Below are 72,089 nucleotides of genomic sequence, written 5' to 3' on the forward strand. Positions count from 1 at the left end.
TCATAATATAACTGTCATCAAACTTTAAGCGTGCGGACCCTACGGGTTCAAGAACTATGTAGACATGACCGAGACACGTCTCCGGTCAATAACCAATAGCGGAACCTAGATGCTCATATTGGCTCCTACATATTCTACGAAGATCTTTATCGGTCAAACCGCATAACAACATACGTTGTTCCCTTTTTCATCAGTATGTTACTTGCCCAAGATTCGATCGTCGGTATCTCAATACTTAGTTCAATCTCGTTACCGGCAGGCCTCTTTACTCGTTGCGTAATACATCATCCCGCAACTAACTCATTAGTTACAATGCTTGCAAGGCTTGAGTGATGTGTATTACCGAGTGGGCCCAGAGATACCTCTCCGACAATCGAAGTGACAAATCCTAATCTTGAAATACGCCAACCCAACAAGTACCTTTGGAGACACCTATAGAGCACCTTTATAATCACCCAGTTACGTTGTTACGTTTGGTAGCACACAAAGTGTTCCTCCGGTAAACGGGAGTTGCATAATCTCATAGTCACAGGAACATGTATAAGTCATGAAGAAAGCAATAGCAAAAAACTAAACGATCAAGTGCTAAGCTAACGGAATGGGTCAAGTCAATCACATCATTCTCTAATGATGTGATCCCGTTAATCAACTGACAACTCTTTGTCTATGGTTAGGAAACATAACCATCTTTGATTCAACCAGCTAGTCAAGTAGAGGCATACTAGTGACACTTTGTTTTGTCTATGTATTCACACATGTATCATGTTTCCGGTTAGTACAATTCTAGCATGAATAATAAACATTTATCATGATATAAGGAAATAAATAATAACTTTATTATTGCCTCTAGGGCATATTTCCTTCAAGGGGGGCGTGCCCCCTCCCCTAGTCCAATTTGGACTCCCTATGGGAGGGGGCGCGGCCACCCCTTGTGGGCTGCCTCCCCTCTCCTCTATGGCCCATGTAGGCCCATTCTTTCCCCGGGGGGTTCCAGTAACCCCTCGGCACTCCGATAAATATCTGAAACATCCCGAAACCATTTCGGTGTCCAAATACTTGTTGGGGAATGTAGCAGAAATTCAAAATTTTCCTACGTGTCACCAAGATCTATCTATGGAGAAACCAGCAATGAGGGGAAGGAGAGTGCATCTACATACCCTTGTAGATTGCTATGCGGAAGCGTTCAAGAGAACGGGTTGAAGGAGTCGTACTCGCCGTGATCTAAATCACCGGAGATCCTAGTGCCGAACGGACGGCACCTCCGCGTTCAACACACGTACAGCCCGGTGACGTCTCCCATGCCTTGATCCAGCAAGGAGAGAGGGAGAGGTTGAGTAAGACTCCATCCAGCAGCAGCACAACGGCGTGGTGGTGGTGGAGGAGTGTGGTACTCCAGCAGGGCTTCGCCAAGCACCGCAAGAGACGAGGAGGGAGAGGGGTAGGGCTGCGCCAAGAAGGAGATTGAATCCGTGTCTCTGGCAGCCCAAAATCTCAAGTATATATAGGGGGAGGGGAGGGGCTGCGCCCCCATCTAGGTTTCCACCCCTAGGGGTGGCGGCCATCCCTAGATCCCATCTAGGGGGGCGGCCAAGGGGGGGGAGAGGGAGGCGCACCACTAGGTGGGCCTTAGGCCCATCTGAGCCTAGGGTTTGCCCCCTTCCACTCCCTTGCGCCTTGGGCCTTGGGGGGGGGGGGGGGGCGCACCAGCCCACCTGGGGCTGGTGGCCCTCCCACACTTGGCCCATGCAGCTCTCCGGGGCTGGTGGCCCCACTTGGTGGACCCCCGGGACCCTCCCGGTGGCCCCGGTACGTTACCGATAAACCCCGAAACTTTTCCGGCGACCAAAACAGGACTTCCCATATATAAATCTTTACCTCTGGACCATTCCGTAACTCCTCGTGACGTCCGGGATCTCATCCGGGACTCCTAACAACATTCGGTAACCACGTATATCTATTCCCTATAACCCTAGCGTCATCGAACCTTAAGTGTGTAGACCCTACGGGTTCGGGAACCATGCAGACATGACCGAGACGTTCTCCGGTCAATAACCAACAGCAGGATCTGGATACCCATGTTGGTTCCCACATGTTCCACGATGATCTCATCGGATGAACCACGATGTCGAGGATTCGATCAATCCCGTATACAATTCCCTTTGTCTAGCGGTACGATACTTGCCCGAGATTTGATCGTGGTATCCCGATACCTTGTTCAATCTCGTTACCGGCAAGTCTCTTTACTCGTTCCATAACACATCATCCCGTGATCAACTCCTTGATCACATTGTGCACATTATGATGATGTCCTATCGAGTGGGCCCAGAGATACCTCTCCGTCACACGGAGTGACAAATCCCAGTCTCGATTCGTGCCAACCCAACAGACACTTTCGGAGATACCCGTAGTGCACCTTTATAGCCACCCAGTTACGTTGTGACGTTTGGCACACCTAAAGTATTCCTACGGTATCCGGGAGTTGCACAATCTCATGGTCTAAGGAAATGACACTTGACATTAGAAAAGCTTTAGCATGCGAACTACACGATCTTGTGCTATGCTTAGGATTGGGTATTGTCCATCACATCATTCTCCTAATGATGTGATCCCGTCATCAACGACATCCAATGTCCATGGTCAGGAAACCGTAACCATCTATTGATCAACGAGCTAGTCAACTAGAGGCTTACTAGGGACATGGTGTTGTCTATGTATCCACAGATGTATCTGAGTTTCCTATCAATACAATTCTAGCATGGATAATAAACGATTATCATGAACAAGGAAATATAATAATAATCAATTTATTATTTCCTCTAGGGCATATTTCCAACAGTCTCCCACTTGCACTAGAGTCAATAATCTAGTTCACATCGCCATGTGATTAACACTCACAGGTCACATCGCCATGTGACCAACATCCAAAGAGTTTACTAGTGTCGCTAAACTAGTTCACATCATCATGTGATTAAGACTCAATGAGTTCTGGGGTTTGATCATGTTTTGCTTGTGAGAGAGGTTTTAGTCAACGGGTCTGCAACAATCAGATCCGTATGTACTTTCCAAATCTCTAGGTCATATTATAGATGCTGCCTCCATGCTCCACTTGGAGCTATTCCAAATGGTTGCTCCACTATACGTATCCGGTTTGCTACTCAGAGTCATTCGGATAGGTGTTAAAGCTTGCATCGATGTAACCTTTTATGCCGAACTCTTTATCACCTCCATAATAGAGAAACATGTCCTTATTACTCCAAGGATAATTTTGAGCGCTATCTAGTGATCCACTCCTGGATCACCTTTGTACCCTCTTGCCAGACATGTGGCAAGGCACACATCAGGTGCGGTACTCAGCATGGCATACCGTATAGAGCCTATGACAAAAGCATAGGGGACGACATTCATCCTTTCTCTTTCTTCTGCCGCGGTCGAGCTTTAAGTCTTAACTTCATACCTTACAACTCAGGCAAGAACTCCTTCTTTGACTGACCCATCTCGAACACCTTCAAGATCATGTCAAGGTATGTGCTCATTTGAAACTACCATCAAGCGTTTTGATCTATCCTTATAGATCTTGATGCTCAATGTTCAAGTAGCTTAATCCAGGCTTTCCATTGAAAAACACTTTCAAATAACCCTATATGCTTTCCAGAAATCCTACGTCATTTCTGATCCATAATATGTCAACAACATATACTCATCATAAATTCTATAGTGCTCCCACTCACTTCTTTGGAAATACAAGTTTCTCATAAACTTTGTATAAACCCAAAATCTTTGATCATCTCATCAAAGCATACATTCCAACTCCGAGATGCTTACTCCAGTCCTTAGAAGTATTGCTGGAGCTTTTCATACTTATTAGCATCTTTCAGGATTGACAAAACCTTCCGGTTGTATCACATACAACCTTTCCTCAAGAAAATCGTCGAGGAAACAATGTTTTGACATCCTATCTGCAAGATTTCATAAATAATGCAGTAATCGCTAATATAATTCCAACAAACTCTTAGCATCGCTACGAGTGAGAAAGTCTCATCGTAGTCAACTCCTCGAACTTGTCGGAAAACATCTTAACGACAAGTCGAGCTTTCTTAATGGTGATACTTACCATCATTGTCCGTCTTCCTTTTAAAATCCATATGTACCTAACAGCCTTACGACCATCAAGTAGTTCTTCCAAAGACTACACTTTGTTTTCATACATGGATCCTTTCTCGGATTTTATGGCCTCGAGCCATTTATCGGAATTCAGGCCCACCATTGCTTCTCCATAGCTCGTAGGTTCATTGTTGTCTAGCAACATGACTTCCAAGACAGGATTACGTACCACTCTGAAGTAGTATGCATCCTTGTTATCCCACGAGGTTTGGTAGTGACTTGATCTGAAGTTTCATGATCACTATCATAAGCTTCCACTTCAATTGGTGTAGGTGCCACAGGAACAACTCCCTGTGCCCTGCCACACACTAGTTGAAGATACGGTTCAATAACCTCATCAAGTCTCCACCAACCTCCCACTCAATTCTTTCGAGACAAACTTTTCCTCGATAAAGGACCCGATTCTAGAAACAATCCCTTATTGCTTTCGGATCTGAGACAGGAGGTATACCCAACTGTTTTGGGTGTCCTATGAAGATGCATTTATCCGCTTTGGGTTCGAGCTTCTCAGCCTGAAACTTTTTCACATAAGCGTCGCAGCCCCAAACTTTTAAGAAATGACAGCTTAGGTTTCTCTAAACCATAGTTCATACGGTGTCATCTCATCGGAATTACGTGGTGCCCTATTTAAGTGAATGTGGTTGTCTCTAATGCCTAACCCATAAACTATCGTGGTAATTTGATAAGAGACATCATGGTATGCATCATATCCAATAGGGTGCAGTTATGATGTTCCGACACACCATCACACTATGGTGTTCCAGGCTGTATTAGTTGTGAAACAATTTCCACAATGTCTTAATTCTGTGCCAAACTCGTAATTCAGATATTCATCTCTATGATCATATCATAGATATTCTTGTCACGACGATCTTTCAACTTCACCCTGAAATTACTTGAACCTTTCAATAATTCAGACTCGTGATTCATCAAGTAAATATACTCAACATCTACTCAAATCATCTGTGAAGTAAGAACATAACGATATCCACTACAGCCTCAGCACTCATTGGACTGCACACATCAAAATGTATTACTTCCAACAAGTTGCTTTCTAGTTCCATTTTACTGAAAACGAGGCTTTCAGTCATCTTGCCCATGTGGTATGATTTGCATGTCTCAAGTGATTCAAAATCAAGTGAGTCCAAACGGTCCATTTGCATGGAGTTTCTTCATGCATATACACCAATAGACATGGTTCGCTTGTCTCAAACTTTTCAAAAACCGAGTGAGCCCAAAGATCCATCAACATGGAGCTTCTTCATGCGTTTTATACGGATATGACTTACGTGGTAGTGCCACAAGTAGGTGGTACTATCATTACTATCTTATATCTTTTGGCATGAACATGTGTATCACTACGATCGAGATTCAATAAACCATTCATTTTAGGTGCAAGACCATTGAAGGTATTATTCAAATAAATAGAGTAACCATTATTCTCCTTAAATGAATAACCGTATTGCGATAGACATAATCCAATCATGTCTATGCTCAACGCAAACACCAATCTCGATGGTAGAGGGAGCATGCGATGTTTGATCACATCAAGCTTGGAAAAACTTCCAACACATATTGCCAGCTCACCTTTAGCTAGTCTCCGTTTAGTCCGCAGCCTTTTATTCTGAGTTTACTAACATTTAGCAACCGAACCGGTATCTAATACCATGGTGCTACTAGGAGTACTAGTAAAGTACACATTAACACAATGTATATCCAATATACTCCTATCGACCTTGCCAGCCTTTTCATCTACCAAGTATCTAGGGTAATTCTGCTCCAGTGGTTGTTCCCCTTATTACAGAAGCACTTAGTCTCGGGTTTGGGTTCAACCTTGGGTTTCTTCACTAGAGCAGCAGCTGATTTGCCGTTTCATGAAGTATCCCTTCTTGTCCTTGCCCTTCTTGAAACTAGTGGTTTCAACAACCATCAACAATTGATGCTCCTTCTTGATTTCTACTTTTATGGTGTCAAACATCGCGAATATCTCAAGGATCATCATATATGTCCCTGATATATTATAGTTCATCACGAAGCTCTAGCAGCTTGGTGGTAATGACTTCGGAGAAACATCACTATCTCATCTGGAAGATCAACTCCCACTCGATTCAAATGATTGTTGTACTCAGACAATCTGAGCACAAGCTCAACAATTGAGCTTTCCTCTCTTATTTTGCAGGCTAAGAAAATCGTCGGAGGTCTTATACCTCTTGATGTGGGCACGAGCCTGAAATCCCAATTTCATCCCTCGAAACATCTCATATGTTTCGCGACGTTTCAAAACGTCTTCGGTGCCTCAACTCTAAACCGTTTAACTGAACTATCACGTAGTTATCAAAATGTGTATGTCAGATGTTCGCAACATCCACAGACAACGTTCGAGGTTCAGCACACTGAGCGGTGCATTAAGGACATAAGCCTTCTATGAAGCAATGAGGACAATCCTCAGTTTATGGACCTAGTCCGCATAATTGCTACTATCAACTTTCAACTAAAATTTCTCTAGGAACATATCTAAACAGTAGAACTAAAGCGCGAGCTACGACATAATTTGCGAAGACCTTTTGACTATGTTCAGGATAATTAAGTTCATCTTATGAACTCCCACTCAGATAGACATCCCTCTAGTCATCTAAGTGATTACATGATCCGAGTCAACTAGGCCGTGTCCGATCATCACGTGAGACGGACTAGTCAACATTGGTGAACATCTTCATGTTGATCGTATCTTCTATACGACTCATGTTCGACCTTTCGGTCTTCTGTGTTCCGAGGCCATGTCTGTACATGCTAGTCTCGTCACGTCAACCTAAGTGTTTGCATATGTAAATCTGTCTTACACCCGTTGTATGTGAACGTTGGAATCTATCACACCCGATCATCACGTGGTGCTTCGAAACAACGAACTGTCGCAACGGTGCACAGTTAGGGGAAACACTTTCTTGAAATTATTATGAGGGATCATCTTATTTACTACCATCGTTCTAAGTAAACAAGATGCATAAACATGATAAACATCACATGCAATCAAATAATAGTGACATGATATGACCAATATCATATAGCTCCTTTGATCTCCATCTTGGGGCTCCATGATCATCTTGTCACCGGCATGACACCATGATCTCCATCATCATGATCTCCATCATCGTGTCTTCTTGAAGTTGTCTCATCATCTATTACTTCTACTACTATGGCTAACACTTTAGCAATAAAGTAAAGTAATTACATGACGTTTAAGTTGACACGCAGGTCATAAATAAATAAAGACAACTCCTATGGCTCCTGCCGGTTGTCATACTCATCGACATGCAAGTCGTGATTCCTATTACAAGAACATGATCAATCTCATACATCACATATCATTCATCACATTCTTCTTGGCCATATCACATCACATAGCATACCCTGCAAAAACAAGTTAGACGTCCTCTAATTGTTGTTTGCATGTTTTACGTGGCTGCTATGGGTTTCTAGCAAGAACGTTTCTTACCTACGCAGAGACCACAACGTGATATGCCAATTGCTATTTACCCTTCATAAGGACCCTTTTCATCGAATTCGATCCGACTAAAGTGGGAGAGACAGACACTCGCTAGCCACCTTATGCAACTAGTGCATGTCAGTCGGTGGAACTAGTCTCACGTAAGAGTACGTGTAAGGTCGGTCCGGGCCGCTTCATCCCACAATACCGTCGAAACAAGATTGGACTAGTAATGGTAAGCATATTGAACAAAATCAACGCCCACAACTACTTTGTGTTCTACTCGTGCATAGAATCTACGCAATAGACCTAGCTCATGATGCCACCGTTGGGGAACGTAGCAGAAATTCAAAATTTTCCTACGTGTCACCAAGATCTATCTATGGAGAAACCAGCAACGAGGGGAAGGAGAGTGCATCTACATACCCTTGTAGATCGCTATGTAGAAGCGTTCAAGAGAACGGGTTGAAGGAGTCGTACTCGTCATGATCCAAATCACTGGAGATCCTAGTGCCGAACGGACGGCACCTCCGCGTTCAACACACGTACAGCCCGGTGACGTCTCCCATGCCTTGATCCAGCAAGGAGAGAGGGAGAGGCTGAGGAAGACTCCATCCAGCAGCAGCACAACGGCATGGTGGTGGTGGAGGAGCGTGGTACTCCAGCAGGGCTTCGCCAAGCACCGCAAGAGACGAGGAGGGAGAGGGGTAGGGCTGCGCCAAGAAGGAGATTGAATCCGTGTCTCTGGCAGCCCAAAACCTCAAGTATATATAGGGGGAGGGGAGGGGCTGCGCCCCCATCTAGGTTTCCACCCCTAGGGGTGGCGGCCAGCCCTAGATCCCATCTAGGGGGGCGGCCAAGGGGGGGGGGGACAGAGGGAGGCGCACCACTAGGTGTGCCTTAGGCCCATCTGAGCCTAGGGTTTGCCCCCTTCCACTCTCCCTTGCGCCTTGGGCCTTGGTGGGGGTGCGCACCAGCCCACCTGGGGCTGGTCCCCTCCCACACTTGGCCCATGCAGCCCTCCGGGGCTGGTGGCCCCACTTGGTGGACCCCCGGGACCCTCCCGGTGGTCCCGATACGTTACCGATAAACCCCGAAACTTTTCCGGCGACCAAAACAGGACTTCCCATATATAAATCTTTACCTCTGGACCATTTCGGAACTCCTCGTGACGTCCGGGATCTCATCCGGGACTCCGAAAAACATTCGGTAACCACGTATATCTATTCCCTATAACCCTAGCGTCATCGAACCTTAAGTGTGTAGACCCTACGGGTTCGGGAACCATGCAGACATGACCGTGACGTTCTCCGGTCAATAACCAACAGCGGGATCTGGATACCCATGTTGGTTCCCACATGTTCCATGATGATCTCATCGGATGAACCACGATGTCGAGGATTCGATCAATCCCGTATACAATTCCCTTTGTCTAGCGGTACGATACTTGCCCGAGATTCGATTGTCGGTATCCCGATACCTTGTTCAATCTCGTTACCGGCAAGTCTCTTTACTCGTTATGTAACACATCATCCCGTGATCAACTCCTTGATCACATTGTGCACATTATGATGATGTCCTACCGAGTGGGCCCAGAGATACCTCTCCGTCACACGGAGTGACAAATCCCAGTCTCGATTCATGCTAACCCAACAGACACTTTTGGAGATACCCGTAGTGCACCTTTATAGCCACCCAGTTACGTTGTGACGTTTGTCACACCCAAAGTATTCCTACGGTATCCGGGAGTTGCACAATCTCATGGTCTAAGGAAATGATACTTGACATTAGAAAAGCTTTAGCATGCGAACTACACGATCTTGTGCTATGCTTAGGATTGGGTCTTGTCCATCACATCATTCTCCTAATGATGTGATCCCGTCATCAACGACATCCAATGTCCATGGTCAGGAAACCGTAACCATCTATTGATCAACGAGCTAGTCAACTAGAGGCTTACTAGGGACATGGTGTTGTCTATGTATCCACACATGTATCTGAGTTTCCTATCAATACAATTCTAGCATGGATAATAAACGATTATCATGAACAAGGAAATATAATAATAATCAATTTATTATTGCCTCTAGGGCATATTTCCAACAATACTATCGCCCAATATATCAATCTTTACCTCTCGACTATTTCAAGACTCCTCGTCATGTCCGTGATCTCATCTGGGACTCCAAACAATCTTCGGTCACCAAAACACATAACTCATAATACAAATCGCCATCGAACGTTAAGCGCGCGGACCCTACGGGTTCGATAACTATGTAGACATGACCGGGATAAATCTCCGGTCAATAACCAATAGCGGAATCTGGATGCTCATATTGGTTCCTACATATTCTACGAAGATTTTATCGGTCAAACCGCAATAACAACATACGTCATTCTCTTTGTCATCGGTATGTTACTTGCCCGAGATTCAATCACCGGTATCCTCATACCTAGTTCAATCTCGTTACCGGCAAGTTTCTTTACTCATTCCGCAATGCATCATCCCGTAACTAACTCATCAGTCAGATTTCTTGCAATGCTTATAGTGATGTCCATTAACGAGATGGCCCAAAGATACCTCTCCGATACTTTGAGTGACAAATCCTAATCTTGATTTATATATGCCAACCCAACAAACAGCTTCGGGGACACCTGTAGAGCATCTTTATAATCACCCAGTTACGTTGTGACGTTTGATAGTACACAAGGTGTTCCTCCAGTATTCGGGAGTTGCATAATCTCATAGTCAGAGGAATATGTATAAGTCATGAAGAAAGCAATAGCAATAAAACTTAACGATCATTGTGCTAAGCTAACGGATGGGTCTTGTCCATCACATCATTCTCCTAATGATGTGATCCCGTTCATCAAATAACAACACATGTGTATGGTCAGGAAACTTAACCATCTTTCATTAACGAGCTAGTCTAGTAGAGGCATACTAGGGACACTTTGTTTTGTCTATGTATTCACACATGTATCAAGTTTCCAGTTAATACAATTCTAGCATGAATAATAAACATTTATCATGATATAAGGAAATATAAATAACAATTTTATTATTGCCTCTAGGGCATATTTCCTTCAGTTACTACACATCACAAATATCATATTAGTCACACTTTTTACCAATTCAAGAATGGATTTCAGAGAAAGTTTCAGCACTAGGGTTAGGGCTCACATGAACAATGCATCAAAATACAAAAGGAACCCGCTTTGGAAGAAAACATGGGAGATAAAAGAGGTTACCTCAGTGAATGTAAAAGACACCGAATCCATGGACAAATGCCACCGACTTAAAATGATTTTAAGGAGGATTGTGTAGAGGAGAGATAAGGTGAGAGGACTATAACTCGGATGGGGAATGAGGAAGAGAGGTGGGGTCAGTGGGTGTGTGGGAGCCTCGCCTCGCGCACTGGCACCGAAGTGGATAGTCGAGGAGTTCATTGGGCTGCTCATGAGATCTCGGGCACCGAAGTGGATAGTTGAGGAGTTCAGTGCTTCCATGGTGCCACGTCGGTGGTTAATGGAGACTTGCCTGGTGCATGACCTAGGCCTGCAACACAAAGGATGTGCTTGGTAGCCTGCATTAGGCCCACCCAGGCCCGCGCTGGAAGTTTTTGGCATGTATGATTGCTCGGGTCGCATCAAAAAGTTGGCCGCACGGAACTTTAAGGGCCTCTAGGCCTACATCTAGAGGAAACGGCCGAGTCGGCCATTTTTTCAGAGCCAGTCCCGGGTGGTGCAACCCGAGGCATGTGGGGCGTGGCGGTTGCACATGTGGATACATTCTCGAGACATCGTGTTGTTTCCGAAGTCGCGTCATAAATTACCCTCACATTCCTTCCTTCACCGCTCTCTCTCCCCTCTTCCCCACTCACTTGGGCGGCGGCAAGCACCAGAGCTACTGACCACAAGGCGATCCTAGGCGATGGTGAGCACCAGATTGACCAGCGCATCTGCAATGGCGGTAAGCCCTTACCCTATCTCTCGATTTATTGCTTTTGAGTCACGGTAGATTTTATTTGTGGACACGATTGAAGCATTAGGGAAGGGATTGAACACATCGGGGGTGGGGGTTGGTTTAGGGAAAACAGGACCGATGAACCCTCGAATCCATTGGTTCTACACCGATGGATTCTAGGGTTCTTACGGTCCTTTTTTTATTACATCAGGGATGGAGATTGTGGTAAAACTAGTTTAGAAGCTCCTAATACTAGTAGTGGCGACCTTGGAGGTGATTCGAGCGATGAGGGGGCATAGCCATTTTCATTTGTTCCTCCAGCACTTCCACCGCACCAGCCACAATCTCGTCCTCGCTTTCTTCATCAAGAACGATGGGTTTTGCACGGTCGCCTGCCGTTAGTGCCCTGACCACCATCTACACCGCATCGTGACCGTCCTCCGACGCTAATTGCTCTCTGACTATAGCGCCAGAAAAGCTCCTGTCTGCTAGGACTACGTCGGTATTTCCCCAAAGAGGAAGGGATGATGCAGCACAACGACGGTAGGTATTTCCCTCAGTGAAGAAACCAAGGTTATTTAACTAGTAGGACAACCAAGAAACACAACGTAAACAACACCTCCACACAAATAACAACACCTCACAACCCGACGTGCTAAAGGGGTTGTTAATCCCTTTCGGGTAATGATGCCAGAAAATTGTAGTAGATTGAAATAATAGATCGCAAATAAAATAAATTGCAGCAACATATTTTTGTATTTTTGGTTTAATAGATCTGAATAAAAATGCAAAGGAAAAGTATATCACAAGCAAATATATGAGAAAGAAGACTCGGGGGCCGTAGGTTTCACTAGTGGCTTCTCTCGAGAAAGATAGCAAATGGTGGGTAAACAAATTACTATTGGGCAATTGATAGAACCTCAAATAATTATGACGATATCTAGACAATGATCATTACATAGGCATCACGTCCAAGATTACTAGACCGACTCCTGCCTGCATCTACTACTATTACTCCACCCATCGATCGCTATCCATCATGCATCTAGTGTATTAAGTTCATGGAAAAATGGAGTAATGCAATAAGAACGATGACATGATGTAGACAAGATCCTTTTATCTATTGCATAGATATAGATCCCATATTTTTATCCTTAGTAGCAACGATACATACGTGTCGGTTCCCTTTTTTTCACTGGGATCAAGCACCGTAAGATCGAACCCACTACCGGGCACCTCTTCTCATTGCAAGATAAATAGATCAAGTTGGCCAAACAAAACCCAAATATCGAAGAAGAAATACGAGGCTATAAGAGATCATGCATATAAGAGATCAAAGAAACTCAAATAACTTTCATGGATATAAAAAGATATGACTGATCATAAACTCAAAGTTCATTAGATCCCAACAAACACACCGCAAAAGAGTTGTATCATATGGATCTCCAAGAGACCATTGTACTGAGAATCAAGAGAGAGAGATGAAGCCATCTAGCTACTAACTACGGACCCGAAGGTCTACAAATAACTACTCACGCATCATCGGTGAGGCACCAAGGGAGGTAGTGAACCCCATCCGAGATGGTGTCTAGATTGGATCTAGTGGTTCTAGGCTCCGCGGCGGCTGGATGAATATTTCGTCGACTCCCCTAGGGTTTTGGGAATATTTGGGTATTTATAGAGCAAAGAGGCGGTCCGGGGGTCACCCGAGGTGGGCACAACCCACCAGGGCGCGCCTGGGCCTCCTAGCACAGCCAGGGCCCGTTGTGTTCGTTTTGGCCCATAAAAATTCTCTGTAAAGTTTCGTGGCATTTGGAATCCATATCATATTGATTTTCTGCGATGTAAAAACACGGGAAAACAGGAACTGGCACTTGGCACTATGTCAATAGGTTAGTACCAAAAAATGATATAAAATGACTATAAAATGATTATAAAACATCCAAAATTGATAATATAACAGCATGGAACAATCAAAAATTATAGTACGTTGGAGACATATCAGCATCCCCAAGCTTAACTCCTACTCGTCCTCGAGTAGGTAAGTGATAAAAACAGAATTTTTGATGTGAAGTGATGCATATCATGTCATATTATATTCTTTTCTTTATAGCATGGAAAATTGGACTTTTTATGTGATTCAAAGCAATAGTCTAGTTTTGACATGGTGATTTATATACTCAAGCATATAAACAAGCAACCATGTCTTTCAAAATATCAATGCTAAAATAAGTTATCCCTACAAAATCATATAGTCTTGTCATGCCCTGTCATCTTAACACAAAGTATTTATCATGCACAACCCCGATGACAAGCCGAGCAATTGGTTCATACTTTTTAATGCGCTTCAGCTTTTTCAGCTCTTACGCAATACATGAGCGCAAGCCATGGATATAGCACTACGGGTGGAATAGAGTATGATGATAGGGGTAAATATAGAGAAGACAAAAAAGTAAGAAAGTCTCACATCGATGCGGCTAACCAACAGGCTATGGAGATGCCCATCAATCGATATCAACATGAGGAGTAGGGATCGCCATGCAACGAATGCACTAAGAGCTATAAAGTGTATGAAAGCTCAATATGAAAACTAAGTGGGTGTGCATCTCATCCTATAATGCACTAATATATAAAAGTGACAACATAGGAGACTCTCCATATGAAAAACATGGTGCTACTTTGAAGCACAAGTGTGGTAAAGAATACTAGCAATGCCCCTTCTCTCTTTGTTTATTATTTTTTCTTTTTTCTTTTTCTCTTTTTTTCTCTCTGTTTTCTCTCTCATTGTCCAGAGTCTCATCCTGACTTGTGGGGGAATCATAGTCTCCATCATCCTTTCCTCACTGGGGCACTGCTCTAAAAATGAATAATGATGATCATCACACTTCTATTTACTTATAACTCAAAAGAAATAAAAATTACAACTCCACACCTATGACAAAATATGACTATATAAATGCCTCTGGCATGTACCAGGATGTGCAATGATCTAGCGTAACATGTATGGAAAATGATGAATGGTGGCTGAGCCATAAACACTATGTCAGCTATATGATCATGCAAAGCAATATGTCAATGGATGCTCAAGTCATCAAACAGAAACGGTGGCAGTTACATGGCAATATATCTCGGAATGGCCATGGAAAAGCCATAATAGGTAGGTATGGTGGCTGTTTTGAGGAAGATATAATGAGGCTTATGTGTGATAGAGCATATCATATCACGGGGTTTGGATGCACCTGCGAAGTTTGCACCACGTATCAATGTTAGAAAGGGCAATGCACAGTACCGTAGATGCTAGCAAATTCCAAAAAGGTAAGAGTGTGTATAATCCATGGACTCACATTAGTCATATAGAACTCATATACTTATTGCAAAAGTTTATTAGCCCTCGAAGCAAAGTACTACTACGCATCCCCTAGGGGGATAGATTGGTAGGAAAAGACCATCGTTCGTCCCCGACCGCTACTCATAAGGAAGACAATCAAAAATAAATCATGCTCCAACATCATAGCATAACGAGAGACTATACATGCATGCTTCGAGAATGACAAACCTTAACACCAATATTCCTACTAGAGCATAATTATCATCAACATAACTCACATATCACACCATCATATCTCAAAACTATTACTAAGAATCAAGTTTATTTTGTCCAATGATCTACATGACATTTTTCTTTTCTTTATCCTTCTTGGAAATCTATCACTTTGGGACTAATTTTCATGTGTTGCTTTTCATAAGCTCAAACAAATATAAGTGAAGATCATGAGCATAATATTTCTTTCTCTCAAAATAATTTATGTGAACCAAGAGAGAATTTCTTCAAAATTTTACTAACTCTCAAATAAATCTAAGTGAAGAAAGAGAGCATTTCTTCAAAAATACTAAGCACACCGTGCTAAAAAGATATAAGTGAAGCACTAGAGCAAGTCCTAGCTCATAAAAGATTTAAGTGACGCATAGAGAGCAATTCTAACAAATCATGACATAATTTTGGCTCTCTCAAATAGGTGTATCCAGCAAGGAATGATGACTTAAAACACAAAATAAAACAAGCAAAGACACATATCATACAAGACGCTCCAAGCAAAACACATATCATGTGACGAATAAAAATATAGTCTCAAGTAAAATACCGATAGTTGTTGGAAGAAAGCGGGGATGCCACTCGGGGGCATCCCCAAGATTAGTTGGTTGCTCATTTTTGGATAATAGCTTGGTATGCCGGGGCATCCCCAAGCTTAGGCTCTTCCATCCTTCCTTCATACATCGTAAGGTAACCCAAAACTTGAAAACTTCAATCACACAAAACTCAACAAAACCTTCATGAGATCCGTTAGTATAAGAATAATAAACTACTACTATAAGTGCTGTATCAAACCAATTCATATTTTGTTTTTGTATTATATCTACTGTATTTCAACTTTTCTATGGCAAAAACTCATCAAAGAAAACCATAGATCCATCAAAATAAGCACAAAACACAAAGAAAATAGAATCTATCAAAACAGAATAGTCTGTAGCAATCGGACTATTTCGAATACTTCTGTAACTCCAAAAATTCTGAAAAATTAGGAAGACCTAAGAAATTTGTATATTGATCTACTTCAAGTGTAATGTGTATTTTACTGTTCTCTGGTAAAAAATGAAGATTAATTTCGTGAGTGTAAAAGTTTCTGTTTTTTCAGCAAGATCAAACAACTATCACCCAAGAACATCCTAAAGGCTTTACTTGGAACAAACACTAATTAAAACATAAAAACACAATCATAACAGTAGCATAATTGTGCTAACACAAAAGAACAAGAAGCAAAAAGCAAAAATAAATTGCATTCATTGGGTTGCCTCCCAACAAGCTCTATAGTTTTACACCCTTAGCTAGGCATAAATCAAGGATCTAAGTTTTGTCATCTTTGGTTTGAGATCCATAAGATGCCCTCATGATTGATTCATAGGGTGGCTTAATTCTAGTTCTGGGAAAGTGTTCCGTACCCTTCCTCAAAGAAAATTGGAACTTAATATTGCCTTCTTTCATATCAATCAGGGCACCGATAGTGCATAAAAATGGTCTACCAAGAATAATTGGACAATACAGATTGCAATCAATATCAAGAACAATAAATCTATGGGCAAATAATTCCTATTTGCAAGAATAAGAACATCATTAATTCTTCCCATAGGCTTTTTAATAGTAGAATCCGCCAAGTGCAAATTTAAAGAGCATGATTCAAGATCGGTAAGACCAAGCACATCACATAAAGATTTCGGAATTGTAGAAACACTAGCACCCAAGTCACACAAAGCAAAACACTCATAATTTTTAATCTTGACTTTGATAGTAGGTTCCCATTCATCATGCAATTTTCTAGGAATTGAAACTTCTAATTCCAATTTTTCTTCAAGAGCTTTCATCATAGCATCAACAATATGTTTAGTAAAAGCTTTATTTTGTTCATAGGCATGGGGTGAATTTATCATGGATTGCAACAAAGAAATACAATCAATCAAAGAGCAACTATCATAATTAAAGTCTTTGTAATCCAAAAGAGTGGGCACATCACTAGCTAAAGTTTTGACCTCTTCAAACCCACTTTCATCAATTATTTCAACAAGATTTTCACCCTTCGAAATATTGGGACGCCTTCTACCTAAAGTTGACTCTTCTCCAGTCCCTTTTTTCATCAATATTAACTTTAATAAACAAGGAATCAATAGAAGAAACACCAATCATTTTAAGATCTTCATCACTTTTGCGAAAGAAATCACTAGAAAACGCTTTTTCTAAAAATTCTCTTTTAGCTCTAAGCATAGTGGTTCTTTTCTTTCATCCATAGAAACATAAAGAGCTTTAATTGATTCATCAACCTTAGGCACAAAAATTTTCATCTTGAGATTTTCCACATCATGAGCAATTCTATCAACACTTCTAGATAAATCATCAATCTTACTCAACTTTTCTTCTATGGAAGTGTTGAAAACCTTTTGAGTGTTGATAAATTCTTTAATATTATTCTCAAGATCAGAGGTGTTCCTACTATTATTATAAGATTGATTTCCATAGGAATTACCATAATTATTAGAGGAATTACTAGGAAAAGGCCTAGGATTAAAATTACCTCTATAAGCATTGTTGTTGAGATTATTTCGAGAGATAAAATTCACATCAATGGCATCACTATTTTTCTCAATCAAAGTATACAAAGGCATATCATTAAGATCAATAGGAGCACTTATACTAGCTACCAATTTCACAAGAGCATCAACTTTTTCACTCAAAGAAGAATTTTCTTCAACCGAATTAACTTTTTTACTAGTAGGAGCCCTTTCGGTATGCTATTGCGAACAATTTTCCATGATACTGTCAAGCAAATTGGTGGCTTCACCCAAAGTAATTTTCATAAAAGTACCACCCGCGGAGGAATCTAAAAGATTACGAGAAACAAAATTCAACCCCGCATAAATGTTTTGTATGATCATCCAAAGATTTAACCCATGAGTTGGGCAATTCCTTAGCATCATTTTCATCCTTTCCCAAGATTGTGCAACATGCTCATGTTCAAGTTGCTTGAAATTCATGATCTAGGTTCTCAGGGAAATAATTTTTGTGGGAGGAAAATACTTAGTGATAAAAGCATCTTTGCAGTTATTCCAAGAATCGATACTATTGCGAGGCAAAGAAGAGAACCAATTTTTTTGCAGAATCACGCAAAGAAAACGGAAATAATTTCATCTTGACCACATCATTGTCCACATATTTTTTATTTTGCATATCACATAATTCCCCGAAGGTATTAAGATGGGACGCGGCATCCTCATTAGGAGTACCGGAAAATTGGTCTTTCATAACAAGATTCAACAAAGCAGTATTAATATCACAAGTCTCCGCGCTAGTGGCAGGAGGAGCAAGTGGAGTGCCAATAAAATCATTGTTGTTGGTATTTGAGAAATAACATAACTTGGTGTTCTCTTGAGTCATGATGACCACACAACAAGATTGCACTCAAAAACAGATCCGGCAAGAAAACGGCGAACGAGAAAGAGAGGCGAATAGAACGGCAAATTTTTGTGAAGTGGGGGAGAGGAAAACGAGAGGCAAATGGCGAATAATGTAAATTGCGAGGAGATGAGATTTGTGATTAGGAACCTGGTTATGAAGAAGATCCTTCCCAGCCACGGTGCCAGAAATTCCTTTTGATTGCTCTTTGACTATAGCGCCAGAAAATCTCCTGTGTGCTAGGACTACGCCAGTATTTCTCCAAAGAGGAAGGGTGAAGGAAATATGCCCTAGAGGCAATAATAAAGTTATTATTTTTTCCTTACATCATGATAAATGTTTATTATTCATGCTAGAGTTGCATTAACCAGAAACATAATACATGTGTGAATACATAGACAAACAGAGTGTCACTAGTATGCCTCTACTTGACTAGCTCGTTGATCAAAGATGGTTATGTTTCCTAGCCATAGACGTGAGTTGTCATTTGATTAACGGGATCACGTCATTAGGAGAATGATGTGATTGACTTGAACCATTCCGTTAGCTTAGCACTCGATCGTTTAGTATGTTGCTATTGCTTTCTTCATGACTTATACATGTTCCTATGACTATGAGATTATGCAACTCCCGTTTATCGGAGGAACACTTTGTGTGGTACCAAACGTCACAACGTAACTGGGTGATTATAAAGGTGCTCTACAGGTGTCTCTGAAGGTACTCATTGGGTTCGCATATTTCGAGATTAGGATTTGTCACTCCGATTGTCGGAGAGGTATCTCTAGGCCCACTTGGTAATGCACATCACTTAAGCCTTGCAAGCATTGCAACTAATAAGTTAGTTGCAGGATGATGTATTACGGAACGAGGTAAGAGACTTGCCGGTAACAAGACTGGACTAGGTATTGAGATACCGACGATCGAATCTCGGGTAAGTAACATACCGATGACAAAGGGAACAACGTATGTTGTTATGCGGTCTGACCGATAAAGATCTTCGTATAATATGTGGGAGCCAATATGAGCATCCAGGTTCCGCTATTGGTTATTGACCGGAGACGTGTCTCGGTCATGTATACATAGTTCTCGAACCCGTAGGGTCCGCATGCTTAAAGTTTCGATGATGGTTATATTATGAGTTTATGAGTTTTGATGTACCGAAGGTTGTTCGGAGTCCCGGATGTGATCATGGACATGATGAGGAGTCTCGAAATGGTCGAGACATGAAGATTGATATATTGGAAGCCTATATTTGGATATCAGAAATGTTCCGGGTGAAATCAGGATTTTACCGGAGTACCGAGGGGTTACCAGAACCCCCCGGGGGCTTAATGGGCCATAGTGGGCCTTAGTGGAAAATAGGAGAGGCGGCTAGGGCAGGGCTGCGCACCCCTCCCCCTCTAGCCCGAATAGGACGAGGAGAGGGGGGCGGCTCCCCCCTTTCCTTCCTCTCTCCCTCCTCTTTCCCCCCTTCTTCTAATCCAACAAGGAAGGGAGGGAGTCCTACTCCCAGTGGGACTAGGACTCCTCCTGGCGCGCCTCCTCCTGGCCGGCCGCACCTCCCTCCCTTGCTCCTTTATATACGGGGGCAGGGGCACCCCATAGACACAACAATTGATTTGATCTTTTAGCCGTGTGCGGTGCCCCCCTCCACCATAGTCCACCTCGAGAATACTGTAGCGATGCTTAGGCGAAGCCGTGCGTCGGTAGAACATCATCATCGTCACCACGCCGTCGTGCTGACGAAACTCTCCCTCAACACTTGGTTGGATCGGAGTTCGAGGGACGTCATCGGGCTGAACGTGTGCTGAACTCGGAGGTGCCGTGCGTTCGGTACTTGATCGGTCGGATCGTGAAGACGTACGACTACATCAACCGCGTTATGCTAACGCTTTCTCTTTCGGTCTATGACGGTACGTGGACAACACTCTCCCCTCTCGTTGCTATGCATCACCATGATCTTGCGTGTGCGTAGGAATTTTTTTGAAATACTACGTTACCCTACAGTGGTATCAGAGCCAGGTTTTATGCGTAGATGTCATATGCACGAGTAGAACACAAGTGAGTTGTGGCAATATAAGTCATACTGCTTACCAGTATGTCATACTTTGGTTCGGCGGTATTGTTGGATGAAGCGGTCCGGACCGACATTACGCGTATGCTTACACTAGACTGGTTCTACCGATGTGCTTTGCACACAGGTGGCTGGCAGGTGTTAGTTTCTCCAAGTTTAGTTGAACCGAGTGTGGCTACGCCCGGTCCTTGCGATGGTTAAAACAACACCAACTTGACAAACTATCGTTGTGGTTTTGATGCGTAGTTAAGAATGGTTCTTGCTCAGCCCGTAGCAGCTACGTAAAACTTGCAACAACAAAGTAGAGGACGTCTAACTTGTTTTTGCAGGGCATGTTGTGATGTGATATGGTCAAAGCATGATGCTAAATTTTATTGTATGAGATGATCATGTTTTGTAACCGAGTTATCGGCAACTGGCAGGAGCCATATGGTTGTCGCTTTATTGTAGACAATGCAATCACCCTGTAATGCTTTACTTTATCTCTAAGCGGTAGCGATAGTCGTAGAAGCATAAGATTGGCGAGACGACAATGATACTATGATGGAGATCAAGGTGTCGAGCCGGTGATGATGGTGATCATGACGGTGCTTCGGAGATGGAGATCACAAGCACAAGATGACGATGGCCATATCATATCACTTATATTGATTGCATGTGATGTTTATCTTTTATGCATCTTATCTTGCTTTGATTGACGGTAGCATTATAAGATGATCTCTCACTAAATTTCAAGATAATAGTGTTCTCCCTGAGTATGCACCGTTGCCAAAGTTCATCGTGCCCAAACACCACGTGATGATCGGGTGCGATAAGCTCTACGTCCATCTACAATGGGTGCAAGCCAGTTTTGCACACGCAGAATACTTAGGTTAAACTTGATGAGCCTAGCATATGCAGATATGGCCTCGAAACACTGAGACCGAAAGGTCGAGCGTGAATCATATAGTAGATATGATCAACATAGTGATGTTCACCATTGAAAACTACTCCATTTCATGCGATGATCGGTTATGGTTTAGTTGATATGGATCACGTGATCACTTAGAGGATTAGAGAGATGTCTATCTAAGTGGGAGTTCTTAAGTAATATGATTCATTGAACTTAAATTTATCTTGAACTTAGTACCTGATAGTATCTTGCTTGTCTATGTTGATTGTAGATAGATGGCCTGTGCTGTTGTTCCGTTGAATTTTAATGCGTTCCTTGAGAAAGCAAAGTTGAAAGATGATGGTAGCAATTACACGGACTGGGTTCGTAACTTGAGGATTATCCTCGTTGCTGCACAGAAGAATTACATCCTGGAAGCACCGCTAGGTGCCAAACCTGCTACAGGAGCAACACCAGATGTTATGAACGTCTGGCAGAGCAAAGCTGATGACTACTCGATAGTTCAGCGTGCCATGCTTTACGGCTTAGAACCGGGACTTCAACAACGTTTTGAATGTCATGGAGCATGTGAGATGTTCCAGGAGTTGAAGTTAATATTTCATAAGAATGCCCGGATTGAGAGATATGAAGTCTCCAATAAGTTCTACAGCTGCAAGATGGAGGAGAAAAGTTCTGTCAGTGAGCATATACTCAAGATGTCTGGGTACTGCAATCACTTGATTCAACTGGGAGTTAATCTTCCGGATGATAGCGTCGTTGACAGAATTCTTCAATCACTGCCACCAAGCTACAAAAGCTTCGTGATGAACTATAACATGCAAGGGATGGATAAGACGATTCCCGAGCTCTTCGCAATGCTAAAGGCTGCGGAGGTAGAAATCAAGAAGGAGCATCAAGTGTTGATGGTCAATAAGACCACCAGTTTCAAGAAAAAGGGCAAAGGGAAGAAGAAGGGGAACTTCAAGAAGAAGAGCAAGCAAGTTGTTGCTCAAGAGAAGAAGCCCAAGTCTGGACCTAAGCCTGACACTGAGTGCTTCTACTGCAAGCACACTGGTCACTAGAAGCGGAACTGCCCCAAGTATTTGGCGGATAAGAAGGATGGCAAGGTGAACAAAGGTATATGTGATATACATGTTATTGATGTGTACCTTACCAGAGCTCGCAGTAGCACCTGGGTATTTGATACTGGTTCTGTTGCTAATATTTGCAACTCAAAACAGGGACTACGGATTAAGCGAACACTGGCCAAGGACGAGGTGACGATGCGCGTGGGAAACGGTTCCAAAGTCGATGTGATCGCCGTCGGCACGCTACCTCTACATCTACATTCGGGATTAGTATTAGACCTAAATAATTGTTATTTGGTGCCAGTGTTGAGCATGAACATTATATCTGGATTTTGTTTGATGCGAGATGGTTATTCATTTAAACCGGAGAATAATGGTTGTTCTATTTATATGAGTAATATCTTCTATGGTCATGCACCCTTGAAGAGTGGTCTATTTTTGATGAATCTCGATAGTAGTGATGCACATATTCATAATGTTGAAGCCAAAAGCAGAGTTGATAATGATAGTGCAACTTATTTGTGGCACTGCCGTTTAGGTCATATCGGTGTAAAGCGCATGAAGAAACTCCATACTGATGGACTTTTGGAACCACTTGATTATGAATCACTTGGTACTTGTGAACCATGCCTCATGGGCAAGATGACTAAAACGCCGTTCTCTAGAACTATGGAGCGAGCAACTGATTTATTGGAGATCATACATACTGATGTATGTGGACCAATGAATATTGAGGCTCGCGGCAGGTATTGTTATTTTCTCACCTTTATAGATGATTTAAGCAGATATGGGTATATCTACTTAATGTAACATAAGTCTGAAACATTTGAAAAGTTCAAAGAATTTCAGAGTGAAGTTGAAAATCATCGTAACAAGAAAATAAAGTTTCTACGATCTGATCATGGAGGAGAATATTTGAGTTACGAGTTTGGTCTACATTTGAAACAATGCGGAATAGTTTTGCAACTCACGCCACCCGGAACACCACAGCGTAATGGTGTGTCCGAGCGTCGTAATCGTACTTTACTAGATATGGTGCGATCTATGATGTCTCTTACTGATTTACCGCTATCATTTTGGGGTTATGCTTTAGAGACGTCCGCATTCACGTTAAATAGGGCACCATCGAAATCCATTGAGATGACGCCTTATGAACTGTGGTTTGGCAAGAAACCAAAGTTGTCATTTCTTAAAGTTTGGGGCTGCGATGCTTATGTGAAAAAGCTTCAACCTGATAAGCTCGAACCCAAATCGGAGAAATGTGTCCTCATAGGATACCCAAAGGAGACTGTTGGGTACACCTTCTATCACAGATCCGAAGGCAAGACTTTCGTTGCTAAGAATGGATCCTTTCTAGAGAAGGAGTTTCTGTCGAAAGAAGTGAGTGGGAGGAAAGTAGAACTTGATGGGGTAACCATACCTTCTCCCTTATTGGAAAGTAGTTCATCACAGAAACCGGTTCCTGTGACGTCTATACCAATTAGTGAGGAAGTTAATGATGATGATCATGAAACTTCAGATCTAGTTGTTACTGAACCTCGTAGGTCAACCAGAGTAAGATCCACACCAGAGTGGTACAACAATCCTGTTCTGGAGGTTATGTTACTAGACCATGACGAACCTACGAACTATGAAGAAGCGATGGTGAGCCCAGATTCCGCAAAATGGCTTGAGGCCATGAAATCTGAGATGGGATCCATTATGAGAACAAAGTGTGGACTTTGGTTGACTTGCCCGATGAGCGGCAGGCCATTGAGAATAAATGGATCTTCAAGAAGAAGACTGACGCTGACGGTAATATTACTGTCTATAAAGGTCGACTTGTTGCGAAAGGTTTTCGACAAGTTCAAGGGATTGACTACGATGAGACCTTCTCACCCGTATCGATGCTTAAGTCTATCCGAATCATGGTAACAATTGCCACATTTTATGATTATGAAATTTGGCAAATGGATGTAAAAACTGCATTCCTGAATGGATTTCTGGTAGAAGAGTTGTATATGATGCAACCGGAAGGTTTTGTCGATCCAAAGGGAGCTAAGAAAGTGTGCAAGCTCCAGCGATCCATTTATGGACTGGTGCAAGCCTCTCGGAGTTGGAATAAACGCTTTGATAGTGTGATCATAGCATTTGGTTTTGTACAGACTTTTGGAGTAGCCTGTATTTACAAGAAAGTGAGTGGGAGCTCTGTAGCATTTCTGATATTATATGTGGATGACATATTGCTGATTGGAAATGATATAGAATTTCTGGATAGCATAAAGGGATACTTGAATAAGCATTTTTCAATGAAAGACCTCAGTGAAGCTGCTTATATATTGGGCATCAAGATCTATAGAGATAGATCAAGACGCTTAATTGGACTTTCACAAAGCACATACCTTAACAAAGTTTTGAAGAAGTTCAAAATGGATCAAGCAAAGAAAGGGTTTTTGCCTATGGTACAAGGTGTGAAGTTGAGTAAGACTCAATGCCCGACCACTGCAGAAGATAGAGAGAAGATGAAAGATGTTCCCTATGCTTCAGCCATAGGCTCTATCATGTATGCAATGCTGTGTACCAGACCTGATGTGTGCCTTGCTATAAGTCTAGCAGGTAGGTACCAAAGTAATCCAGGAGTGGATCACTGGACAGCGGTCAAGAACATCCTGAAATACCTGAAAAGGACTAAGGATATGTTTCTCGTTTATGGAGGTGACAAAGAGCTCATTGTAAATGGTTACGTTGATGCAAGCTTTGACACTGATCCGGACGATTCTAAATCGCAAACCGGATACGTGTTTACATTGAACAGTGGAGCTGTCAGTTGGTGCATTTCTAAAACAAAGCATCGTGGCGGGATCTACATGTGAAGCGGAGTACATAGCCGCTTCGGAAGCAGCAAATGAAGAAGACTGGATGAAGGAGTTCATATCCGATCTAGGTGTCATACCTAGTGCATCGGGTCCAATGAAAATCTTTTGTGACAATACTGGAGCAATTGCCTTGGCGAAGGAATCCAGATTTCACAAGAGAACCAAGCACATCAAGATACGCTTCAATTCCATCCGGGATCTAGTCCAGGTGGGAGACATAGAAATTTGCAAGATACATACGGATCTGAATGTTGCAGACCCGTTGACTAAGCCTCTTCCACGAGCAAAACATGATCAGCACCAAGACTCCATGGGTGTTAGAATCATTATTGTGTAATCTAGATTATTGACTCTAATGCAAGTGGGAGACTGAAGGAAATATGCCCTAGAGGCAATAATAAAGTTATTATTTATTTCCCTATATCATGATAAATGTTTATTATTCATGCTAGAATTGTATTAACTGGAAACATAATACTTGTGTGAATACATAGGCAAACAGAGCGTGTCACTAGTATGCCTCTACTTGACTAGCTCGTTGATCAAAGATGGTTATGTTTCCTAGCCATAGACATGAGTTATCATTTGATTAACGAGATCACATCATTAGGAGAATGATGTGATTGACTTGACCCATTCCGTTAGCTTAGCACTCGATCGTTTAGTATGTTGCTATTGCTTTCTTCATGACTTATACATGTTCCTATGACTATGAGATTATGAAACTCCCGTTTACCGGAGGAACACTTTGTGTGCTACCAAACGTCACAACGTAACTGGGTGATTATAAAGGTGCTCTACAGGTGTCTCCGAAGGTACTTGTTGGGTTGGCGTATCATACGTCCATTTTGCATCATGCTTTTATACCGATATTTATTGCATTATGGGTGGTTATTACACATTATGTCACAATACTTATGCCTATTCTCTCCTATTTTACAAGGTTTACATGAAGAGGGAGAATGCCGACAGCTGGGATTCTGGGCTGGAAAAGGAGCAAATATTAGAGACCTACTCTGCATAGCTCCAAAAGTCCTGAAACTTCATGGAAGACGTTTTCAGAATATATAAAAAATACTCAGTGGAAGAGATTCTCCAGGGGGGCCACACCCTGCCCACGAGGGTGGGGGCGCGCCCTACCCCCCTGGGCGCGCCCCCTACCTCGTGGGCCCCCTGGTGGCCCTCCGGTGGCCATCTTCTGCTATATGAAGTCTTTCGATGGGAAAAAATAGGAAGCCATCTTCTCGGACGAAACTCCGCTGCCACGAGGCGGAACCTTGGCGGAACCAATCTAGAGCTCCGGCAGAGCTGTTCTGTTGGGGAAACTTCCCTCCCGGAGGGGGAAATCATCGCCATCATCATCACCAACGCTCCTCTCATCGAGAGAGGGCAATCTCCATCAACATATTCATCAGCACCATCTCCTCTCAAAACCGTAATTCATCTCTTGTATCCAATTCTAGTCCGGGATTGGTGCTAGTAGGTTGCTAGTAGTGTTAATTACTCCTTGTAGTTGATGCTAGTTGGTTTATTTGGTGGAAGATCATATGTTCAGATCCTATATGCATATTAATACCCCTCTGATTATGAACATGTTTATGCTTTGTGAGTAGTTAATTATGTTTGTTCCTGAGGACACGGGAGGAGTCTTGCTATTAGTAGTCATGTGAATTTGGTATTCGTTCGATATTTTGATGAGATGTATGTTGTCTCTCCTCTAGTGGTGTTATGTGAACGTCGACTACATGACATTTCACCATTATTTGGGCCTAGGGGAAGGCATTGAGAAGTAATAAGTAGATGATGGGTTGCTAGAGTGACAGAAGCTTAAACCCTAGTTTATGCGTTGCTTCGTAAGGGGCTGATTTGGATCCATATGTTTCATGCTATGGTTAGGTTTACCTTAATACTTTTTTTGTAGTTGCGAATGCTTGCAATAGAGGTTAATCATAAGTGGGATGCTTGTCCAAGTAAGGACAGTACCCAAGCACCGGTCCACCCACATACCAAATTATCAAAGTACCGAATGCGAATCATATGAGCGTGATGAAAACTAGCTTGATGATATTCCCATGTGTCCTCGGGAGTGCTTTTCTCTATATAAGAGTTTGTCCAGGCTTGTCCTTTGCTACAAAAAGGATTGAGCCACATTGCTGCTCCTTATTTACTTTTGTTACTTGTTGCTCGTTACAAATTATCCTATCACAAAACTATCTGTTACCACTTGTTTCAGTACTTGCAGAGAATACCTTGCTGGAAACCGCTTATCATTTCCTTCTACTCCTCGTTGGGTTCGACACTCTTACTTATCGAAAGGACTACGATAGATCCTCTATACTTGTGGGTCATCAAGACCCTTTTCTGGAGCCGTAAATCGGGGAGTGAAGCGCCTTTGGTAGGTGGAATTTGGTAAGGAAAAATTTATATAGTGTGCTGAAATTTATTGTCACTTGTTACTATGGAAAGTAATCTTCTGAGGGGCTTGTTCGGGGTATCTTCACCCCGACCAGTAGAGCAAAGAGTTGCTCCTCAACCTACTGAACCTACTAAAAATGAAAATGTCTACTTTGAAATTCCTTCGGGTATGATAGAAAAACTGCTAGCTAATCCCTTTTTAGGAGATGGAACAAAACATCCTGATGAGAATCTAATATATGTGGATGAAGTTTGTGGATTATTTAAGCTTGTAGGTGTACCCGGAGATGTTGTTAAGAAGAAGGTCTTCCCTTTATCTTTGAAGGGAGATGCATCGACACGGTATAGGCTATGTGCTGGTATGGGATCTTGGAATTACAAACGATTGAAATTGGAATTTCATCAGAAGTTTTATCCTATGCATCTTGTTCATCGTGATCGCAATTATATATATAATTTTTGGCCTCACGAAGGAGAAAGCATCGCTCAAGCTTGGGGGAGGCTTAAATCAATGTTATATTCATGCCCCAATCATGAGCTCTCAAGAAAAATGATTATTCAAAATTTTTATGCTCGGCTTTCTGATAACAATCGCACCATGCTTGATACTTCTTGTGTTGGCTCTTTTATGATGAAGACTATTGAATTCAAATGGGATTTATTGGAAAGAATTAAACGCAACTCTGAAGATTGGGACCTCGACAAAGGTAAGGAGTCAGGTATGACACCTAGTTTTGATTGTGTTAAATCTTTTATGGATACCGATGTTTTCCGTAAATTTAGCACTAAATATGGACTTGACTCTGAGATAGTAGCTTCTTTCTGTGAATCTTTTGCTACATATGTTGATCTCCCCAAGGAGAAGTGGTTTAAATATCATCCTCCCATAGAAGTAAAAGTAGGTGCACCTATTAAAGTTGAAGAAAAGATTGTCACTTATAATGATCCTATTGTTCCTACTTCTTATGTTGAGAAACCACCTTTTCCTGTTAGGATAAAGGATCACGCTAAAGCTTCAACTGTGGTTCGTAAAAGCAATATTAAAACTTATACACCTCATGAGAAAATTAAAGTTGAACCTGATATTGCTATTGTTAAAGATCTCTTGTCTGATAATATTGATGGACATGTTATTTCTTTCTGTGATGAAACTGCTAGAATTGCTAAACCTTGTGCTAAAGATAAACCTAGACCTGTGGTAGGCATGCCTATTATTTCTGTTAAAATAGGAGATCATTGTTATCATGGTTTATGTGATATAGGTGCCAGTGCTAGTGTAATACCTATTAGCCTATATAGAGAAATTATGCATGATATTGCACCTGTTGAGTTAGAAGATATTGATGTCACAATTAAACTTGCCAATAGAGATACTATTTCACCAATGGGAATTGTTAGAGATGTTGAAGTCTTGTGTGGGAAAACTAAATATCCTGCTGATTTTCTTGTTCTTGGTTCCCCACAAGATAGCTTTTGTCCCATTATATTTGGTAGACCCTTCTTAAACACTATTAATGCTACCATAGATTGCAAAAGGGATGTTGTTACTATTGGTTTAGATGATATGACTCATGAATTTAATTTCTCCAAATTCAGTAGACAACACCGTGAAGAAGAATTACCTAGTAAGGATGAAATTATTGGTCTTGCTTCTATTGCCGTACCTCCTAGTGATCCTTTAGAACAATATTTGCTAGACCATGAAAATGACATGTTTATGAATGAAAGAAGGGAAATAGATGAAGTATTCTTTAAACAGGAACCTATTCTGAAACAAAATTTGCCTGTTGAAATGCTAGGGGATCCTCCTCCACCCAAGGGTGATCCCGTGTTTGAGCTCAAACCGTTACCTGATACTCTTAAATATGCTTATCTTGATGAGAAAAAGATATATCCTATTATTATTAGTGCTAACCTTTCAGAGCATGAGGAGGAGAGATTATGGAAAACTCTGAAGAAGCACTGTGCTGCTATTGGGTATACTCTTGATGATCTTAAGGCATTAGTCCCACTCTATGTCAACATAAAATTAATTTGGAAGAAGATGCTAAACCAGTTCGTGATCATCAATGATGGCTGAATCCTAAAATGAAAGAAGTGGTAAGAAAAGAAATACTAAAGCTTCTTGAGGCAGGTATAATTTATCCCAAGGTTGTCAGAATCGTGATTTTGAATCGGATCGGAGCTCTGATGGTAGGATCGCAAATCGTAGAATCTTCACTATCAGGATCGTAAAAACGTAGATTCTATGAACTAAAATCATAGAATCAAAGGAGTTAGTTGGGATCGTAAAGTCGTAGAATCGTATAGCAGAATCGCGATTCTAACAACCTTGATTTATCCTGTTGCTGATAGTCAGTGGGTAAGTCCTGTCCATTGTGTCCCTAAGAAGGGAGGTATTACTGTCGTTCCTAATGATAAAGATGAATTGATTCCTCAAAGAATTATTATAGGTTATAGGATGGTAATTGATTTCTGCAAATTAAATAAGGCCACTAAAAAGGATCATTACCCCTTACCTTTTATCGATCAAATGCTTGAAGGATTATCCAAACATACACATTTTTGCTTTCCAGATGGTTATTCTAGTTTCTCTCAAATACATGTGTCAGCCAAAGATCAATCAAAGACTACTTTTACTTGCCCTTTTGGTATCTTTGCTTATAGAAGTATGCCTTTTGGTCTATGTAATGCACCTACTACCTTTCAAAGATGCATGATGGCTATATTCTCTGACTTTTGTGAAAAGATTTGTGAGGTTTTCATGGACGATTTCTCCGTCTATGGATCTTATTTTGATGATTGCTTGAGCAACCTCGATCGAGTTTTGCAGAGATGTGAAGAAACTAATCTTGTCTTGAATTGGGAAAAGTTCCACTTTATGGTTAATGAAGTTATTGTCTTGGGGCACAAAGTTTCTGAAATAGGTATTGAGGTTGATAAAGCCAAGGTTGATGCTATTGAGAAGATGCCATGTCCCAAGGACATCAAAGGTATAAGAAGTTTCCTTGGTCATGCCGGATTTTATAGGAGGTTCATTAAGGACTTCTCAAAAATTTCTCAGCATCTGACTAATTTATTACAAAAAGATATACCATTTGTCCTTGATGATGATTGTGTAGAAGCATTTGAAATACTTAAGAAAGCATTGATCTCTGCACCTATCATTCAGCCACCTGATTGGAATTTACCCTTTGAAATTATGTGTGATGCCAGTGATTATGTTGTAGGTGTTGTTCTAGGGCAAAGAGTTGATAAGAAATTAAATTTTATTCAATATGCTAGTAAAACCCTAGACAATGCTCAAAGAAATTATGCTACCACTGAAAAAGAATTTTTAGCAGTTGTATTTGCTTGTGATAAGTTCAGACCTTATATTGTTGATTCTAAAGTAACTATTCACACTGATCATGCTGCTATTAAATATCTTATGTAAAAGAAAGATGCTAAACCTAGACTTATTAGATGGGTTCTCTTGCTACAAGAATTTGACTTACATATTGTTGATAGAAAGGGAGCTGAGAACCCCGTTGCAGACAACTTGTCTAGGTTAGAAAATGTGCTTGATGACCCACTTCCTATTGATGATAGCTTTCCTGATGAGCAATTAAATGTCATAAATGCTTCTCATACTGCTCCATGGTATGCTGATTATGCTAATTACATTGTTGCTAAGTTTATACCACCTAGTTTCACATACCAGCAAAATAAAAAGTTCTTCTATGATTTGAGGCATTACTTTTTGGATGACCCACATCTTTACAAAGAAGGAGTAGATGGTGTTATTAGACGTTGTGTACTTGAGCATGAACAGGAACAGATCCTACGCAAGTGTCACTCCAAAGCTTATGGAGGACACCATGCTGGAGATAGAACTGCACAAAACATATTGCAATCTGGTTTTTATTGGCCTACTCTCTTCAAGGATGCCCGTAAGTTTGTCTTATCTTGTGTTGAATGTCAAAGAATTGGTATTATTAGTAGATGTCGAGAAATGCCTATGAATTATTCACTTGTTATTGAACCATTTGATGTTTGGGGCTTTGACTATATGGGACCTTTTCCTTCCTCTAATGGATATACACATATTTTAGTTGTTGTTGATTACGTTACTAAATGGGTAGAAGCTATTCCAACTAGTAGTGCTGATCATAACACTTCTATTTAAATGCTTAAAGAAGTTATTTTTCCAAGATCTGGAGTCCCTAGATATTTAATGACTGATGGTGGTTCACATTTTATTGATGGTGCTTTCCGTAAAATGCTTGCTAAATATGATGTTAATCATAGAATTGCATCTCCTTGTCACCCACAGTCTAGTGGTCAAGTAGAATTGAGTAATAGAGAGCTCAAATTAATTTTGCAAAAGACTGTTAATAGATCTAGAAAGAATTGGTCCAAGAAACTTGATGATGTATTATGGGCCTATAGAACTGCATATAAAAATCCTATGGGTATGTCTCCGTATAAAATGGTTTATGGAAAAGCATGTCACTTACCTCTCGAACTAGAACACAAGGCATATTGGGCTATTAAAGAACTCAATTATGATTTTAAACTTGCCGGTGAGAAGAGGTTATTTTATATTAGCTCACTCGATGAATGGAGAACCCAAGCCTACGAAAATGCCAAGTTGTTTAAAGAAAAAGTTAAAAGATGGCATGATAAAAGGATACAAAAGTGTGAGTTTAATGTAGGTGACTATGTATTGCTATACAACTCTTGTTTAAGATTTTTTGCAGGACAAATTCTCTCTAAATGGGAAGGTCCTTACGTTATCGAGGAGGTCTATTGTTCCGGTGCCATAAAAATCAACAACTTCGAAGGCACAAATCCGAAGGTGGTGAACGGTCAAAGAATCAAACAATATATCTCAGGTAATCCAATAAATGTTGAAACCAATGTTATTGAAACTGTAACCCCGGAGGAATACATAAGGGACACTTTCCGGAATGCTCCAGACTCCGAAAAGGAATAGGTATGTGGTACGGTAAGTAAAGCGACTCCAAAACAGTTTTTAAGGCAATATTTCTCCGTTTTGGAATATTTAGAAAAATAAGAAGCAGTCCGGGAAGGACAAGAGGGCTCCACGAGGGTGGAGGGTGCGCCCCCTACCTCGTGGGAACCTCGTGTGCTCTCCGGACTCCATTTTCTTACACGTTACATATTTTGGTCAGTAAAAACTCATTATATAATCTCCCGGAGGTTTTGACTCCCGTATCACGCAAAAATCTCTTGTTTGTGTTTCGAGCTGTTTCGGTTGTAGATTAGAGCAAGATGTCTTTGCAAGAGTCAGTCAGGGAGAGTCGGGTGTCTCATCCGGCACCGAGATCAATGACAAACAACAATGTTGACCCCTTTGGACTGGTAACAAAGGAAGAGATGGAGGCTAAATTGAAGAGGATAGATTCCATGGAATAGGATCAAGAAGTCACTTCCCGCTTCCGAGCTGGATTCACAATGGGAGAACTGCAGAGCTCAGCTATTCCAAACTCGGTTATCCCTTCAAATGTTACATTCCTTTCTTATGAGAATATGAAAAAGAGTGTCACCGGTTCTCCCATAGCTATGCAGCACCCTTGGGTGCAGGGAGCTTTAGCTGTTACAGGAAAACTTCGAAAGGAAATAATGGACCTCAAGCAGCAAGTCAATAAGCTCGAGGAGGAGAATCGTATCCTGAGGGGCATCATCGCCAAGAATATCACATCACCATCCCCGAAAAGAGAGACATAATCACATGGGTATGGGCACTCCCCTTGGCAACTGCCAAGCTTGGGGGAGTGCCCCGGTATCGTATCACCATCACTTTTATCTTTTCCATTTTTCTTAGTTCGATCCTTTTGGTAATATCTTGATCTAGTAGAATAAAAGTTCTTAGTATGATCTAGTTGTGAGTTTTGCTTTATAATTCTTCTATGTAATCGAGTCTGTGAGCTATATATATAATAAAGCTTAGTGTTGAGTCAAGGGCTTGACTATTTTTCCATGATCCTAAGTGAATAAAAGAAGAGAGAAAGAAATAAAAAGAAACAAAGAGATCATGTGAATCTCATGGAGAGTAATGAGCTCACATAGAAAAAGTATGATGAATAAAAGTTGTTGAGAGTTGACAAACATAGTTTTGGTCATCGTTGCAATTAATAGGAAGTAATAAAGAAAGAGAGGTCTTCACATATAGATATACTATCTTGGACATCTTTTATGATTGTGAGCACTCATTAAAATATGGCATGCTAAAGAGTTGATGTTGGACAAGGAAGACAACGTAATGGGTTATGTTTTCTTACATCTGAGATAAATTATATTGTCATGGATCATCCAACATGGTTGAGCTTGCCTTTCCCTCTCATGCTAGCCAAATTCATCGCACCAAGTAGAGATACTACTTGTGCTTCCAAATACCCTTAAACCAGTTTTGCCATGAGAGTCCACTATACCTACCTATGGATTGAGTAAGATCCTCTAAGTAAGTTGTCATTGGTGCAAGCAACAAAAATTGCTCTATAAATATGTATGACTTATTAGTGTGGGAGAAAATAAGCTTTATACGATCGTGTGATATGGAAGAAATAAAAGCGACAGACTGCATAATAAAGGTCCATATCACAAGTGGCAATATAAAGTGACGTTCTTTTGCATTAAGATTTTGTGCATCCAACCATAAAGGCGCATGACAACCTCCTATTTTGCGAAGGGCCTATCTTTTACTTTTATCTCCTACCTTGCATAAGAGTCATGGTGATCTTCACCCTTCCTTTTTACATTTTATCCTTTGGCAAGCATAGTATGTTGGAAAGATCCTGGTATATATGGCTAATTGGATGTGAGTTTTCATGAACTATTATTGTTGACATTACCCTTGAGGTAAAACGTTGGGAGGCAAAACTATAAGCCCCTATCTTTCTCTGTGTCCGATTAAAACTCCATACCCATAAGTATTGCGTAAGTGTCAGCAATTGTTAAAGACTATATGATAGTTGAGTATGTGGACTTGCTGAAAAGCTCTTATATATTGACTCTTTCCTATGTTATGATAAATTGCAATTGCTCCAATGACTGAGATTATAGTTTATTAGTTTTCAATGAAGTTTACGATTCATACTTGAAATTGTGATTGAATTATTACTCTAGCATAAGAAATCATACGACAAGAATTACGTAAGTTGCTGTTCTAAGAATGATCATGATGCCCTCATGTCCGTATTTTTATTTTTATCGACACCTCTATCTCTAAACATGTGGACATGTTTTTCTATTTCGGCTTTTCGCTTGAGGACAAGCGAGGTCTAAGCTTGGGGGAGTTGATACGTCCATTTTGCATCATGCTTTTATACTGATATTTATTGCACTATGGGCTGTTATTACACATTATGTCACAATACTTATGCCTATTCTCTCCTAGTTTACAAGGTTTACATGAAGAGGGAGAATGTCAGCAGCTGGGATTCTGGGCTGGAAAAGGAGAAAATATTAGAGACCTATTCTGCACAGCTCCAAAAGTCCTAAAACTTCACGGAAGACGTTTTCAGAATATATAAAAAATACTCAGCGGAAGAGATTCACCAAGGGAGACACCCTGCCCAAGAGAGTGGGGGGCGTGCCCTACCCTCCTGGGCATGCCCCCTACCTCGTGGGGCCCCTGGTGGCCCTCCGGTGGCCATCTTCTGCTATATGAAGTCTTTCGATGGGAAAACAATAGGAAGCCATCTTCTCAGACAAAACTCCGCCGCCACAAGGCGGACCTTGGCGGAACCAATCTAGGGCTCCGACAGAGCTGTTCTACCGAGGAAACTTCCCTCCCGGAGGGGGAAATCATTGCCATCGTCATCACCAACGCTCCTCTCATCGGGAGAGGGCAATCTCCATGAACATCTTCATCAGTACCATCTCCTCTCAAAACCCTAGTTCATTTCTTGTATCAAATTCTAGTCCGGGATTGGTGCTAGTAGGTTGCTAGTAGTGTTAATTACTCCTTGTAGTTGATGCTAGTTGGTTTATTTGGTGGAAGATCATATGTTCAGATCCTATATGCATATTAATACCCCTCTGATTATGAACATGTTTATGCTTTGTGAGTAGTTACGTTTGTTCCTGAGGACATGGGAGGAGTCTTGCTATTAGTAGTCATGTGAATTTGGTATTTGTTCGATATTTTGATGAGATGTATGTTGTCTCTCCTCTAGTCGTGTTATGTGAACGTCGACTACATGACACTTCACCATTATTTGGGCCTAGAGGAAGGCATTGAGAAGTAATAAGTAGATGATGGGTTGCTAGAGTGACAGAAGCTTAAACCCTAGTTTATGTGTTGCTTCGTAAGGGGCTGATTTAGATCCATATGTTTCATGCTATGGTTAGGTTTACCTTAATACTTTTGTTGTAGTTGAGGATGCTTGCAATAGAGGTTAATCATAAGTGGGATGCTTGTCCAAGTAAGGACAGTACCCAAGCACCGGTCCACCCACATACCAAATTATCAAAGTACCGAACGCGAATCATATGAGCGTGATGAAAACTAGCTTGATGATATTCCCATGTGTCCTCGAGAGCGCTTTTCTCTATATAAGAGTTTGTCCAGGCTTGTCCTTTGCTACAAAAAGGATTGGGCCACCTTGCTGCACCTTATTTACTTTTGTTACTTGTTGCTCGTTACAAATTATCCTATCACAAAACTATCTGTTACAACTTGTTTCAGTACTTGCAGAGAATACCTTGCTGGAAACCGCTTATCATTTCCTTCTACTCCTCGTTGGGCTCGACACTCTTACTTATCGAAAGGACTACGATAGATCCCCTATACTTGTGGGTCATCAGCGTATTTCGGGATTAGGATTTGTCACTCCAATTGTCGGAGAGGTATCTCTGGGCCCACTCGATAATGTACATCACTTAAGCCTTGCAAGCATTGCAACTAATAAGTTAGTTGCGGGATGATGTATTACAGAATGAGTAAAGAGACTTGTCGATAACGTGATTGAACTAGGTATTGAGATACCGACGATCGAATTCGGGCAAGTAACATACCGATGACAAAGGGAACAATGTATGTTGTTATGCGGTCTCACCGATAAAGATCTTCATAGAATATGTGGGAGCCAATATGAGCATCCAGGTTCCGCTATTGGTTATTGACCGAAGACGTGTCTCGGTCATGTTTACATAGTTCTCGAACCCGTAGGCTCCACACGCTTAAAGTTTCGATGACGGTTATATTATGAGTTTATGAGTTTTGATGTACCGAAGGTTGTTCGGAGTCCCAGATGTGATCACGGAAATGACGAGGAGTCTCGAAATGGTCGAGACATAAAGATTGATATATTGGAAGCCTATATTTGGATATCGGAAATGTTCCGGGTGAAATCAGGATTTTACCGGAGTACCGAGGGGTTACCAGAACCCCCTGGGGGCTTAATGGGCCATAGTGGGCCTTAGTGGAGAAGAGGAGAGGCGGCTAGGGCAGGGCCGCGTGCCCCTCCCCCTCTAGTCCGAATAGGACAAGGAGAGGGGGCGGTGTGTAACATCCACGATGCGGCTATATCTCCCACGTGTCGGAGCACGACTTAGAGGCATAACCACATTGTAGGCAATGTCGCAAGAGGGGTAATCTTCACACAACCCATGTACTGAATAAGAAAAGAGGTACACAGTTGGCTTACAATTGCCATGTCACACAATGCATAAATATAACATTACAATCATCCAGATAGAATCAAGGTCCGACTACAGAACCAAAATAAAGACAACCCCAAATGCATAATGTCCCCGATCGCCCCAACTGGGCTCCACTACTGATCGTCTGGAAAGGAAACGTAGTCTCGTCTTGAGTCCTCATCAAACTCCCACTTGAGCTCGGTCAAATCTCTTGGAGCGGTATCATCGGTCCCTGCATCTGGTTTTGAAGGAATCTGTGAGTCACGGGGACTCAGCAATCTCACACCCTCGCGATCAAGACTATTTAAGCTTATAGGTAGGGTAAAAGGTATGAGGTGGAGCTGCAGCAAGCACTAGCATATATGGTGGCTAACATATGCAAAGGAGAGCGAGAAGAGGAAGGCAAGGCACGGTCGAGAAACTATGATCAAGAAGTGATCCAAGGCTACTTACGATCAAGCATAACACAAAACCGTGTTCTCTTCCCGGACTCTGCCGAAAAGAGACCATCATGGCCACACACTCTGTTGGTTCATTTTAATTAAGTTAAGTTACGGGTTTTCTACAACTGGACATTAACAAATTCCCATCTGCCCATAACCGCGGGCACGGCTTTCGAAAGTTCAAATCCCTGCAGGGGCGTCCCAAATTAGCCCATCACAAGCTCTCACGGACAACGAAGGATATTCCTTCTCCCAAGACAATCCGATCAGACTCGGAATCCCGGTTACAAGACATCTCGACAATGGTAAAACTAAACCAGAAAAGCCACCCGAATGTGCCGACAAATCCCGATAGGAGCTGCACATATCTCATTCTTAGGGCACACCGGATTATCCAAGGTTCCGATAGGCCAGCCCAGAGTTGCCCCTGGTGGGCACTGGCAGCTGACAGATTGGACCAACACTCAGAGGAGCACTAGCCCGGGGGTTTGAATAAAGATGACCCTTGAGTCCGCGAAACCGAAGGGAAAAAGGCTAGGTGGCAAATGATAAAACCAATGTTGGGCCTTGCTGGAGGAGTTTTATTCAAGGCGAACTATCAAGGGGTTCCCATTATAACCCAACCGTGTAAGGAACGTAACATCAAGGAACATAACACCGGTATGACGGAAACTAGGGCGGCAAGAGTGGAACAAAACACCAAGCATAAGGCCGAGCCTTCCACCCTTTACCAAGTATATAGATGCATTAAAGTAGACAAGATATAATAATGATATCCCAACAATAAACATGTTCCAACAAGGAACAAACTCCAATCTCCACCTGCAACTAGCAACGCTATAAGAGGGGCTGAGCAAGCGGTAACATAGCCAAACAACGATTTGCTAGGACAAGGTGGGTTAGAGGTTTGACATGGCAATATGGGAGGCATGACAAAGCATGTGGTAGGTATCGTAGCATAGGCATAGCAATAGAGCGAGCATCTAGCAAGCAAAGATAGAAGTGATTTCGAGGGTATGGTCATCTTGCCTGCAAAGTTCTCTGAGTTGACGTTAGCTTGATCCTCGTAAGCATACTCAACTGGTTCCTCGATCACGTACTCGTCTCCCAGCTCTACCCAAGCAATAACACAAGCAAAGGGAGACATAATCAACCACGGTGCAATGCTCAAGCAACATGATGCAAAACATGGCATGATATGCAGGATGTGATATGCAATGCATATTCATGTTTCGGAAAGGAAAGATTGAACCTGGCCTCAACTTGGAAAACCAAGAGTGCCACTGGAAAGATGAGTTGATTTCGGTCGAAATAGATGTAAAGATCACTGGAATCGGAGGCACGGTTTGCAAATGACAAGCAAAACAAATATGGCACCGATCTACGATTAATAGCACGAGGCCATCTAAATGCATCAAGAACAACATGATACCACACTCTATCATAAGAATAAAGAACATGGCAATGATCCACTCAAGATGCTTGACAAAAGATGAACACTGAGCTACGGCTAAATCACTCAATAGCAGGTTCAAACAAGCATGGCAAAAATGCAAGAGATAATAGGTTACAGACTTAGTGAAAATAACATGTCAGGATTTTAACATCAGGAAGCAATGTTTAGAGCAAGATATCAACATGCTACAGGAACATATCATGGCAAATCAAGGCATGGCATGAAGCTACTCAAAGCATACAACAAAAGTCCCTTACCGACCATAAGCCAAAAGGGATCAGAAAATACAATGGCAACCATGTGAACATAGCAACTTTCGTTAACAGATTCAGACTTAGTAGAAAACTGGAACATGGCAAAACATATTCACGTAGGCATGTTTACGAGCTCGATGCACTCACCACAAGGCATTGCATGACAAACTAAGCATACACCCAGCAAGTAGACATGGCATAGAAGCTAAACATGGCAAGAACACTTTCATAGCATGCACAGATCAACTACAACAACCTCGGCAAAAATGCTTAACACGTAGACATTCTGCCAGGAACATATTATAGCAAAAGTAGAGCAAGATTGAGTCACCCTAGAGCACTCCATAATTGCAAACAAAGACATGGATGGATAGAGCATAACAATATCTCCAAAACATCCTTACTGAACATGCTCAAAAGAGGAATGGATCACTCTGTAGCAACAAGGATACATGGCATAAAAATATTATCAGGGAAAAGACAGAAGATTTCTAAGTCCCTGAAATCAGTAACATCACGAGAGCTACTTTGCATGCTTGTGCTAGTCACCACAAAGATCACAAAAATATATGGCATACAGCCCTGTAAAGATGGCATGGCATACTTTAAAACACATGTAGGGCTCAAGATCATAGGAGGCACACAATAATCATGGCAAAAAATGACAAATGTCCAATTACTGATAAGAATCTGAAACTAACATTACTTAGCACTCTTGCAACAGCATTTAAGGCATCAAGATGAACTCAAATGAACATGGTGCAATGGAATGAAATGAAGTACTCGTCGAGACGAACAATTTGACATGCTACACGCCCAAAACGGATCCACGGATGATGAGTTATGATGCAATGAAGTATGCTAAAAAGTACTGGGACTTAGGGCAAAAATTAGGTCAACCCTCAAATTCCAGATCTGGATCGGGCACGCGGATCGAGGACGAACTCGAGCTTGCCGGAGTCGACGCCGGAGCTCGCCAGGAATTTGCCGGAGAGGAGGAAGCCGACTGGCCGGAGCTCGGAGGAGGCGGCGCGGGGAGGCGCGCGAGGGGGCGAATGGCGAGGCGACACGTGGCGGCGGCTGGATTTTCGTCCAGCGGCAGGCGGACACGTCCGGCCGCGCGGAGAGGAGAGGGATCTAGGGTTTGATCCGTGATTTGGAATGGGAGGGCCTTTTATAGGTAGAGGGAGCTAGGACGCTCCAAATTGAGCACGGGTTTCGGCCACGCGATTGTGATCGAACGACCGGGACGATGGAGGGGGTTTAGGTGGGTTTTGGGCCACTTTGGAGGGGTGTTGGGCTGCAACACACACGAGGCCTTTTCGGTTCCTCGGTTAACCGTTGGAGTATCAAATGAAGTCCAAATGGCACAAAACTTGACATGCGGTCTACCGGTAGTAAACCAAGGTCGCTTGGCAAGTCTTGGTCCAATCCGAAAATGTTTAACACCCACACACGAAAAGAGGTAATGGGGACACCGGATGACATAGGAGCGCCTGAATGCAAAACGGACAATGGGGAAAATGCTCGGATGCATGAGACGAACACGTATGCAAATGCGATGCACATGATGACATGATATGAGATGCATGACAAAGACGAAAGCAACATGGAGACAAAAACACAACAACGAGGAAATATCATAACTTAGTGCTGAAAATGGCAAGAGGTGGAATACAAATATGGCAGGTTAGGTATGGGGCGGTACAACACTCCACCACTACGAAAGGATCTCGTCCCGAGATCTAGGACTGGAAAAACTCCGGATATTCGGAACGAAGGTGGTCCTCACGTTCCCAGGTGGCTTCACGGTCGGAATGATGTGACCACTTCACTTTCAGGAATTTGATAGACTTGTTGCGAGTCTTGCGCTCAGTTTCTTCAAGAATAGCAACGGGGTGCTCATGATAAGCCAGGTCTTCTTGGAGATCAATCTCTTCAAAGTTGATGGTGCGGTCAGGAGTCTTGAAACACTTGCAGAGTTGAGACACGTGAAACAAGTCGTGCACATTTGCAAAGTTGGATGGAAACTCAAGTTGATAGGCGAGGTTGCCTCTTTTTCCAATGATCTTGAAAGGACCCACGTATCTAGGGGCAAGCTTCCCTTTGATACCGAAGCGACGAGTACCTTTCATTGGAGAGACGCGGAGGTAGACATGGTCTCCAATCTCGAAAGCCAAGTCATGATGCTTGCTATCATAGTAACTCTTCTGGCGCGATAGCGTGGCTTTGAGATTTTCATGAATGACTTTGCACATTTCTTCAGCCTCTGTGATCAAGTCATTTCCAAGAAGTTGGCGTTCACCAGTCTCTGGCTAGTTAAGAGGAGTACGACACTTCCTGCCATAGAGAATCTCGAATGGGCCCTTGCCCGAACTCGCTTGGAAGCTGTTGTTGTAGGAGAACTCGGCATATGGAAGACAATCTTCCCACTTCATATCGAAAGAAATGACACATGCCCTGAGCATATCTTCAAGAATTTGATTGACTCGCTCGACTTGGCCACTAGTTTGAGGATGAAAAGTTGTGCTGAAGAGGATGTTGGTGCCCATGGCCTTCTGAAAGGAATCGCAGAACTTAGAGATAAAGATGCTACCACGATCTGAAGATATCAACTGCGGAATGGCGTGCAGAGCGACAATCCTAGAGGTATATAGCTCTGCCAACTGAGCTGCTGTGATAGATTCTTTGATAGGCAGAAAATGGGCCACTTCGGTAAGCTTGTCGATGACAACGAAGATAGCATCATTGCCACGCTTGGACTTTGGAAATTCAGTCACGAAGTCCATCTCAATATGGTCAAACTTCCATTCTGGAATGGCAAGAGGTTGGAGGGGACCAGCTGGTCGTTGGTGTTCTGCTCTCACTCTTCTGCAGACATCACATTCATTCACGAACTGAGCAATCTCGTGCTTCATTCGAGTCCACCAATATGACTGCTTGAGGTCATGGTACATCTTTGTACTACCAGGGTGAATAGAGAGGAGTGAATTGTGAGCTTCGTTCATAATGACTTTACGAAGGTCACCTTAGGAACAACAATGTGATCCTCAAAGAATAGAGTATCCTTGTCATCAAGACGATAGCACTTGTACTTGGGTTGACTCTTGGCAATCCCAATCTTCACCTTCTTCACCATAACATCAAGAAGCTGGGCCTCACGAATCTGATCTTCCAAAGTAGGAGAGACTTGGAGGTTGGCAAGGAATCCTTGAGGAATAACTTGGAGATTAAGTTTGCGGAAAGCTTTACAAAGCTCTGGTTGGTAGGGCTTGATAATCAAACTGTTGCAGTAAGCCTTCCTGCTCAATGCGTCAGCAATTACATTGGCCTTGCCTGGAGTGTATTCAATACTCGGATTATACTCTTGAACCATTTCCACCCAACGAGTCTGCCTGAGGTTGAGGTTTAGCTGAGTGAAGATGTACTTAAGACTCTTATGATCAGTGAAGATGTCCACTTTTCTTCCCAATAAGAGATGTCTCCAAGTTAAAAGAGCATGGACAACTGCCGCCAACTCGAGGTCATGAGTAGGGTAGTTCTTTTCGTTGGGCTTCAACTGGTGAGAGGTATAGGCCACAACTTTCTTCTCTTGCATCAATACTGCACCGAGACCTTGAAGGGAAGCATCACAGAACACCTCGAACGATTTGGATTCATTAGGAGGAGTCAGAACTGGCACAGTGATCAACTTCTCTTTGAGGTTGTTGAAAGCGATGTCACAATCAGGCAACCAGACATACTTCACATGCTTCTGGAGGAGGTTTGAAAGAGGCTTCGTGATCTTTGAGAAGTTCTCAAAGAACCTTTGACAATAGCTTGCGAGCCCAAGGAAGCTGCGTAGTTGCTTCACATTCTGAGGTGGTTCCGATTTCACAATTGCAGACACCTTCTCAGGATTAATAGCTATGCCCTTGGCGGAGATGATATGCCCAAGGTAGAGAACCTCATAGAACTGATGTTCTCTGAGTTTATCCAACACCAATCTCAAGTGCTTGGCATGATCCTCCTTGTTCTTGGAAAAGACCAAAATGTCATCGAGGTAGACCAAGACGAAGTCATTTGTGTAGGTGTTGAAGATGAAGTTCATGATGCGAGAGAATGTTGGAGGGGCGTTGACAAGGCCGAAAGACATGACAGTGTATTCATATGGACCAGAGCTTGGTCTGAATGCTGTCTTGGGGATATCTTCTTCACGAATGTGAATCTGATGATAGCCCATACGGAGGTCAAGTTTGGAGAATACTTGAGCACCTTTGAGTTGTTCGAAAAGCTCATTGATGTTGGGAAGTGGGTACTTGTTCTTTATGGTCTTCTTGTTCAATGGATGATAGTCGACACAAAGTCGGTCCGTTCCATCCCTCTTCTTAACAAAAAGAACACCACAGCCCCATGGAGAAGAACTTGGTCGGATGAGACCCATACGCTCTTGAATGTCGAGTTGTTTCTTCAGCTCCTTCAACTCTTCAGGTCCAAGCTTGTAAGGACCTTTGCACACAGATTCCGTGCCAGGCTCAAGATCGATGACGAATTCAACTGGCCGGTGAGGCGGCATTCCTGGAAGCTCTTCTGGAAAGACGTCTTGATATGCACACACGACTGGAATCTGAGAGATGGCATCCAGCTCGCCCTTCTCCTTGAGAGAAAACAGTCGAATGGTATCATCCCGAGTGGCAAAGATGATTACATCCTCAGACGAATGTGTCAATTGAATCTGCCTGGCAGCACAATCAAGTTGAGCCTTGTTCTTAGAAAGCTAATCCATTCCGAGAATAAGATCAATATCTGAGTTACCAAGGACCATAGGAGAAGACATAAACTTATAGTCGCCCAATGTGATAGTAACATCCGGGACCATGGAGTTAGCGTTCATGCGTTTATCCGGAGATACAACTGCTAATGGACTAGGCAAAACTTGGAAAGCCAACTCATGTTTAGATGCAAATGGTCTAGAGATGAAACAATGCGATGCACCAGTGTCAAAAAAAACTTTTGCAGGAACATCGTTAACAGGAAGGTTACCCATTATCACATCTGACGAGTCCTCTGCCTGAGCTGCATTCATCAAGTTGACCTTGGCATGCTTGGGATTATGCTTGACCACTGCAGTGCTAGCAGATCTCACAGGAGGAGGAGGAGGGAGACGCCTCTGATTGAAGCATTTGTTGGCATAGTGACCCTTCTGCTGACACTTGTTGCACGTGACCTCTGAAAGCGGACGGTGATACGGAGCACTTGATCTTGGAGCATGAGACAAAGTCTTGTTCTGAAAACTTGGGTTGGGTGGGTGGGAAGATCCATTGCCACCTTTTCTCTTCTGCTGATAAGGCTGACGGAATGGAGGAGGAGGAGGCAACCAATACTTTTGCTGCTTAGTTGCCACTTGAGTTGAGGAACAAGGAGTTGCATCCCTGACTCGTTTCTTGGAAGCATCACACTTGAGTTGAGCAGTCTCTTGTTTCAGTGCCATGTTGTAGAACTCGTTGTACTTCTTCGGCTCAAAAAGCACGAGAGCTAGTTGGAGATCTTCTTTGAGGCCACCTCTGCACTGATAAATCATGCTCTTCTCGTCAGGGACGTCTTGCTTAGTGAAACGAGCGAGCTTCTGGAACATGATGTTATACTAGTAAACAGACAAGCTGCCTTGATTCAGATTGCGGAACTCATCACGCTTGCTCTCAACAACACTCTGAGGAATGTGGTGAGCTTTGAAGTCCTGACGGAATTCATCCCAGGTAATCACACGACCTCCTCTGGAATCTTTGTATTGCTGATACCACTCAGCAGCTTGGTCTTTGAGTTGGAACGAGGTAAACTTGACAAAGTCCTCAGGCCTGAGGTTGCTGCACTCGAAATGCTTGCAGATATCCATGAGCCAATCATTAGCATCTGTAGCCTCGACACATTTACTGAAGGTCTTTGGCTGGTTTGCGAGGAACTGGTTGAGTGTAGCAAACTGATTCTGATTGTTGCCATGGCCTTGATTTCCTTGGTTGTGCTCTTGCAAGAGTTGCATAAGCATCTGCGTGTTGGCATTGGTAGCAACCATCATAGCTTGCCATGCCTCCGGAGGTGGAGGTGGTGGCGGCGGTTCAGGATTCTGACGCGTTGGAGGAGCCATCCTGAAGAGGGTGACATCCGTTAGCATCTTGACAGATATATATTCAAGTTGAATCAAATGGATTGAAATTGCAACATATAGCCTTGACATCCAAACAAGAATGAACGAATGCATTCCAATTGAAATGGTCACACTTCCATAAATTGAGAAGCCACTTAGATAGAGGTAGAAGAATAAAACAACAAGGTACGGACAAGAAAAAATACTTGGTGAGGATTACCCAATCACAAACCAAATATTTGCGGAAGAAATACTAGAGCTACAATAATTCCCACCTATGAAACTCCCAAAATTTTCCCGGTTATGCAATCAGGTGTTGGGGATACAGGGGAAGCATAATATCTCACTCAAATCTAGCAAAACCTACATCCAGCTGTATCCATCCTTCAACACATAACCAAGAAACCTTCAGAAATCATTTACCTCAACCTTTGAAAAGCATCCGTTATACGAGTTATGGCAATACTCCCGAACTCCTGCCCCAGTACTAGGTGGCGTCGAGGTTATCTCACCAACAACTGCATAAAAGAGATTTTCGATGTCGGCGAAACTCAGGTATTCCAGAATTGCAACGATAAAATTGTGACGACAACACCTCGGAGCTCAACTCCCTGGGACACTGCAACAACCCCTAAATGTCAGGAGGCACCAAGAACAATGTTCTCGTCACAAAACCATCGGAACGATTCCAAGATACCCACGTGATCCTAATTTTTTTAGTGAAATTTGAGAAGAGAAGAGTCAAAACACTTCGTCAGGATGCCTCACCAGAGTGACGAAGGGGCTGAGGAGTAAAAAGAATCCTACTCTCCGATATATATAATTCCTAAAAGACTCAAAACATTTTTCTAGACTCAACAACGCCAGCGATTCGATCAAGCAGGGGGCTCCTAAGTCGGGGAAGGATCTGATTACCAACTTGTAACACCCACGATGCGGCTATATCTCCCACGTGTCGGAGCACGACTTAGAGGCATAACCGCATTGTAGGCAATGTCGCAAGAGGGGTAATCTTCACACAACCCATGTACTGAATAAGAAAAGAGGCACATAGTTGGCAAGGAATCCTTGAGGAACAACTTGGAGATTAAGTTTGCGGAAAGCTTCACAAAGCTCTGGTTGGTAGGGCTTGATAATCAAACTGTTGTAGTAAGCCTTCCTGATCAATGTGTCAGCAATTACATTGGCCTTGCCTGGAGTATATTCAATACTCGGATTATACTCTTGAATCATTTCGACCCAATGAGTCTTCCTGAGGTTGAGGTTTAGCTGAGTGAAGATGTACTTAAGACTCTTATGACCAGTGAAGATGTCCACTTTTCTTCCCAATAAGAGATGTCTCCAAGTTAAAAGAGCATGGACAACTGCCGCCAACTCGAGGTCATGAGTGGGGTAGTTCTTTTCATTGGGCTTCAACTGGCGAGAGGTATAGGCCACAACTTTCTTCTCTTGCATCAATACCGCACCGAGACCTTGAAGGGAAGCATCACAGAACACCTCGAACGGTTTGGATTCATTAGGAGGAGTCAGAACTGGCGCAGTGATCAACTTCTCTTTGAGGTTGTTGAAAGCGATGTCACAATCAGGCGACCAGACATACTTCACATGCTTCTGGAGGAGGTTTGAAAGAGGCTTCGCGATCTTTGAGAAGTTCTCAAAGAACCTTTGACAATAGCTTGCGAGCCCAAGGAAGCTGCGTAGTTGCTTCACATTCTGAGGTGGTTCCCAATTCACAATTGCAGACACCTTCTCAGGATTAATAGCTATGCCCTTGGCGGAGATGATATGCCCAAGGTAGAGAACCTCATCGAACCAAAACTCGCACTTTGAAAACTTCGCATAGCACTGATGTTCTCTGAGTTTATCCAACACCAATCTCAAGTGCTTGGCATGATCCTCCTTGTTCTTGGAAAAGACCAAAATGTCATCGAGGTAGACCAAGATGAAGTCATTTGTGTAGGCGTTGAAGATGAAGTTCATCATGCGAGAGAATGTTGGAGGGGCGTTGACAAGGCCGAAAGACATGACAGTGTATTCATATGGACCATAGCTTGTTCTGAATGCTGTCTTGGGGATATCTTCTTCACGAATGTGAATCTGATGATAGCCCATTCGAAGGTCAAGTTTGGAGAATACTTGAGCACCTTTGAGTTGTTCGAAAAGCTCATTGATGTTGGGAAGTGGGTACTTGTTCTTTATGGTCTTCTTGTTTAATGGACAGTAGTCGACACAAAGTCGGTCCGCTCCATCCATCTTCTTGACAAAAAGAACACCACAGCCCCATGGAGAAGAACTTGGTCGGATGAGACCCATATGCTCTTGAATGTCGAGTTGTTTCTTCAGCTCCTTCAACTCTTCAGGTCCAAGATTGTAAGGACGTTTGCACACAGATTCCGTGACAGGCTCAAGATCGATGACGAATTCAACTGGCCGGTGAGGCGGCATTCCTGGAAGCTCTTCTGGAAAGATGTCTTGATATGCACACACGACTGGAATCTGAGAGATGGCATCCAGCTCGCCCTTCTCATTGACAGAAAACAGTCGAATGGTATCATCCCGAGCGGCAAAGACGATTACATCCTTAGAGGAATGTGTCAATTGAATCTGCATGGCAGCACAATCAAGTTGAGCCTTGTGCTTAGAAAGCCAATCCATTCCGAGAATAAGATCAATATCCGAGTTACCAAGGACCATAGGAGAAGACAGAAACTTATAGTCGCCCAATGTGATAGTAACATCCGGGACCATGGAGTTAGCGTTCATGCGTTTATCCGGAGAGACAATTGCTAACGGACTAGGCAAAACATGGAAAGCCAACTCATGTTTAGATGCAAATGGTCTAGAGATGAAACAATGCGATGCACCAGTGTCAAAAAAAACTTTTGCAGGAACATTGTTAATAGGAAGGTTACCCATTATCACATCTGACGAGTCCTCTGCCTGAGCTGCATTCATCAAGTTGACCTTGGCATGCTTGGGATTATGCTTGACCACTGCAGTGCTAGCAGATCTCACAGGAGGAGGAGGAGCGAGACGCCTCTGATTGAAGCATTTGTTGGCATAGTGACCCTTCTGCTGACACTTGTTGCACGTGACCTCTGAAAGCGGACGGTGATACGGAGCACTTGATCTTGGAGCATGAGACAAAGTCTTGTTCTGAAAGCTTGGGTTGGGTGGGTGGGAAGATCCATTGCCACCTTTTCTCTTCTGCTGATAAGGCTGATAGAACGGAGGAGGAGGAGGCAACCAATACTTTTGCTGCTTAGTTGCCACTTGAGTTGAGGAACAAGGAGTTGCATCCCTGACTCGTTTCTTGGAAGCATCACACTTGAGTTGAGCAGTCTCTTGTTTCAATGCCATGCTGTAGAACTCATCGTACTTCTTCGGCTCAAAAAGCACGAGAGCTAGTTGGAGATCTTCTCTGAGGCCACCTCTGCACTGATAAATCATGCTCTTCTCGTCAGGGACGTCTTGCTTAGTGAAACGAGCGAGCTTCTGGAATATGATGTTATACTAGTAAACAGACAAGCTGCCTTGATTTAGATTGCGGAACTCATCACGCTTGCTCTCAACAACACTCTGAGGAATGTGGTGAGCTTTGAAGTCTTGACGGAATTCATCCCAGGTAATCACACGACCTCCTCTGGAATCTTTGTATTGCTGATACCACTCAGCAGCTTGGTCTTTGAGTTGGAACGAGGCAAACTTGACAAAGTCCTCAGGCCTGACGTTGCTGCACTCGAAATGCTTGGAGATATCCATGAGCCAATTATCAGCGTCTGTAGCCTTGACATAGTTACTGAAGGTCTTTGGCTGGTTTGCGAGGAACTAGTTGAGTGTAACAAACTGATTCTGATTGTTGCCATGGCCTTGATTTCCTTGGTTGTGCTCTTGCAAGAGTTGCATAAGCATCTGCGTGTTGGCATTGGTAGCAGCCATCACAGCTTGCCATGCCTCCGGAGGTGGAGGTAGTGGCGGCGGTTCAGGATTCTGACACGTTGGAGGAGCCATCCTGAAGAGGGTGAATTCCGTTAGCATCTTGACAGATATATATTCAAGCTGAATCAAATGGATTGAAATTGCAACATATAGCCTTGACATCCGAACAAGAATGAACGAATGCATTCCAATTGAAATGGACACACTTCCATAAATTGAGAAGCCACTTAGATAGAGGTAGAAGAATAAAACAACGAGGTACGGACAAGAAAAAAAATACTTGGTGAGGATTACCCAATCACAAACCAAATATTTGCGGAAGAAATACTAGAGCTACAAGAATTCCCACCTATGAAACTCCCAAAATTTTCCCGGTTATGCAATCAGGTGTTGGGGATACAGGGGAAGCATAATATCTCACTCAAATCTAGCAAAACCTACATCCAGCTGTATCCATCCTTCAACACATAACCAAGAAACCTTCAGAAATCATTTACCTCAACCTTCGAAAAGCATCCGTTATACGAGTTATGGCAATACTCCCGAACTCCCTCCCCAGTACTGGGTGGCGTCGAGGTTATCTCACCAACAACTGCATAAAAGAGATTTTCGATGTCGGCGAAACTCAGGTATTCCAGAATTGCAACGATAAAATTGTGACGACAACACCTCGGAGCTCAACTCCCTGGGACACTGCAACAACCCCTAAATGTCAGGAGGCACCAAGAACAATGTTCTCGTCACAAAACCATCGGAACGATTCCAAGATACCCGCGTGATCCTAATTATTTTAGTGAAATTTGAGAAGAGAAGAGTCAAAACTCTACGTCAGGATGCCTCACGAGAGCGACGAAGGGACTGAGGAGTAAAAATAATCCTACTCTCTGATATATATAATTCCTAAAAGACTCAAAACATTTTTCTAGACTCAACAACGCCAGCGATTCGATCAAGCAGGGGGCTCCTAAGTCGGGGAAGGCTCTGATTACCAACTTGTAACACCCACGATGCGGCTATATCTCCCATGTGTCGGAGCACGACTTAGAGGCATAACCGCATTGTAGGCAATGTCGCAAGAGGGGTAATCTTCACACAACCCATGTACTGAATAAGAAAAGAGGCACATAGTTGGCTTACAATCGCCACGTCACACAATGCATAAATATAACATTACAATCATCCAGATAGAATCAAGGTCTGGCTACGGAACCAAACTAAAGACAACCCCAAATGCATAATGTCCCCGATCGCCCCAACTGGGTTGCACTACTGATCGTCTGGAAAGGAAACGTAGTATCGTCCTGAGTCCTCATTGAACTCCCACTTGAGCTCAGTCGAATCTCCTGGAGCGGTATCATCGGTCCCTACATCTGGTTTTGAAGGAATCTGTGAGTCACGGGGACTCAGCAATCTCACACCCTCGCGATCAAGACTATTTAAGCTTATAGTGTTGGGGAACGTAGCAGAATTTAAAAATTTTCTACGCATCAACAAGATCAATCTATGGAGTTATCTAAGAATGAGGGAGAGAGGAGTGCATCTACATACCCTTGTAGATCGCGCGCGGAAGCATTCAAGAGAACGGGTTTGATGGAGTCGTACTCGTCGTGATCCAAATCACCGATGACCTAGCGCCGAATGGACGGCACCTCCGGGTTCAACACACGTACGGTTGGGAAGACGTCTCCTCCAACTTGATCCAGCAAGGGGGAAGGAGAGGTTGATGAAGATCCAGCAGCACGACGGCGTGGTGGTGGAAGCAACGGTGATCTCGGCAGGGCTTCGCCAAGCTCAGGGAGAGGGAGGAGTGTCACGGGAGGAAGAGGGAGGCACCAGGGGCTAGGGTGCGGCTGCCCTCCCCCCACTATATATAGTACCCCTAGGGGGGGCACCAACCCTAGGAGATTGAATCTCCAAGGGGGCGGCGGCCAAGTGGATGGAGTGCCCCCCAAGCCAAGTGGGGCGCCCCCCACCCCTAGGGTTTCCAACCCTAGGCGCAGGGGGAGGCCATGGGGGGCGCACCAGCCCACTAGGGGCTGGTTCACCTCCCACTTCAGCCCATGGGGCCCTCCGGGATAGGTGGCCCCACCCGGTGGACCCCCGGGACCCTTCCGGTGGTCCCGGTACAATACTAATTACCCCCGAAACTTTCCCGATGGCCGAAACTTGACTTCCTATATATAAATCTTCACCTCCGGACCATTCCGTAACTCCTCGTGACGTCCAGGATCTCATCCGGGACTCCGAAGAACTTTCGGGTTACCGTATACTAATATCTCAACAACCCTAGCGACACCGAACCTTAAGTGTGTAGACCCTACGGGTTCGGGAGACACGCAGACATGACCGAGACGACTCTATGGTCAATAACCAACAGCGGGATCTGGATACCCATGTTGGCTCCCACATGCTCCTCGATGATCTCATCGGATGAACCACGATGTTGAGGATTCAATCAATCCCGTATACAATTCCCTTTGTCAATCGGTACGTTACTTGCCCGAGACTCGATCGCCGGTATCCCAATACCTCGTTCAATCTCGTTACCGGCAAGTCACTTTAATCGTACCGTAATGCATGATCCCGTGATCAACCACTTGGTCACATTGAGCTCATTATGATGATGCATTACCGAGTGGGCCCAGAGATACCTCTCCGTCATACGGAGTGACAAATCCTAGTCTTGATTCATGCCAACCCAACAGACACTTTCGGAGATACCCGTAGTGTACCTTTATAGTCACCCAGTTATGTTGTGACGTTTGGCACACCCAAAGCACTCCTACGGTATCCAGGAGTTGCACAATCTCATGGTCTAAGGAAATGATACTTGACATTCGGAAAAGCTATAGCAAACGAACTACACGATCTTTAAGCTATGATTAGGATTGGGTCTTGTCCATCACATCATTCTCCTAATGATGTGATCCCGTTATCAATGACATCCAATGTCCATAGTTAGGAAACCATGACTATCTTTTGATCAACAAACTAGTCAACTAGAGGCTCACTAGGGACGTGTTGTGGTCTATGTATTCACACATGTATTACGATTTCCGGATAACACAATTATAGCATGAACAATAGACAATTATCATGAACAAAGAAATATAATAATAACCATTTTATTATTGCCTCTAGGGCATATTTCCAACAGTCTCCCACTTGCACTAGAGTCAATTGTATAGTTACATTGTGATGAATCGAACACCCATGCAGTTCTGGCATTGATCATGTTTTGCTCTAGGGAGAGGTTTAGTCAACGAATCTGCCACATTTAGGTCCATATGTACTTTACAAATATCTATGTCTCCATTTTGAACACTTTCACGAATGGAGTTGAAGCGACGCTTGATATGCCTAGTCTTCCTGTGAAACCTGGGCTCCTTGGCAAGGGCAATAGCTCTAGTGTTGTCACAGAAGAGAGTCATCCGGCCCGACGCATTGGGTATGACTCCTAGGTCGGTAATGAACTCCTTCACCCAGATTGCCTCTTGTGCTGCCTCCGAGGCAGCCATGTACTCCGCTTCACATGTAGATCCTGCCATAATGCTTTGCTTGCAACTGCACCAACTTACTGCCCCACCATTCAAAATATACACGTATCCGGTTTGTGACTTAGAGTCATCCAGATCTATGTCGAAGCTAGCATCGACGTAACCCTTTACGACAAGCTCTTCGTCACCTCCATTAACGAGAAACGTATCCTTAGTCCTCTTCAGGTACTTCAGGATATTCTTGACCGCTGTCCAGTGTTCCATGCCGGGATTACTTTGGTACCTTCCTACCAAACTTACGGCAAGGTTTACATCAGGTCTGGTACATAGCATAGCATACATGATAGACCCTATGGCCGAGGCATAGGGGACAACACTCATATTTTCTCTATATTTTGCCGTGATCGGGCATTGAGCCGTGCTCAATCTTGTACCTTGCAATACAGGCAAGAACCCCTTATTTGACTGATCCATTTTGAACTTCTTCAATATCTTGTCAAGGTACGTACTCTGTGAAAGACCAATGAGGCGTCTCGATCTATCTCTATAGATCTTGATGCCTAATATATAAGCAGCTTCTCCAAGATCCTTCATTGAAAAACACTTGTTCAAGTAGGCCTTTATGCTTTCCAAGAATTCTATATCATTTCCCATCAACAGTATGTCATCCACATACAATATGAGAAATGCTACAGAGCTCCCACTCACTTTCTTGTAAATGCAGGCTTCTCCATAAGTCTGGGTCAACCCAAATGCTTTGATCATCTCATCAAAACGAATGTTCCAACTCCGAGATGCTTGCACTAGCCCATAAATCGAGCGTTGGAGCTTGCACACCTTGTCTGCATTCTTAGGATCGACAAAACCTTCCGGCTGCATCATATACAATTCTTCCTTAAGGAAACCATTAAGGAATGCCGTTTTGACGTCCATTTGCCATATCTCATAATCATAGAATGCGGCAATTGCTAACATGATTCGGACGTACTTCAGCTTCGCTACGGGTGAGAAAGTCTCATCGTAGTCAACCCCTTGAACTTACCGATAACCCTTAGCGACAAGCCGAGCTTTATAGATGGTTACATTACCATCTGCGTCTGTCTTCTTCTTAAAGATCCATTTATTTTCTATGGCTCGCCGATCATCGGGCAAGTCAGTCAAAGTCCGTACTTTGTTTTCATACATGGATCCTATCTCGGATTTCATGGCTTCCATCCATTTGTCGGAATCCGGGTCCGCCATCGCTTCTTCATAGTTCGAAGGTTCACCATTGTCTAACAACATGATTTCCAAGACAGGGTTGCCATACCACTCTGGTGCGGAACGTGTCCTTGTGTACCTACGAAGTTCAGTAGCAACTTGATCTGAAGTTTCATGATCATCGTCATTAACTTCCTCTCTAGTCGGTGCAGGCACCTCAGGAACATTTTCTTGAGCTGCGCCACTTACCGGTTCAAGAGGTAATACTTCATCGAGTTCTACTTTCCTCCCACTTATTCTTTCGAGAGAAACTCTTTCTCTAGAAAGGATCCATTCTTGGCAACAAAGATCTTGCCTTTGGATCTGAGGTAGAAGGTATACCCAATAGTTTCTTTAGGGTATCCTATGAAGACGCATTTTTCCGACTTGGGTTCGAGCTTTTCAGGTTGAAGTTTCTTGACATAAGCATCGCATCCCCAAACTTTTAGAAAGGACAGCTTAGGTTTCTTCCCAAACCATAATTCATACGGTGTCATCTCAACGGATTTCGACGGAGCCCTATTTAAAGTGAATGCGGCAGTCTCTAAAGCATAGCCCCAAAATGACAACGGTAAATCGGTAAGAGACATCATAGATCGCACCATATCCAATAGAGTGCGATTACGACATTCGGACACACCATTACGCTGAGGTGTTCCAGGCGGCGTGAGTTGTGAAACTATTCCACATTTCCTTAAGTGTGTGCCAAATTCGTGACTCAAGTATTCTCCCCCACGATCTGATTGCAAGAACTTGATTTTCCTGTCACGTTGATTCTCAACCTCACTCTGAAATTCCTTGAACTTTTCAAAGGTCTCAGACTTGTGTTTCATTAAGTAGACATACCCATATCTACTCAAGTCATCAGTGAGGGTGAGAACATAACGATAGCCACCGCGAGCCTCAACACTCATTGGACCGCACACATCAGTATGTATGATTTCCAATAAGTTGGTTGCTCGCTCCATTGTTCCTGAGAACGGAGTCTTGGTCATTTTACACATGAGGCATGGTTCGCACGTGTCAAATGATTCGTAATCAAGAGACTCCAAAAGTCCATCTGCATGGAGCTTCTTCATGCGTTTGACACCTATGTGACCAAGGCGGCAGTGCCACAAGTATGTGGGACTATCATTATCAACCTTACATCTTTTGGTATTCACACTATGAATATGTGTAACATTATGCTCGAGATTCATTAAGAATAAACCATTCACCAGTGGGACCATAAAACATATGTCTCATATAAATAGAACAACCATTATTCTAGGATTTAAATGAGTAGTCATCTCGAATTAAACGAGATCCTGATACAATGTTCATGCTCAAAGCTGGCACTAAATAACAATTATTGAGGTTTAAAACTAATCCTGTAGGTAAATGTAGAGGCAGTGTGCCGACGGCGATCACATCGACCTTGGAACCATTCCCAACGCGCATCGCCACCTCGTCCTTCGCCAGTCTCTGCTTATTTCGCAGCTCCTGCTTTGAGTTACAAATGTGAGCAACCGCACCGGTATCAAATACCCAGGAGCTACTACGAGTACTGGTAAGGTACACATCAATTACATGTATATCACATATACCTTTAGTGTTGCCGGCCTTCTTGTCCGCTAAGTATTTGGGGGCAGTTCTGCTTCCAGTGACCACTTCCCTTGCAATAAAAACACTCAGTCTCAGGCTTGGGTCCATTCTTTGACTTCTTCCCGGCAGCTTGCTTACCGGGCGTGGCAACTCCCTTGCCGTCCTTCTTGAAGTTCTTTTTACCCTTGCCTTTCTTGAACTTAGTGGTTTTATTCACCATCAACACTTGATGTTCCTTTTTGATTTCCACCTCCGCTGATTTCAGCATTGAATATACCTCAGGAATGGTCTTTTCCATCCCCTGCATATTGAAGTTCATCACAAAGCTCTTGTAGCTCGGTGGAAGCGACTGAAGGATTCTGTCAATGACCGTGTCATCCGGGAGATTAACTCCTAGCTGAGTCAAGCGGTTATGCAACCCAAACATTTTGAGTATGTGCTCACTGACAGAACTATTTTCCTCCATCTTACAACAAAGAACTTGTCGGAGACTTCATATCTCTCGACCCGGGCATGAGCTTGGAAAACCATTTTCAGCTCTTCGAACATCTCATATGCTCCGTGTCGCTCAAAACGCTTTTGGAGCCCCGGTTCTAAGCTGTAAAGCATGCCGCACTGAACGAGGGAGTAATCATCAGCACGTGACTGCCAAGCGTTCATAACGTCTTGGTTATCTGGGATGGGTGCGTCAGTGCTTCTAGGACATAATCTTTCTTGGAAGCTATGAGGATGATCCTCAGGTTCCGGACCCAGTCCGTATAGTTGCTGCCATCATCTTTCAGCTTGGTTTTCTCTAGGAACGCGTTGAAGTTGAGGGCAACATTAGCGTGGGCCATTTGATCTACAAGACATAGTGTAAAGATTTTAGACTAAGTTCATGATAATTAAGTTCATCTAATCAAATTATTCAATGAACTCCCACTTAGATAGACATCCCTCTAGTCATCTAAGTGAAACATGATCCGAGTCAACTAGGCCATGTCCGATCATCACGTGAGACGGACTAGTCAACATCGGTGAACATCTTCATATTGATCGTATCTTCTATACGACTCATGCTCGACCTTTCGGTCTTCCGTGTTCCGAGGCCATGTTTGTACATGCTAGGCTCATCAAGTCAACCTAAGTGTATTGCATGTGTAAATCTGGCTTACACCCATTGTATTTGAACGTTAGAATCTATCACACCCGATCATCACGTGGTGCTTCGAAGCAACGAACCTTTGCAATGGTGCACAGTTAGGGGGAACACTTTCTTGAAATTATTACGAGGGATCATCTTATTTAAGTTACCGTCGTTCTAAGCAAATAAGATGCAAAACAAATTAAACATCACATATAATCAAATAGTGACATGATATGGCCAATATCATTTGCTCCTTTTGATCTCCATCTTCGAGGCTTCATGATCATCATTGTCACCGGCATGACACCATGATCTCCATCATCATGATCTCCATCATCGTGTCTTCTTGAAGTTGTCTCGTCATCTATTACTTATACTACTATGGCTAACGCTTTAGCAATAAAGTAAAGTAATTACATGACGTTTATGTTGACACGCAGGTCATAAATAAATAAAGACAACTCCTATGGCTCCTGCCGGTTGTCATACTCATCGACATGCAAGTCGTGATTCATATTACAAGAACATGATCAATCTCATACATCACATATATCATTCATCACATCCTTTTGGCCATATCACATCACATGGCACATTCTGCAAAAACAAGTTAGACGTCCTCTAATTGTTGTTGCAAGTTTTTACGTGGCTGCTATAGGTTTCTAGCAAGAACGTTTCTTACCTACGCCAAAACCACAACGTGATATGCCAATTTCTATTTACCCTTCATAAGGACCCTTTCCATCGAATCCGATCCGACTAAAGTGGGAGAGACAGACACCCGCCAGCCACCTTATGCAACTAGTGCATGTCAATCGGTGGAACCAGTCTCACGTAAGCGTACGTGTAAGGTCGGTCCGGGCCGCTTCATCCCACGATGCCGCCGAATCAAGATAAGACTAGTAACGGCAAGCAAATTGACAATATCCACGCCCACAACTGCTTTGTGTTCTACTCGTGCATAGAAACTACGCATAAACCTGGCTCTGATACCACTGTTGGGGAACATAGCAGAATTTTAAAAATTTCTACGCATCAACAAGATCAATCTATGGAGTCATCTAGCAACGAGGGAGAGAGGAGTGCATCTACATACCCTTGTAGATCGCACGCGGAAGCGTTCAAGAGAACGGGGTTGATGGAGTCGTACTCGTCGTGATCCAAATCACCGATGACCTAGCGCCGAACGGACGGCACGTCCGCGTTCAACACACGTACGGTTGGGAAGATGTCTCCTCCAACTTGATCCAGCAAGGGGGAAGGAGAGGTTGATGAAGATCCAGCAACACGACGGCGTGGTGGTGGAAGCAACGGTGATCTCGGCAGGGCTTCGCCAAGCTCAGGGAGAGGGAGGAGTGTCACGGGAGGGAGAGGGAGGCGCCAGGGGCTAGGGTGCGGCTGCCCTCCCTCCCCCTCACTATATATAGTAACCCTGGGGGGCGCCGGCCCTAGGAGATTGAATCTCCAAGGGGGGCGGCGGCCAAGGGGGTGGAGTGCCCCCCCAAGCCAAGTGGGGCGCCCCCCCACCCCTAGGGTTTCCAACCCTAGGCGCAGGGGGAGGCCCATGGGGGGCGTACCAGCCCACTAGGGGCTGGTTCCCCTCCCACTTCAGCCCATGGGGACCTCCGGGATAGGTGGCCCCACCCGGTGGACCCCCGGTACCTTTCCGATGGTCCCGATACAATACCGGTTACCCCCAAAACTTTCCCGATGGCCGAAACTGGACTTCCTATATATAAATCTTCACCTCTGGACCATTCCGGAACTCCTCGTGACGTCCAGGATCTCATCCGGGACTCCGAACAACTTTCGGGTTACCGTATACTAATATATCAACAACCCTAGCGTCACCGAACCTTAAGTGTGTAGACCCTACGGGTTCGGGAGACACACAGACATGACCGAGATGACTCTCCGGTCAATAACCAACAGCGGGATCTGGATACCCATGTTGGCTCCCACATGCTCCTCGATGATCTCATCGGATAAACCACGATGTCGAGGATTCAATCAATCCCGTATACAATTCCCTTTGTCAATCGGTACGTTACTTGCCCGAGACTCGATCGTCGGTATCCCAATACCTCGTTCAATCTCGTTACCGGCAAGTCACTTTACTCGTACCGTAATGCATGATCCCGTGATCAACCACTTGGTGTTGACACATGAACACATCACGTGTACCCTCGACGCTGGGGGTGATGCACCGCAGCTCACGTCAAAGGAGACCCGAACAACAGCGCGATACGCAGGACAGTCGGCGGGCGCTTTTGCACACCCGAAACCCCGCGCACCCGGGAGGGACCCCGTCAAGGATTGCGGCGGCTATGGGCTGCCCTAGGTCGATTCGCTCGCCCCCAGAGCCTCGTGGATCGCTGCCCTCCAACGCGAAGAACGAACGAAGAACGAGAAAGAAAGATACAAGGGTAAGTGATAAAAGTAGATGAACACGAAAAAGTAGTAGATGTGTTTGTTTGATTGTGTGTTGTTCAATCGGCCGTCACCCCCAACATATATAAGAGGCGACTGGACTTCCCGTACAAGCAAAGAAATTATCTAGGATTTCCTTACAAGAAAATTACATCAATTCACGTCCAAAACCCTAGTCAAATTCGGACTGGTTTATCCGAACTTTCCAAAACTGTTCGGTTTAAACTGGATGCACCTTGCGGGTCTTTTTTGCGGTGGTAAACGTTCTCGGATGAAAACAAGCCCAAAAGCAATCTTGACCGTTTCGGCGAGACGAACAACTTTCATGTTGAAGGTTTTTTGATCAGAGATCATCTTGAGGGACATATCAGTCTCGCAACACAGGCTATTTCCTCGCGCTACCCATCAGACATGTGTCTGGTGGGGCACGCCACATCTCGCCTCGTGACAGGGCTGCACTCCGATTGCTCTAACTTTTGCATACGAACTCGGATTTGAACGATTTTTATATCAAAAGTCGTTTCGACGAGACGAAGACAACCCGTGTAGATCATTTTTTTCATTTGAGGTTGTCTTGGTGGCTTAATCGGCTAAACTGTACTTTGAATATAAGATCTTGGTACTTTGAGCATAGTTTCGGACTTCGAGATGAAATCGGACAGCGATGACCCAAATTTCAAAGATGTTCATATCAATAATATGAAACTCTTTCATGTAGATCACTTCTCCATTTGAGTCCATCTAGATACTCATTTGAGCCCATCTTCAGCTTCTGGTTGGATTGGCCTTGACAGTTTCCACCCCAGCAAGCTTTTTCCCGGCAAGGTCTTCGCCCGGCAAGCTTTTCCCCCGGCAAGGTCTTCGCCCGGCAAGCTTTTCCTCCGGCAATCTTTCCTCCCCGGCAAGGTCTTTCTCGGCAAGATTTCACACCGGCAAGCTTCTCCGCCGGCAAGCTTTACGCCGGCATGCTTCTCCGCCGGCAAGGTTTTACCCCGGCAAGGTTTCATTCAGCCGACAAAGGCCGAATACTTTATCACTCAGGGCCGGCCCGCAAAGTGTTGCCTCTAACTTTTGCATATGAATCTGGATTTGTGACCATGCCAAAATCTGGTGTCAACACATGCCCCCCTGTTTTTCGCAAAACTTGTGTGCCGAAAAATAACTTGTATCATGTTTGTTCTAAGGACGATGTCAACACTCCATCGGCCATTTTCCTCAGGACGATAATAAGGTATCGGCCATGTTTGTGCTAAGGGCAATAGTCATATATCGGCCACTGCCCACTTAGGCTTCTTGCCACACACTTGGGTGGTATTTCTTCAAGTACTTGCCATTGAGATCTCGAGGTAACAGTGCCCCTTGTACGGATTCCACCAAATAAGAGTTTCCGGGAACTATTCTTGCAATTCTAAAAGGACCTTCCCACCTTGGAGACCAATTCCTGAATTTTCTGTCTCTTGAACCAATCGGGAGAATTACTTTCCAGACGAGATCGCCAACTTGAAAATTATTCAACTTAACCTTCTTATTGTAAGCCCTTGCTACCCTCAACTTGTCCCTCTCTATGGACTTCAAAGCAGTCAAACGTTTATTGCCAACCTCATCAATATTGTCCATCATCAAGTTATAAAAGTCTACTGCCGATAAATCATTTTGTTTGGCTATTCTCAAAGCATTCAAATTCACTTCCACCGGTAAAACAGCCTCTTGACCATATACTAGCTCATATGGAGTCACCTTCGTAGCACCATGCCTTGAGATCCTATGTGCCCACAAAGCTTCAGACAACAACTCATGCCATCTCCTTGGATTATCCTCAATCTTCTTCTTGATGAGCTTGATTAAAATTTTATTGCTAGACTCAGCTTGTCCATTGGCTTGGGCATAATATGGAGAGGAGTTGAGCAATTTTATGTTATAAGATTCGGCAAATTCTCTAACTTGATGTGACATGAAAGAGGAGCCTTGATTTGCAGTCAATGTTTGAGGAATGCCGAATCTATGAATAATGTGCTCGGTTATGAATTTAATCACCTCCGTATGTGTCATGTTCTTGAGAGGTACTGCTTCAGACCATTTAGTGAAATAATCGGTTGCCACCAATACGAACCGATGCCCCTTTGAGGAAGACGGATGAATTTGTCCAATAAATTCTAAACCCCATCCTCTGAAAGGCCACAACTTGATAATGGGATGTAACATAGCAGCAGGAGCCAACTGAATATCACCAAATTTTTGACAAGCTTCACACCCTTTGAATATCTGAAGCAATCATTAATCATAGTCGGCCAATAAAATCCAGCACGTCGTAGCAACTATTTCATCTTGGGAGCCGATTGATGAGTGCCACAAATACCTTCATGGACCTCCCCCATAGCAACTCTCGCTTGGTCCTCGTCCAAGCACTTTAGAAGAGCATCATCAACCGTTCGGCGATAGAGATCATCATCTCTCATTGTATACTTGAAAGACATCCGCCGAACAGCCCTGTCCACCCTTCTACTAGGATCACACAAATAATCAACAATGGGTTTCCTCCAGTCTTGACTTTCTCCTGCATTGAATATTTCATTAGTGGCCGAAACGGTGGGCTCCGGTTCGGCCTCCCCTACATCGGCAAGACTAGACATCGGCTTTTCAAAAATATGAAACATGCCATGATCAACATGGTAGCCGGATGCCTGTTGTGCCAACTCATTTGCTTTCCAATTGTCATGTCTAGATATATGAGCAATGCTAAAATAATCCAAAGTAGAAATTATATCTAGACATTTATCAAGATAAACATTAAGTGATTCGTCCAAACACTGAAAGACTTTGGATATTTGCTGCACCACTAGTAACGAATCACCATAAGCCTCAATATGTGTAACACCTATAGCAAGCAACATCTCTAAAACGAATAACAATGCTTCATATTCGGCTTGATTATTTGTGCAAAAATATTCTAAGCGGCATGAGGCTTCAAAAACAGCACCATGAGGAGATATGTAAACAATACCAACACCTTGGCCATTGCTACAAACTGAACCATCAAAATATAATCTCCACGGTACTAATGAGACAAGGTTTATATCAATGTCATACTTGTCATCAATCTGATGTTCAGTAACCAAATCAACTATGATTTGGCCTCTTATAGATCTCAAAGATGCATAAGCCAAATCATATCCAAACAAAGTATAAACCCACCAACCAATTCTGCAGCTATGAATTGGTCTATGCAGCATATATTCAATGACATCGGTCATGATGTCTCAACTCCATTCAATCATAATATAGGCATACATATAAATTTTCATGAGCACATACCTTGTCTCGCTCTCCAATCAAACTAAGGACGATGTTAGAATACTACACCGGCCATGCATTGACATACTCTTAGGACGATAGATAAATATCGGCCATTACCATGTAAACTTCATTCAAAGCACATATAGCCGAAATAAACAAATGAAATGACAAATCAAGTATTTCGGCCCTTTGGATCAGCAACAAACTTGTAGCTAATCAAATGTATAGTGACTTGGTAATACCCTTTCATGACGTAAGAAATTATATTGCATCCATGGATTAAAATAAGCCCATTGAGGGTTACCAATCATACCCGATGACGAATTCCATGGCATAGCGTTAATGGCATAGTTAAAGAATATGGATATTGTGTAGACCAAAGATGTTGAAACCTTCGGCTTGGTCCTTCATAGTTTTTACTCATTTCCTTCTTCACTTTTGACGCACTTCTTGTAATGGAGGCTTGCACATAATTCTTATTTTGAGCACTTCCTTTGGGAACCCATGCCATGTTCCTTTCTTCAAGTTATTGTGCACTAAGTTTGTGTAATTCCCTCTTTTTCCAATACGATAAGCCGAGTGGGCATCTTGGCTGTGATTCTGTTTTGACCAATGGCAATTCCTTTTTGGCCTTGTGCACTCTCAACTTCTTTTCTTCAGATTTGGCACTTTGACTCTCAATAATTGGTTGCTTCGTCTCATTGCCTTTTGTAGCCAACGTCAACACTTTAATTGGCTCTTTATTATTTGAGACCAAATCTGAAGTAGCACACTTACGACCATCTCTTTTCACGCGGTAGACTTGCTTGACCACCTCTTTTTTCATCCATGGTGTCCGGACCGATTCCTTATAATTGAAACGGTCTTTAACATGTGACTGTTCAAATGTTGATCTTCTTGGAGCTGCATAATATTGGTGAGATGGTCTAAAATAAGATGGAGAATGTGCCCTTGTATCATACTTGTCCCATGATGAATATGGATCTACATGATCATAGGGAGGCCTCCACGGCATTGACATTGTCGGCCCAAAATAAGCATATGAATATGTTGCATTGAAACTCTCACTTTGCCAATACCGATCCTCATATTTGCGCCTTGGGGGTGATCTTGGTTTCTTTGCATGATTGGGCCGATAAGAATTCTTCTCTTCACTCTTCTTTTGATATTTCTCCAATAGTTCAGCGAAGGTGATTTTTGATCTTTTACACTTGCGCTTATTTCGGCCTTTGTTTTCTTTTGGTTTGCTTTCATTGATCGTTGGATTTGCTTGCTGTCCACCAGTCCTTGGTGTCTCCATTGTAGCTTCAATGGAATTCTTGCCCTCAAGATTATGTTCATTATGCTCTTCGACAACTTCTTTACTTGAAAGCTTGATCCCATCACCTGCAGTTTTTACCTTCTCTTCAAATGGATCGGCTTGAAGCAGCCGATGCAAAACCTTTCTACCATCGGGACCAATCGGAATAGAGTGGTCATCTCTTGGTGTCTCAACAAATTTCAATCGTCCTTTATCAATGGCCGATTTAACTATTTGACGAAACATGTTACAATCCTCAAAATTATGCTTGGACGAATCATGCAACTTACAATACATTCATCCCTGGACAGATGGCTCAACATGGTGATCAAGAATTCTAATATAATTATTCCTCAACAACAAATCAAAGATTTGATCACACATGTTTGAATTAAAGGTAAACCTTTTATTTTCTAGCTGATCTTGCTGTGAGAACGGCTTTGGAATTAAGCAAATGAATGGTTTAGATTTTGCACCACACCATTCGGCTATGCATTGTGTTTTGCACTCTATTTCCGATGTCTTTGGGTAAGATATTATACTAGCATCGGTTTTCTCAACAGAATTTAACCTTGGCTTTAAATTTCTAAAACGAAAATAGTTAGAACATACATGTCTCAATTGAGACCAAGTGCAAGCCAAGTATGAAATAAGCAAAGCTACCCAAATAGATATGAAATTTAGATAAAGCAACGGGGAAAGCTTTGGCTGTAATAATAAGTCACTATCGGTCTTTATAAATGGTGTAATGGGTTGACCGATATGCTCAATAACAACTTTATTGCTAGCAAGTAAATTACCCTTCTTCATTGGTCTTTCAAAATTACTTATGAGGATTTTTCTAATAGATGCATCAACAATAAAGTCCTGACCAAATCTGAAAATAGGTAAATTACTTGCTAAACATACCTCTTCAAATATGTTGGGAGAGCACGATGGTGGTGTGACTTGAACAATATCTTGCTCCGCCTTTGGATGGCTCCCCAACGCCTCTTCATCATCTTTTTCTTGATTACGTGCATCATTACATTGAAGATTTTTGTCGGCCGAACTTTGTTCGGCTACTTGTTCTTGTCCTTGAAGTTCATCAATTTCTCTGGCACGAAACTCATAGGGCAGGAAGTAGGTTCCATTAACTTTAGAAAAATCAAGTATGGTCGCTTTGCTATGCTTGCCATGCCCTTTCTCAATAATGCTTGCCTCTTTGCATTTGATGGATTCAGAATATATACTTCTTGATTCGGCTCTTTTAACCGGAGCACTTTCATGTTCTGAATCATCTTTCTTTATATTGCTTCTACCAATTGGCACTGCTTCTTTCACTTGAGCCAATTATGTTTCTTTTTGTTTCTGGCGGCGAGCGGCAAAATTGGCTTTAATCTTTTTCTCAATTTCAGCCCACTTCGGATATGATTTCCCCCCAATGCTTTTATATTCTTTCGGCAATGGCACATGGGTGTTGCCTAAACTTTGCAATTGTGTAGGGGCTGTATAATATGACAGAGTATTAGGTGAAGGCATATGCATTGTTGTAAAACCATATTTTTGCTCGCCAATTTTATCAATTGGCAAAGATTCATCTTCTTGCAAAACTCTAACTTTTGTTGCAGCATAATCAGGAAACAACCCCTTTTCATATTGTTCAAGGCAAAGAGCACCAATCCTCTTGTTTTGTGCCAAGCTCTTTTTTAATGCAGCCACAACCGCTTCTGGAAGGGATTGCTCCGCAACGCTTTCATATTCTTTCGGCAATGATTCGTGAGTGTTGCCGAAATTCTTGAATTGCGTAGAGTATGCATTATATGCTACAGTATTTGATGACGGCACATGTGTTCCTGTAAAATTTTCACTTATTCGGCTGTGACCATGAAGATGCGGGGCCGAATTATGAACATCTACAGTTGCATACGGTGCTGAAAAATTACTAACATGAGGTGTAGCGTATGATGGTTGAGAGTAACTGGCCGAATAGCTAGTAGTGGAATGGCCAGTTCTCCCATCCATTGGCAAGGTTGGATTCACATGTTGCAAATCAGTTGCCGATGAATAAAAAGGTGAAACACTTTCTTGTATGATATTCGAAATTTTAACATGAGGTGTTTCAAATTGATTAAGCAAACCCATCATGTTGTTCATCGGCATATGGATTTGTGGGGTTGCCGATGCATGAGAGTTTGGATACATATGTTGTACGTTGCTAAAATCATAAGAATTTGAAGCATGAACATTGTTTTGCATCGGCCCTTGCGCATAATTAGATGCATGATTGATAAAACTAGGGCTAGCCGATACATTATGCTCATTAGGTGATCCAGCAACAACATATGAATTATTTGCATCTACAAAGGGGAATTCGGTATTCATATTACCTTTGTAGATTTCTGCAACTTGATGACGATCTCTTCGTAGCAAGAACGGGCTGGAGACCGTTCAAAGCTTCGTTCCCCAGCGGAGTCGCCAAAAAGTGTGTTGACACACGAACACGTCATGTGTACCCTCGACGCCGGGGTTGATGCACCGCAGCTCACGTCGAAGGAGACCCGACCGACAGCGCGATACGCAGGACAGTCGGCGGGCGCTTTTGCAGACCCGAAACCCCGCGCACTCGGGAGGGACCCCGTCAGGGATTGCGGCGGCTATGGGCTACCCTAGGTCGATTCGCTCGCCCATAGAGCCTCGTGGATCGCTGCCCTCCAATGCGAAGAATGAACGAAGAACGAGAAAGAAAGATACAAGAGTAAGGGATAAAAGTAGATGAACACGAAAAAGTAGTAGATGTGTTTGTTCGATTGTGTGTTGTTCAATTGGCCGTCACCCCCAACATATATAAGAGGCGGCTGGACTTCCCGTATAAGAAAATAAATTATCTAGGCTTTCCTTACAAGAAAATTACATCAATTCACGTCCAAAACCCTAGTCAAATTCGGAATGGTTTATCCGAACTTTCCAAAACTGTTCGGTTTAAACTGGCTGCACCTTGCGGGTCTTTTTTGCGGTGGTAAACGATCTTGGATGAAAACAAGCCCAAAAGCAATCTTGACCGTTTCGACGAGACGAACAACTTTCATGTTGAAGGTTTTTTGATCAGAGATCATCTTGAGGTCCAGATCGGTCTCGCAACACAGGCTATTTCCTCGCGCTACCCATCAGACATGTGTGTGGTGGGGCGCGCCACATCTCGCCTCGTGATAGGTCTGCACTCCGATTGCTCTAACTTTTGCATACGAACTCGGATTTGAACGATTTTTATATCAAAATCGATCGTTTGATGAGACGAAGACAACCCGTGTAGATCATTTTTTCATTTGAGGTTGTCTTGGGGGCTTAATCAGCTAAACTGTACTTTGAATATAAGATCTTGGTACTTTGAGCATAGTTTCGGACTTCGAGATGAAATCGTACGGCGATGACCCAAATTTCAAAGATGTTCATATCAATAATACGGAACTCTTTCATGTAGATCACTTATCCATTTGAGTCCATCTAGATAATCATTTGAGCCCATCTTCAGCTTCTGGTTAGATTGGCCTTGACAGTTTCCACCCCAGCAAGCTTTTTCCCGGCAAGCTTTTCAGCCCCGGCAAGGTCTTCGCCCGGCAAGCTTTTCCCCCGGCAAGGTCTTCGCCCGGCAAGCTTTTCCTCCGACAATCTTTCCTCCCCAGCAAGGTCTTTCTCGGCAAGATTTCACACCGGCAAGCTTCTCCGCCGTCAAGCTTTCCACGCCGGCATGCTTCTCCGCCGGCAAGGTTTTACCCCGGCAAGGTTTCATTCAGCCGGCAAAGGCCGAATACTTTCTCACTCAGGGCCGACCCGCGAAGTGTTGCCTCTAACTTTTGCATATGAATCCGGATTCATGACCATGCCAAATTGGTGTCAACAACATTGAGCTCATTATGATGATGCGTTACCGAGTGGGCCCAGAGATACCTCTCCGTCATATGGAGTGACAAATCCCAGTCTCGGTTCGTGCCAACCCAACAGACACTTTCAGAGATACCCGTAGTGTACCTTTATAGTCACCCAGTTACGGTGTGACGTTTGGCACACCCAAAGCACTCCTACGGTATCCGGGAGTTGCACAATCTCATGGTCTAAGGAAATGGTACTTGACATTCGGAAAAGCTATAGCAAACGTACTACACGATCTTTAAGCTATGCTTAGGATTGGGTCTTGTCCATCACATCATTCTCCTAATGATGTGATCCCGTTATCAATATCATCCAATGTCCATAGTCAGGAAACCATGACTATCTTTTGATCAACCAGCTAGTCAACTAGAGGCTCACTAGGGACGTGTTGTGGTCTATGTATTCACACATGTATTAAGATTTCCGGATAACACAATTATAGCATGAACAATAGACAATTATCATGAACAAAGAAATATAATAATAACCATTTTATTATTGCCTCTAGGGCATATTTCCATCATATAGGTAGGGTAAAAGGTATGAGGTGGAGCTATAGCAAGCACTAGCATATATGGTGGCTAACATACGCAAATGAGAGCGAGAAGAGGAAGGCAAGGCACGGTCGAGAAACTATGATCAAGAAGTGATCCAAGGCTACTTACGTTCAAGCATAACACGAAACCGTGTTCTCTTCCCGGACTCTGCCGAAAAGAGACCATCAAGGCCACACACTCTGTTGATTCATTTTAATTAAGTTAAGTTACGGGTTTTCTACAACCGGACATTAACAAATTCCCATCTGCCCATAACCGCAGGCATGGCTTTCAAAAATTCAAATCCCTGCAGGGGTGTCCCAACTTAGCCCATCACAAGCTCTCATGGTCAACGAAGGATATTCCTTCTCCCAAGACAATCCGATCAGACTCGAAATCCCGGTTACAAGACATCTCGACAATGGTAAAACTAAACCAGCAAAGCCACCCGAATGTGGCGACAAATCCGGATAGGAGCTGTACATATCTCGTTCTCAGGGCACACCGGATTGTCCAAGGTTCCGGTAGGCCAGCCCAGAGTTGCCCCTGGTGGCCACCGGCAGCTGACAGATTGGACCAACACTCAGAGGAGCACTGGCCCGGGGGTTTAAAATAAAGATGACCCTTGAGTCCGCAAAACCCAAGGGAAAAAGGCTAGGTGGCAAATGGTAAAACCAATGTTGGGCCTTGCTGGAGGAGTTTTATTCAAGGCGAACTGTCAAGGGGTTCCCATTATAACCCAACCGTGTAAGGAACGCAACATCCAGGAACATACCACCGGTATGACGGAAACTAGGGCGGCAAGAGTGGAACAAAATACCAGGCATAAGGCCGAGCCTTCCACCCTTTACCAAGTATATAGATGTATTAAAGTAGACAAGATATAATAATGATATCCCAACAATAAACGCGTTCCAACAAGGAACAAACTCCAATCTCCACCTGCAACTAGCAACGCTATAAGAGGGGCTGAGCAAGCGGTAACATAGCCAAACAACGGTTTGCTAGGACACGGTGGGTTAGAGGTTTGACATGGCAATATGGGAGGCATGATAAAGCATGTGGTAGGTATTGTAGTATAGGAATAGCAATAGAGCGAGCATCTAGCAAGCAAAGATAGAAGTGATTTCAAGGGTATGGTCATCTTGCCTGCAAAGTTCTCCGAGTTGATATTAGCTTGATCCTCGTAAGCGTACTCAACTTGTTCCTCGATCACATACTCATCTCCCGGCTCTACCCAAGCAAGAACACAAGCAAAGGGAGACACAATCAACCACGGTGCAATGCTCAAGCAACATGATGCAAAACATGGCATGATATGCGGGATGTGATATGCAATGCATATCTATGTTTTGGAAAGAAAAGAGTGAACCTGGCCTCAACCTGTAAAACCAAGAGTGCCACTGGAAAGATGAGTTGATTTCGGTCGAAATCGATGTAAAGATCACCGGAATCGGATGCACGGTTTGCAAATGGCAAGCAAAACAAATATGGCACCAATCTGCGATTAACAGCACGAGACCATCTAAATGCATCAAGAACAACATGCTACTGCACTCTATCATAAGAACAAAGCACATGGAAGTCATCCACTCAAGAGGCTTGACAAAAGATGAACACTGAGCTATGGCTAAATCACTCAATAGCAGGTTCAAACAAGCATGGTAAAAATGCAAGAGATAATAGGTTACAGACTTAGTGAAAATAACATGTCAGGATTTTAACATCAGGAAGCAATGTTTAGAGCAAGATATCAACATGCTACAGGAACATATCATGGCAAATCAAGGCATGGCATGAAGCTACTCAAAGCATACAACAAAAGTCCCTTACTGACCATAAGCCAAAAGGGATCAGAAAATACAATGGCAACCATGTGAACATAGCAACTTTCGTTAACAGATTCAGACTTAGTAGAAAACTGGAACATGACAAAACATATTCACGTAGGCATGTTTACGAGCTCGATGCACTCACCACAAGGCATTGCATGACAAACTAAGCATACACCCAGCAAGTAGACATGGCATAGAAGCTAAACATGGAAAGAACACTTTCATAGCATGCACGGATCAACTACAACAACCTCGGCAAAAATGCTTAACACGTAAACATTCTGCCAGGAACATATTATAGCAAAAGTAGAGCAAGATTGAGTCACCCTAGAGCACTCCATAATTGCAAACAAAGACATGGATGGATAGAGCATAACAATATCTCCAAAACATCCTTACTGAACATGCTCAAAAGAGGCATGGATTACTCTGTAGCAACAAGGATACATGGCATAAAAATATTATCAGGGAAAAGACTTAGAATATTTCTAAGTCCCTGAAATCAGTAACATCACGAGAGCTACTTTGCATGCTTGTGCTAGTCACCACAAGGATCAGAAAAATACATGGCATACACCCCTGTAAAGATAGCATGGCATACTTCAAAACACATGTAGGGCTCAAGATCATAGGAGGCACACAATAATCATGGCAAAAAATGAAAAATGTCCAATTACTGATAAGAATCTGAAACTAACATTACTTAGCACTCTTGCAACAGCATTTAAGGCATCAAGATGAACTCAAATGAACATGGTGCAATGGAATGAAATGAATTACTCATCGAGACGAACAATTTGACATGCTACACGCCCAAAACGGATCCACGGATGATGAGTTATGATGCGAGGAAGTATGCTAAAAAGTACTGGGACTTGGGGCAAAAATTAGGTCAACCCTCAAATTCCAGATCTGGATCGGGCACACGGATCAAGAACGAACTCGAGCTCGCCGGAGTCGGTGCCGGAGCTCGCCGGGAACTTGCCGGAGAGGAGGAAGCCGGCTGGCCGGAGCTCGGAGGAGGCGGCGCGGGGAGGCGCGCAAGGGGGCGAATGGCGAGGCGACACGTAGCGGCGGCGGCTGGATTTTTAACACCCGCACACGAAAAGAGGTAAAAGGGGACACCGTATGACATAGGAGCGCCGGAATGCAAAACGGACAACGGGGAAAATGCTCGGATGCATGAGACGAACACGTATGCAAATGCGATGCACATGATGACATGATATGAGATGCATGACAAAGACAAAAGCAACACAGAGACAAAAACCCAACAACGAGGAAATATCATAACTTAGTGCCGAAAATGGCAAGAGTTGGAATACAAATATGGCAGGTTACATATGAGGCGTTACACGGCGCCCCCCTTTCCTTCCTCTCTCTCCCTCCTCTTTCCCCCTTCTCCTAATCCAACAAGGAAGGGAGGGAGTCCTACTCCCAGTGGGAGTAGGACTCCTCCTGGCACGCCTCCTCCTGGCCGGCAGCACCTCCCCCCCTTGCTCCTTTATATACGGGGGCAGGGGCACCCCATAGACACAACAATTGATTTGATCTTTTAGG

Source organism: Triticum dicoccoides, chromosome 3A, assembly GCF_002162155.2.
Source record: "Triticum dicoccoides isolate Atlit2015 ecotype Zavitan chromosome 3A, WEW_v2.0, whole genome shotgun sequence".
NCBI lineage: Eukaryota > Viridiplantae > Streptophyta > Magnoliopsida > Poales > Poaceae > Triticum > Triticum dicoccoides.